We start from the raw sequence: 72,089 nt of genomic DNA on the forward strand, positions 1-72,089 counted from the left end.
TGACAAGATCTACATTTGGCCCAGTTTGTCCAAAACTATTGGACCATTTATTTGTAGTAGTTATTTTCTTTAAAAGCAAGTTGTTATGCCTATTCTTTATGTGTTGAGCTAGCTTTTTGAGTTAAGAGGCTTTAATGTGTCGTGATCTGCAAATACATTTACAACTTGATCTCGTATTTTAAAAGAGGATTTGGGTTTTTGCTAGAGTCACGAAAACTAAAATACCTTTTAATTACAGTTGGACGTTAAAGAAACGTCAATCAATATCCAGGAACACTCACAAAAAGTTATACGATTTTCCGTATTACCTTGAATATCTACATTTTTGTATTTAAAAAGCCAGTTAATGTAACTAAATACAGCAACAGCAGGTGAATAAACGGAGACAAGAGACAGTTATCAGTATGCAATTTGCCTTATCTATAAGTTTGTAAAATTTATACATATATTTATTAAAACTTCTTCCATGTTGATCCCCCAAATTAGTGTTGAGATTTTTAATAATAAATTTCTCAATAACGATATCCAAGTATGTGTAAGAGTTTTTTTTAGAGCATACCTTCAATAAAAGGATAATTAATTCTGACTCATGTTACTTTAAACACTAAAATAATGATTATGCTGTGTGACGTTTGTTTATTTTTATTTCAGCAGCACTAACTGGGCTTATTTGGAAACCCTTATTGCTGTCGGCTGTAGTATGTTTATCAATTATTTTGATTGCAACAACTTTAATCTACTGCTATTGCCAAAAATGTAAGTTCTGGAAAAGCAAAACTTTTTAATACCCATATTAGCCAGGAATATGATCGCTTCATAGTTCTTTGCTTGTCTTATGAAGTGTAGGACTTAATGGATAGATTGATATATACATGCATCAACTTTCGATAATATTTTATATATTAGAACATAGATATCATGTATTCTCTCTCAAATCATGAATACTAGCTTGCTTTAGATTACATTTTGTTTTAAATACCATGAATAGTGTTACCGTATCTTATCTCTAAATTGTGTAAAGAACCTTTAAAAGTTTAGATAAGCCAAAATTTTAAGTGCCTTTAGTGTTTTTCTTATGTGTTATTTTTCAAATAAGGGAAGGGGGCGTATGATAGATACCGTTTTTCATCTATTATATGTATTGTTATCGGTCTATTTTGTAGGGAAATATTTGAAGTATTGTCAGCACACAACACAAGAAGAAGAATCAAATATCGCCATGATTAGCCGAGTACCTGGTTCAGAATGACAATTGTGTTTTATAAGCAAAACATTCCCAACCTAACGTTAGCTTCAATGTTTTATGATAGGCATTGAACAAAAGTTTTGCCTCTACAACATTTCTCGATAACTACTCCGATTCTAACAAAACTCTTGAACAGTCATATTGCAAAAAGTAAGCCTTGTGCATCTTTCGCCCCTCTTTTACATTTGTCTGCGATATAATGCATAAGCGTAGATATATGTGAAAGAAACCGTTAGCCAAGAGAGTGTATCGTATCTTTTTGCGAATAACGTTATCCATTGTGTTTCGTACTTACTATTCTAGGTTATGATGAATTTTCCAAAATTACATTTCTTTTCTTACTTAGACCCTATATATCAGTGAGTTCTAAGACACACGTCTTTCTATAGAATGGTATATTAACACCACTCTTCGTTATCAAAAGACTGTAACATTGAAGGTTTTTGACGAAGATCATACAAAATCGGACGAATTTACAGTATAATTAAGAAAGAATAATGTAACAGTGACAAAATAAAGTACAGTCGAATTTTTTTATAAGCAACATATTTCTTACATTTGGAGGACGTAGTTTTTTAAGAATAGGGAAACATGTATATATTCCTAAATGCATTCGCCTTTGAAACTTTGCCTTAAAATCTTAGAAAAACACTGAATCACGAAAACCTTATACTGATCAATATTCAATAAAGAAGAAGTCAAGGCAAAATAAAACCTGCCTTGTTTGCAAAGTATTCGGAAGCAGGATCTATATTATAATCAAATTGTAATATAACATAATCAAATAAGAAAACAATCATTCATAAAATCCAATACTTTCGGCCTATCAAGAGATTTATTGAAAAACTCTCTTCAACTGCCCTTCTTATTGTATCCTAATTCAAACAGGGTTGCCGACTGTACGGTATGGTTTTTTCTCATTGTTGAAGACCGTACGGTTGTCTATTATCGCATACAAACACATTACTTGAATTGTAGTGCATAGCTGTCCAATTGGCAATCATACCGATTCATCTTCTAATGTTTATATGAAATTGGGGAGAAGATATCTATAGGCAATTTAAAACCATATTTCATCGCAGCTTTAGATTCAATCTTACAATCAAATTTTGTAAAGAAGCCAAAATATGTAACACATGCTGGAAGATGCAGCCATTACTGCAAATCCAAATTCATCCCACTTATCAGACAAGCGATATAGTTTTTGAGGAATAGACTGAAATAATTTGTTTTACCTGAATCCAAGCCGAATCTCGGGCGTACAAAATTGATTAATATGCAAACATGCATCTTAAACAGTTACACTGCCATAAAATACTTAACTTTTAATATATTTTGCATATTGTTGATATTTAGATAGATCTGGTAGACTTATAATTGTATTCTAAAAAAACAAAAATGTATCACTATTTCAATTGAATGTTCTACTACAAAGAGGACCAGACACAACAACACTGACATTACATTTTACTTGTTTAACATGTTAAATATCTGAACACATAATATGTAAAATTGCAAAATTGTCTCGAATGCACAAAATGTATAAAACAATCTTAACGTCTCAGCATTTACAAAAATATATAATAAAGAAAAAATGGTTGGGTTTTAATACATGCAATATTCAATCAAGAAGCTGCCTTTGTATTGTGTATATAAAACTAGAGGCTCCAAGGAGCCTGTGTCACTCACCTGATATTTTTATTTACAATTCATTCATGAAATAATGCAACCGTTATACTTTTGCTTTAGTGTCAGAGATATAAGCCAAAATCTGCATTTTACCCCTATGTATTTTTGTTAGCCATGTCTGCCATGTTGGTTGGCAGGCAGGGTCATCAGACACATTTTTTCAACAAGAGATCCTAATGATGATTGTGGCAAAGTTTGGTTAAATTTGTCTCAGTTGTTTCAGAGGAGAAGACATTTGTAAAAGATTAAAAGAAAATACGAAAAATTGTTAAAAATTGACTTTAAAGGGCAATAACTCCTTCAGGGGTCAATTGACCATTTTGGTCATGTTGATTTATTTGTAGATCTTACTTTGCTGAATATTATTGCTGCTTTCAGTTTATCTATATCTATAATAATATTCAAGATAATAACAAAAAACTGCAAATTTCCTTAAAATTACCAATTCAGGGGCAGCAACCCAACAACAGATTGTCCGATTTTTCTGAAAATTTTAGAGCAGATAGATCCTGACCTGATAAACATTATTATCATGTCAGATTTGCTCTAAATGCTTTAGTTTCAGAGATAAAAGCCAAAATCTGCATATTACCCCTTGTTCTATTTTTAGCCATGGCGGCCATCTTGGTTGGTTGGCCGGGTCATCAGACACATTTTTTAAACTAGATACCCCAATGATGATTGTGGCCAATTTTGGTTAAATTTAGCCCAGTAGTTTCAGAGGAGAAGATTTTTGTAAAAGTTAACAAACGACGGACGACGACGGACGACGAACGCCAAGTGATGAGAAAAGCTCACTTGGACCATTGGGCCAGGTGAGCTAAAAACAGATACATTTTATCAAATAGTAAATAAACAGAAACATGCTTTATAACAGTGTATTATGCAACCGTTTTAATATTCAAGCTACTTTTAAGCGAATTTACTTTTTTAAAATATATATACCAAAGTTATATATAGATGCACATGTATAAAATACCCAAAACACAAAAAAGAAACGAAACGTTAAGTTCGACATACATGTTCTGGGAAGATCTTGTGTCAACGAAACTATTTTGATCCCTCGCCTATTCTTTGAAGTTTAATATGTCTTAGATGGAACGCCATCTTTTCTTTTAATCAAAATGCCCATCTTCATGGAATATTCAGGAGGAAATCAAATCGAATTCCGACGTTAGATTGTAACTTGTTACTAGAAAATGTCAATTTAATGTAGTAGACAATGCATCGGCGTTTCGTTAATCTCGATTTATCTCGGAGGGAATTATCTTTCCGAAATATTAAAGAGAGATACGTTTGAGCCGCAGACGTACGTGACAAAAAAGGTAGCATAATAAAATTCATCATAATTACCAAACACCGTTCTCACCAAGGGTGTTTCTTTTTTTATTTCTTTTTGGCAAAAAAAAAATGATTAACTAGTTGCGTTCATTTGTTGTCCCCTAGATATGACAAAAAACTTTCAAACAAAATCCTCAGTATGAAGGATTGTATTGTCTTCTTTAATTTGTTAGGGAATGAGAACAGAATTTCAAACCGATTCGACGAATTGAAAATACATATGTACAATTGTTATACAAAATTAAAAAAAAGAATGGTTTCTTTCGTTATCTGTTCATTTGTTGCGTTAAGGAAGATATCAAACTACCTTATTTTTAATGTCAAAATCATAAATAATTGTTCCCAACAAATATGTACTGAGGTTAAGTATATCAGGTAATTGAAACAATCTTTAGATTTGATACTAAACCTGAACAGTCCCTATCTAAAAGGTCAAACCTTCAGCGTTTAAATGAAATGAATAAACAAATTGGTTTAGATGAAATGTCGATGTTATTTGGTTTACACAATTTGAACCCCGAATTCAAAAGAACACATACCTAATAATGCTTTAGTAGAACGATTATTACAGATAATTATATTGTAATACCTGTAACATTATAATTATAATTGCACATAGAATAGTATATTCCTTGAACGTAAAACATGAATTCAGAGTAAAAAATAATATAAAATTTCGACTAAAATCGATCCAAATATGCCAAATAACATTAAAAATTAACAAAAAAATAATGTACACAAAGTAGAAGTATATTTAGGTTATAACTAATAGATAACTGATTTTAATAGATTTAAGGGTAAAATTGAACTTCACAATAGCATGTATAGTAGGCTTCAAGATTCAAATATTTATGCAAAATCAATTGCTTGTATGTGCTTTTAAATCTGTTAAAATGCTGTTTAAATATTATTATAGAAACATGTGAAACACTAAAATAACAATAAAGAATTTGAATCATCGAATAATAAAAAAATGTTCAGACGTTAATCTCATATTTTGACACACAATACACTCTTGTATTATGATTACGTGATAAGATGATAACATCATTGTGTTTATTCTAAATGTGTAAGAACAGAATAACTTTGACTTATAATACAAACAAAAAGAAACAAAAAATAAATGTGTCATTAGACTTAACCATCTTTGTAGTTTAGTTGTGCATTTCCGAGTTCTAGTCATAAAAAGGTATGACTGGACATTAACATGATAAAGAAACATTGTTTTACTTCTTTGTAATGTTTGCATAGTTAGATGATCCTAAATATGGTTGAGAATATGACATACGTATATGAATTTTAACAAAAAGGAAAGACCATTTGTAATGAAATTTAAAAAAAAAAAACTACTAAGCATATCCATGGTAGTTTGGTTGTGCATTTCCGAGTTCTAGTCATAAAAAGGTATGACTGGACATTAACATGATTAAGAAACATTGTTTTACTTCTTTGTAATGTTTGCATAGTTAGATGATCCTAAATATGGTTGAGAATATGACATACGTATATGAATTTTAACAAAAAGGAAAGACCATTTGTAATGAAATTTAAAAAAAAAACTACTAAGCATATCCATGGAAAGACTAAATTATTTGGGTGATTGAAAATGTTCATGATGTTAGAGTATTTGAATCTCCAGTTTTTTTTGTTTCTGCAAAGTGAAACCTGTGAGGTTTGTGGAAATTTAAGGGGGGAAGTAGTAATAAACAAAGTATTGTGTACCATGACTAGACAAAAAGACAAAAAAGCATAGTGAACACATACGATGGTATAGATAAGTAATAAATCATAAAAAAAATAATCAATGTGTATTTCCATACATTGTCTCAAAACAGAACAGCCACCATTGGTATCTACGAATCTCTAAGCTGTCATTTTCCCCATTTAAAATCTTTCTTTTAGTTTGATAGCTAATGATAAATTTTGATCCAGAGAGCAAGTTCTAGTCTTCATTCGACTGCAAATATAACGTTATAAAAAAGTTACAAAATTTATGTCAATGATTAGTTCATGGAATTTTCAAATGCAAACAACTACATTAATTTTCCTAAGCACTGACAATTCGCTTTGATACAACTTAATCAACAATGTCGTAACAACACCGTGACGTCAGGGGACTGAACAAATCGGTTCCTGTGTATTCATTGCAAAGAGTGTAAATTAACATCACGAAGTGCGACAAAATTACTTACTACGTGAAATCATTCATATCATGGCTTTAAGTTTTCAAAATAAGAAGATTTAATAAACGCTGATTGTGAAAACGCAACAAACGGTTGGGCACTCTTAATTGTTTGTCATTTGGTCTCTTAGATATTTCCAAAAAAAATGACCTTACTCAACATAACCAACCTATCTGACTGTATCTCGGCATATTGCATTGAAAGATAACGGAGGAGAGCAAAGACTGCCTGTGTGCATTATTATATTTAGCCATGGCGTTGTCGATCTATTTTCGACTTATGAGTTTAAATGATCATTTTGTATCATTTGCCCATTTCTTAAATATATCAAAAACAAACCTTTTAAGATCAAATTGTATGTTTGGATAGTATTAATGCGTATTGCAGATGGTAAAAACATATACTTTGAAAAAAGAGACATTAACCGTATTGATTACCTGCATATACAACTAAACACACCGTTTCTAATATATTATGACTGCTTAGCTTCTCCTGTTTTAGTTGGAAGCATTGTATCTTCAGCTACATCAGCTGCAATTATAGTCAACTAATAAAAATTATTATCTTCCTACATTATATTGATACATCAATGTGTTGCTGTCTTGCATAATGTTTTCGGTTATAATCACTATTAAAACTGAATGTTGAAGATTATGATATAATAATTTACAGTCAACATTAAAACAAAATCTTTTGTTTGTTTTCAAAACATTCCTAACTTGAAAATCTCTCTATGCAACCCGTTTTGCATAAATTCAGTTGAGGATTATCAGAAAAACCTGGTAAAGCGTGAGTTTGGCGAATTAATATAAACACAAAGTATTTGTTCTATAAGGCACTAATGGTCGACATGTTTGCACTAACATGAAGCAGAATTTCTACAAAAATTCTCAAAAACAGATCATATTGTAAGTTCTTCAATTGCATTTTCATATAGATTGATGATGTTCTATTACTCAGTAACCCAGACTTTTAGGGTTGCTTGCAACTCATACTCTAGTAAACAATTAAAATAATTAATTGTATTGTTTGCATGTATGTTTTGTAAGTATTTTACTGTTATAAAGTGTTGATGGTAGAAGACTTAGTACGTTTGATTAACTTATGGTTACATATCACAATTATTTCGTACCGCTCATTTCTTATACATACAAGTGAACTGCTGATACAGACTTATGAGTAAGAACAAATGATATAGAAACTACAAAGTTTCACGTTATATTAACGGTCACATCTTGTATTTGTTACCCGTAGATTTGTCTGAGTCTCACCTCACTTACGGCGTGTTTTCGTTATCTTAAACAATTGATACAAATTACCAGGAACAGTCGCTATATTCATTACCCGTGACTTGACCGACTAATTACTGTAATTTGTATTTTTCTATGCCAACTGTTAAATATTGATTAAAATCTTACAATAATTAATATAAAGTTAACAATAAGGTACCTCTCGCAGACTTTGATTTTCTTTTATAGCAAATCACTATCACTATAGCAATAATAACAAATAGGCAGCCTGTTGGAATTATACTTGATATCAATATGGTCTGCAACATGTGATTATTTTCTGGAAAACATATGCAGACAAAAACAAGAAATTAGGTTTGCTAATGTCTTAGCAAGCATTGACATATGCTTATCATTTGCATGTATTGGTAGAATACTTTTAAAATAGTTTCGTGGGAGTGTTGCTATCTATTACTGAATCTTCATTCAATATATTCACACTGAATTAAATCATCTCAGTCAACTACTATTTTTTTCGGATGGAAACTGAATTTGCCACAAGATATAATTATTAAGGGAACGACCATTTAACATTAAGGTGGGGTCATTTTTTTTCCCAAAAAAATATTCTGATTCCCAAATTAATAAAAATTTAAAAAATATTCTGTTCAAGCAGAGGACAAAAAACATATTCTGAATCCAGATTTTCCCCATACCTTATAGTGTTAAATTTTCAACAAAATAATATGATTGATAGCTTTGAAAATTCAATAAAATAAGAATAAAAATCATACCCCCTCTTGAAGTTAAATGGTTTCTTCTTAATGATACAACATCATAATCAAAGGCAATATGTTAATTTGGTCCAGAAGAAATACAAGCAAAAACATCCGTCTTCGAATAAGTGCATGTTTTTTCACATAGAATCCGACAAATGACCCTTCTGGTATCACTGATTGGATACAATATGTTATCAAAGTTACAAGCCGTTGTTTGGTTGAGAGGAAACCATCATCTCAATTCAATCAAGATGCACCAGATGTCGGTGAATGTACATATTCATTTGCTGACGCCAGCACGAGAGACCCCCCACGGTTTGTGTAGGATTCGTTTAAGATTGATCTTGAGGTTTTTTTAAGTAATGATCTGCAGACTGTTGTTTGTATTTTTGTCATTTTTCATTTTTGTTTCATTCCTCACAGTTCATAAAGTGTTTAAAAATTTCGTATTATCTGTTGATCTTGTAACTGTAATTTATAAAAAAAAAAAGACTTGTGTCATTTGATAACGATCAGAATATTGAATCATGAAAAATATTATCACTCTGAAATCATAAGCTTTCTTGAGGAAAATGATAAATGGGGAAATTGAGTGCAAAATCAAGTATTAATCAGGAATATTGTCCTTTAATTTACAAAGGATTTTTGGTTGACTAAAATAATACTGATAATATTTGGTTTTCATAACAAAACAGACTGTAGCGATAACCTCAAAACCTAACAGGTGGAAAATGAAGCTGCGTGTGTCAACATCATGACTAAAATAGTCCAAATAAAACTTTTCATAATATTTGCAAAAGATTAAACATTCAAAATTCCATTGCAGGTATCATTTATGTCAAGTGTTCTGAATTACTCACATTTACATTATCATCAAGTATCCACTCCATGTTAAATCTACGATAACGAAACCCGAGGTTTTTTTTGCCTCTTCACAATGATAAGTTCATGAATGTCTATGCATAAAAGATCCGTATTTGTTTCTTCGCAATGGGATCCACAGTAACTCCCCAACTGTCATTGATACCACCAAAAGGAACACTCATTGTATATCTCGATTGAAGAGAAATGCGCAATACACTCCAAAATGAGGTCCAATATATAATACTCCAAATGCCACAAATGTGATGATAAGTACACTTCTAGAATCTCAATTGAAAAGATATTAACAAAACCCCTCTAAAGATTACATTTTTCCATAGCCAAGTTCGAAATCATCCGTCTTTCCTGGCCTGTTCTGTTCTATAAAGAAGAACAGTGCTTTCAAATTACAAACTTCAACATTTACCAACACAAAATGGATTTTTTTATCAACGTGTATGGCTCTTTAGAATGCATTTTCAAAGTTGCAAAGTTTACCTTAGAAATAATTTGGCTATTTCTATGTAATATTTGGTTTAATAACTCTTCAACTTTTCCGGTTCTTATATATACATCCTTGTCTTTCAAATATTTGGCTTTCAGCGTTCCTGTTGACAATATATCCAGAAAAGCTCTTTGGACGTATGAACGCATTTAATTTTCAGAACGTGTAGTTTTAATATTTTGTCAAGATATACTGACATTGGACAGTATTTTTGAATTTTGAAGCAACTATGTATCATTATATTATTTATATATATATATGTATGTAGTTTGACTTGAAGTGTTAAGTGAGATAACCCTCATTCATTGTAAAAAAATCTTCATATTTAAGGTACATCAATCCTATTCAAATCAAATGTATTTCAATGACAATTTGTTGCAATTGAATGGCTTGACAAAAACAGCAAAACAATAATAGTCACTGGTCAATATAGTTGTTAGGAGCATACATTTGAGTAGGGACAATATTGCTTACATCAGAAATATAAGAAAGAATTCTCTCTCATAATTAGATCAGGCAGAACGTATAACTTTGTTAAATAAACTATTCGTAAGTTACCGACTTAAGACTTCGAAGAATAATTTTTCGACAGATTTCCTACTTTGTGGTAGGACTTTATAAAACTCTATCAAGTAACAGTAACTAAAGTAATAAAATAAATCTTACAATCGTAATCGTACAAACTCCGAAACAACTATATTTTCCAATGAATTAGTTCATCGAAAAGTATACCTTTACAAACTTGAAACGTCGTCCATGGTATCGGATATTCTTCAATCAAATGGCATCGTATCTGCGGTTTGGTGTTGCAGTTGTTGACTTCACAGTTCAAGAAGACCTCGTAATAAACGCTATGCTTTACTATGGAGGAATTTTTGCATTGGTAATATTTATTCTGAAATACAAATAAAAAAGACACCTGCATATTTTCAATAGACACATATAACCTTGGCGGCATCTTAAACCCCAATTACAAACAGGCTATCATGTATATAATTTTCACATGTATTCTACTAAAATAACGAGGCCCAATTTTATGACCGGCATGACGTAAAAACTATCTTATAAGAGAATTCAACTTTATATAACTAATATAGGACAATGGTGTCGAATGAAAATTACATCATTTAGGCCCCTTTGTTCTGCACTTAATTAATATTACCAATAACTAAAAAGTTGCGGGTAGAATCCGATTGCGATACAAATAATATACGCCGCATGTTATTTCTGGTTGTAGTATGTACAAATGTATGTATCTTCTGAATCTCCCTCCTTTAATAGGGGTCACCATAAGTTATAGTGTAATGCGACGTTTCCACAGTGCCAATGATGGCCCTGTTTGAGAACAGACAGCGATAAGATACGAAAAGTGAAAAAGTCGTATTACTATCCTCAATTATCTGGAATGTCCTATTATTGTTTGAACGCAGTTGAACGGGAATGTTCCGGGGAGGTCGGCCAAGCAACCTGAGAGTTAGGTGCGTCCCGTATTCTGTGTTTTGATCAGGTATCAATAAAACAAACATATGCTACAGATACTCAACACTACATTTGAAAAAAAAAGATTGCACATATTAGTTAATCATTAAATCAGTGTGCGGATGAAAGTTGTGCGGATGCAATTTTTACTTCGACTAGCCATGTTGGTGACAATGGGTTATATCAACAAACAAGTACAATAGATACACTCTTACCAAAATTTTATTAACCAATTGTATGTACATTTTTCATTTTCTTTTAAAAATACCTGCTCAGTAATATATACTTCATGATTGAGATCTTTGGACATCATCTTTTACAAACTTTTTCACGTATACCCCTAATTAATCATTTTGCAGTGTCTCATTCACGTAACTATATGCAAATGTTTTTATAAGCAAGGCTAACGTTCATTTCTGTAGAAATTATTGGTAGGTTACCTTCATAATATTTACCATGACATAATTAAAAGTTTGTTATTGAGCAAAAAAAAAAAAAACAACAATTATGTACATGGTATGCAATCATGTAAATTTGACATACTTACCTCTAAAGCTAGAGAACAATTTGGCAATGGAAAAACTTTGACAAAATGAAGAGAAATATATATTTTTCCACTGCTAGAAGTGTTGTACACAATGTTTGTTGTTTCAAAAGTGGGAGGATCTGCAATGAAATGAAAGTATTGTGTAAAGGAAATTATATGTGAATGTGACCTCGAGTTAAAAAAGACACATGCCTACAGCAGATGGAAATTTTGAAGTTGAAATCAAAGCTAAAAAAAAGGTCGAACTTTCTTTTACATAATTATGGAAAAAGAAATAAAATGAGAAATTAGACTGTTTTCGTGTTTTTCCAAATTAATTGTAGCCTTACGATATTGAAATCGTTTGTATTGTACATGTACATTTGTCAACACACCGATGCACATTTATAAAGTAAACAACTACTGTAATTGTACAATTAAGATAAACATGTAGGGTGTACAATGTATACATGAACATGATGAACATGTTGGGTATACGCCAAATGAAAAAAACAAGATTGCAACTCATTGAAACAGAAAGACTTTTAGAGGTCAATATTTATACACAGTCTTCAACAATGATTAAACATCTGTTATTCTCTTTTACTTGACAGAAAAGTTGTGAACATATTTTATAGAGGTTATCAAAAATCTACAAAATTCCCTACAGTGAATTGAAGAAAACCACAACAAAGAACAGCCGCTGATTGAAGACCAGCACATGACCATATGGCAGGTCAATTTTTTTTTTACTACCCCCCCCCCCCCAACCACCACTTTTTTTTTAAATCTGAAATAGTGTACAGTTACAACAAAATTATCAAAATACCGTAGAATAAAATTAATATAATAGGAACTAAATCAACTATATGGATAGTAATTATTAACCCCGCCACAGTCTTTATGTGTCAGTCCAGAGTCATTGGTTGTCGTTGGATAGGTCGGAATTGATTCACGTTTTGATAATTGTTGAAGCTGTAACGAGACCTATATGTATAGTTTTATACAACTACGTCATTTAGACACAAAATTATACTCGCAGTTACGGAAAGCAAGTTGCTGAAATCATGTTTCTTGACGTGTCAAAGTCTAATATCGGTGGCTATACACCGGAATATATTTCTTACGTTCAAGTTAAAATTTAGTAATATTTGAAACTATAAATAACAGGATTGATGACCAACTCGTAAAACCTTCCGGAAGCAGTTTTTGATATCGACGAAGGGGCTTGATTGATGCGTTACATCATTTTTCAGCCAGGTACGTGAATATTTTCTGACAGCAAAGGCCCAGGTTGGAGAAAGTCCTCAAATCTCTTGGCCTTTCGCAACAAAATGTTCCTACCACAAAATCTTTTTATATAATTATGTTCAGAATTGTTTTTTTTAGCTTTCCGTTTGTATGTTGATCTATCAAAAATAATACTCTGCATATAAATTGTAATAGTGTGAAAAAAATGCACAGAGGAAAGGCCAATACAGTATTTTAAGACTTATTACATTTTTTTGATTTTTGTGTATTCAATTTTAACCTTTTCCAGCATGATAAAACAAAGACCATTAATAGAGACAGAACAAAGCTTAATTACTTTGAACTTGTGTCTTTAAAATAGTGATTCTACACTTTAATATCATCTTGATTGAGCACTTCGATGTCATTTTTCCTGCCTCGCGGATGTTTAGGCTGCGATATAATAGATGCATCCCAATATTACCGAACAGACAAAAAGAGAAATATTTACTTCATATGTAATTAGATAATATTTACCAATGAACATCTCTTAAAATATGCATCGCCATTGTGGTTTGAGCGTACGAATCCTTAAGTGCATGACCCGGTTAACGTATTTTTTATGATAACCAGCTCGCAATCATTTAAATTGGATTATATCATGGCAGGTGCATTTGCAGTACTTAGGAGACAGATGTAAAATGATATCAAATGCGACAGCTGCACATGCAGTTTTATAAGAGGCTGTTTTAAAGTTTGTCTATGAAAGAGAGTCAACAAATATTATTAATAGATAATTTTACTTGTGCGAATACTTCTTAAAGATAAAATTTCACTTTAAATGCACAACAACAAATGATGAAAGTTATTCATAATGTAATGATTATAGCTTTAGGATACGCTTCATATTCACAAAATATTCAGTCATTGAAACTTCAATCAGCCAAAACAGTTTAAGTGAAGTAAAAAGGTGTTTTAACCTGGAACGTTTGAAATACAAAATTATAACGTTACAGACCTTACGGTCATGTTGACATTGTTAGAATGTTTTGTTTCCATTAATTAACCAATTCAATGAGAGGGGAGGGAGGGCAGATTTAAATACACACTTTTATAAAAAATAAAGTCTAAATAAATGTAGTTCAGAATGGTTTTGTAAATAATGAAATTATTTTAATATATAACCAATAACGAATGTGTCGGTTAATTTTTCTAAGATCGTATTTTTAAAATTTGTATTCGAATGTTTACTCTATAAGAAATGTCCATAAAAAGTAAAATATATAGCTCGATTTAAAGATAACTTGTGATTATTTGCCTACATCTGAACTAAAATATATGATGGCATGTTTTAGGATCATCTCAAATTGTTTGCATCACAAAATTGTCAAAAGATCCTAACTTGGCCAATGTCCCCAGTGCCGCGTCTAGTTTTCCCACACTATAGTCTACCTCATTTACCGTTTATTTCCTGTGACCGTCAACAATTGTCCAGCTTTACCGTTCTAACCCCATCCCTCTTTTACCTCATGTTCCTTTTCCAACATAAATGGTGCTCGGCTGTATAGCCTTTTTGTGTTGCTGTGGCGTTTAACTCTGATTACCAACCAATTGAAGTAGTGGAGTGCACATGCATAATCAGTAATTATCAAATTGTATTTTCAGTTTTTTTCCCATCCATCCAGTATGATTACGAGAGACTGTCGATGAACTGAATAAAACATTTTCCCCGAAAGAGTTTTATTTAAAAACAAATACATGTACGTACTTACATTCGAAGTTCTCTGCATTTATCTGTAGTTTTTTCGATGACGTATCGAAGTTATACCGGCATTGATAATTGGATGTCAAGTCGGACTCGGTGAGGTTTTCTATCAATAGCCCAAACTGGTTATGTGCGGTTAATATCTCCTTATATTCTGAAGGTTTATCCAAATGTCCATTGTATACAATCGATTCGGTCCCTTTTGACCATTGGCGTGTCAGATTCTGGTCAATAGTCTTTACACCATGGACGGTACATATCAAAGTCACTGGTTCGCCGATTCTCATTATACATGGCTCACGTTCCCATGTTACTGAAATGAAGGTATCCAATTACAATAGTGTAATAAAATTGAGAGTGGGAAATGAGGAATGTGCCAAAGAGACAACACCCCGATCGAAGAGCAGAAAACAGCAGAAGGCCACCAATGGCCACCAATGGGTCTTCAACACATCGAAAAAAAATAAAAACGCATCCGGAGGTTGTCTTCAGCTGGCCCCTACATAATCTCATTTTTCTTTTTCTTTATAATTTGATTTGAATATTCAACTATCTATTCGTAAACGAAGCAAACTTTAAATATCAAAATCCTTTACCATTTTTTTGTATTGCTTTCACATTGCTTATATCAATAAATTTCTTGTACATTTATTTTTGATAAATTATTTTTGGTAAATGTTTACCTTTTTGAATACAAAATTTTTATTCTCTCTGTACATTGTTTTTATACATACATAACATAACGTTTGTCTATTTTCTGCTGTCTGTAAATCAACAAATTAGTTGTTTTGAATAAATGTGGAATATGTCCATGGGACATACAATGTAGATGATGACGACGCATGCATATAACATGATAAAGGGCATAACTCAAGGTCTGTCAAAGTGACACTACCAAAATGTGTACTTGATCTGAGTTTGTGGTAATAAGCATTGAATATAAGTTTAATCAAATTTGGTTCAAGAAAATAACTAACGTTAGAGAACAGAAACGAAAACTTTAGCAATTTTTCCATTTGTAAAAGAGCATACATGCAAAGTGACCCCATCATCAATCAAATTTGACCTTTGTTTTGCGGTATTAACCAATGTGCATAACTTTTATAACATTTGGTTGAGGCAGAATAAAGTTACAGAACAGAAACCAATTTAGGGATGTATGGGCGAACGGACTTACCTGGACGGATGGGCGGACGTAAGACGGACAAGGATAACCATTAATCACCCTACCCGGGGCTTAGTTATATTCTATTCTTTACGTTCAATGGCAATATTTCATGCACTTCCAGGACCATTAAAAATTAGACAAAGTAGTTTTATTCTATCATATAATTCACATCCGTCCGATGTTTAAGTTGCATCAGTTATATACATATATATACAAAAGTTAAGCATAAATTCAAAATGTGAATGTTTTGATTTAAAAAAATGAACAGTTGTTGAATTATCGTTGTTTGTTTTACCGTGACAGTGGCAAATATTTCATTCGTGTTTTGGACGATTTAAAAACGACAAAGTATGTTTATTCTATCTTATAATTTACTTCCGTCCGATGTTTTTAAAGTGCTAAACGTAGTTTGCGTTCATTTTTGTAATCTGAAACTTTAATGTAAATAGCCTATTATCTTGTCTTTTTAAATTATTTATAAGATGATATGTTAACTTAAGGGGTTATGATCACGAATCCATTTTTTTTTATTTATGATGTATAATTTTTCTTAAATGTATAGAAAAAAGAATCTTTAAATAGATCATTTTATGAACCTCAACATCCATGACAGACATTAATTTGTATTTATACGGTCAAGGCAAAGTCAATCCCGTCCGTTCGTCCACCATACATTGTCTAGCAATGAATACAAATTGTTCTAACGTGTTATAACTCATTATGTTCACACTAATGGAGACAATTTGACAGTCGCGGGTTTTTTTTTCTTCGATTTCGTTACAGATTACTGGAACTTTGTCAATCAAAATGAAGGATTTTTTTTAGTGCTCAACTCTATAACTATGTTAGTTTTTTACTACTTATTCAATAAATTAGTTGATTGGTATTTAATGTCTAGTTACAAACATATCAGAACGAAAAAATATTGAAATGGTATGAATATAAATTTATGAAACTTGTTTCGTACATAACGACTCGCTCTATGTCAAAAAAGTTATCTCTTTACTTTAATCATTTCGTGATTACTGCAAACAAAACACATACCTAAAGATGATAATTTCATGCGATATTGGCATTTGTGTTGTGACGGGACTTAGTGTCCTCCGTCTCAACAACTCTCCAGCCTGTTCATTGACAGTTACCACTAAGGATGATGCATACCTTTGGAATGCTCTGGGGATGCTCGGTAGTGCAAGGTTGGGATCTGCCTTATACGACCTTTTTAAAAGAATAAATAACAAGAACTCAGTTCTGCTGGCAGGAAAATGATGTTTTAATTATAATTTCTTTTCTTTTCTTTTTGATCAAAATAATTTACAATACACAAGTTATACAAATTAATAATAAATAATATGATCTTTTGATAAAGTACAATTATTTCTGTGTCGTATATTGCTGAAATTAGCTCGTGAATTCTATGTCAATAATTAACTATGGTATCTATATGCATTAATGCATTACGCATGAAACACCTACTTTTGACTTAATTATGATCATCCTATTTATTTTATGTGGAGTGAATAACCACATGAAATTATTTACTATAATATTATATCCGAATACAATTGAATTATAAATATTTAATATTTCTTTAGCTACAAAATTAAGAATTAAATTGATAAATCATATTTATTGAATTATAATAATAAAATATTTTCTTTCTTATTAATAATGAATTATTTCTTACCTTATTATTTAATCTTAAATACGTATATCTAATTTTTAAATAAACAAAACTAGCTTACCTTTTTAAAAGAATAAATAACAAGAACTCAGTTCTGCTGGCAGGAAAATGATGTTGACGGGAACCTAATTATTTTTCTTTTATATGTCCCGTTGAATACCTAACATCATTTTCCCCCGTTCAAAACTGAGCCTCTCTGCAAATAATGTAATTTGGTGCCAAAATACTCGTTGCTTCATAATATGCAAAATACATTTATTTGTTTTAGAAAAGCATCCGGATGATTAATTCTTAAATTAGTTAGAATAATATTTTAGTTGAATTTCATTTTCTGATCTTTATAATAAAAGATGATTAACATTTGTTAAATTTTAATTATTATTTTGTATATATTAATCTTCGTATCTCAGCTTTTTGATTGGTTATTAAGAACATTCTTCTGTGCCTTAATGTATTACTGAATATTCATGATGATGAAGCTTATCAACACTTCTGTGAATATGGTTATAACCTTGGATGTAATAGCAATTCGCCATACATCTGTCCGGCAACCTATGACGCGTGCTAAATAATTTGTTTAATGAGGTTCTTGACTTTGTACTATTATTGATATTCTTGCATCCCAGATAAAGTTCGTTATTCTTAAGAATCTTGATCTAATTTACTTATGTATTTTCTTCTTATATCAACGAATTATTTGAAATTTATATTCAATTTTACTTCTCACTATGTTAGTAAACTAGAAATATATTTGTTTGTTTAACTAAGATCTCCTTGATTTTAATTTCTAATTATTTCGAATAACGTCCTAAATCCTTTCATAACATTACCCCCTTGTTAGGTTTGAAATCTCCTGATTTCAATTTTTGTTATAACATTTTTGTTTTGACACTATTAATATCCTATTTATTTTGTGTAAGGTAATTTTTATCTATTTAAATTTTCTGGCAATAAATGAAACATAAATACATACACATTCATAAAAATATAAAATGCATGCTAATCATAATAAATTTTATCAATCAAACGGTGCCGATCCTCTTCTGTGGAACTGAAGTCCACCTGCGAAATATTGGAGATCTGTCTCTGGATGTACTCCAACTCGCGACAATGAGTCATATGGAGATCTGTGTTTTATGTACTCCACATTTAAGGTAATAAAAACAAAAATCATCCCTCTCTCTCTTAGTCATTTGTACCTCAGTGAATTTAAGTTAATATGTTTTTTATAAAGTTTATACTAATGATTTTATTTTTAGTAATTTTTTACTATTTATTTATAAGATCGGTCTTGATCGTATGAATTCCTCCAGTTTAATATAATTTTTACATTTTTTTTTAATTTATTTATTTATTTTTTTTTTATTTTACTTCATTGATGTTTTTTTTTTTATTATTATTATTTTTAATTCGTTTATTTCTCTACTCACCTTTGTGTGCGTTAGAATTGTAATAAAATCTGTGTTAAGAATATATAGGTTATCATTATAATCTGATCTGTTATTGAAGTTAATCTCACTATTTGTCTATATGATAGATTGTTCAGAAATCTCAACCTGTTTCTGAAGGCAAATGTTAAGAATGACGTTTCTTGATTGCTCTCGCGTGCCAAAAAAATGTATTGCACTCTTGATTCTTTATCAAAACATATGTTTATATCTCTGACCATCTTACATTACGTACTTATCAACAAAGTACCAACGCATGTTTAATTGTCTGACAAATTATTTTCTATTATAATCTCTGTCATATCTTTATATAGTTTGCACTTCACTCTCTAAATTGTATTATGTATTTATCGCTTACTTTTTTTTTTAAATATCTTCGTCGAATACGCTTTTAAAATATTTTCTTTTAGTTAAACGACTACAACAAAAACGAAAAGGATATGCTGCAATTGCTACAATGTATAAACATCTTTTATTTAGAGTGATTTAATCATTTTGTCCACTCGAGTAGACTATGAGCATGTGGCCTTGGGCTCTTATTTTTGCTCATTGATTGGGATTTTGTCTCAATGACATTTTCCTCGTTTCCATTCTCAATTTTATTAATATAATTTTCAATTCCATACTTAATTCTTTTGGACATTAATTAAGAGATCGTGCTACTCGGGATCTAGGTTAAATATGTTCTTGCTTTATTATTTAGTCTTGAATTATACTCTTTTATAAGAGACACATTATATTACGTCTCGAGTTATATTTTTCTAAAACAGACCTAATATTGCAAAAGTTAACCTTTTTCATCACCCATTGAAAAGGTCAGAACTGAGAAGTACACTTAACAAACGTAGTAACATCACTCCTATTACCCTTGCCATGCCTACTGCCTACAATATAAAAGGATCGAAGATAGGTACCGTAACTTCAAAATTATAGGCAACATAACGTTTTCGGCAGAAAGTAATTTTGTCACTACGCTGAAAGTCTTCCTCTTAGACAGTTCCATCAACGAATGAGATTGAATAGAATACATGTGCAATGTTTAATATTGTCGTTTCTTCTTAAAACGATTTTGAATCACGGTTGAAATATATATTTGTTAAAAATCGTCTGAAACATTACCATTTGGTTCCCAAGTGGGGGTAGATCCGTCTGACCATTGTACCAAGTAATGTCTTCTACCCGATATCAATTTGGATTTTAATAATTTAGTCACTTCAAACCACGTGTTCTTTGTTGCTGTATCGTTGTAACTATTTTTAGTACCATCAGGTGTATTGTCTGATTTCTTATCAGAATTTTGTTATCTCTTTGTTTATTTATACTAGTATCACGTGTCTGTGATTGCTGTACTGATTGATCTGACGCAACTTTTGAATAGACTGGTGTGTCTGATTCATGTTTGTCGTCAGTCTTATCATCAATACGCAGATCCGAATGATTATCAGCCTGTGGTCTGTAATCTCGTGGATCTTTGTACGGTTTTAACCTATTAGCATGAACTAACGGTTTCATCAATTTATGTGACTGCAGTTCACATATTTTGTACGTATCATTTGATCCGCACCGTACTATGTAATAAGGGCCCATCCATTTCGGTTCCAGTTTCATTTTCTTACCGGACCGAATCTTCATTATTTTTAAATAAACATGATCTCCAACTACAAATTTTGGAATCTTTGACTTTTTATCATAATATATTTTACATTTTAATTGCGCCTCTTTCATATTCTCTTTAGCCGTTTCATGGATAATTTTGACCTTTTTAATCAGTTCATCTATGAACTGTTTGGGTGCTTTTTCCATTTTTTGTGTGGGGATCAATTGAGTATCGATAGGTAAAGTCATTTCTTTCCCAAATAGGACATAATAAGGCGAATATCCTATGGATTGGGTGACTGGCGTCATTCGAAATGCCATCATTACACTAGGCAACACTTCATCCCACGTGTCCTGTTCATTGGAGCATAACGCTCTCAAGGACTGGGCTATAGTAGAATTTACTCTTTCGCATGATGAGTTGGTTTGCGGGTGATAGGAGCTAGTATAACTTCTAGCTACCTTGAATACTTCACACAGTGAACTCACTATACGCGATAAGAAATTTGCTCCACGGTCACTCGTTAAATATGACGGGCAACCATATCTTGTGAAGATCTCTTTATATAGCACGTCTGCTATATGTTTCGCCTCCTGATTTTTCAGGGGGAAGCACTCCGGCCAGTGACTCAGACTGTCTGTGACCAAGAGGATAACTGAATTCCCAGAACGGGATTTGCATAATCCTTCAAGGATATCGACATGAATACGTTCGAAAACGTTTACCACTGGCATAGGATGTAAGGGCGCTCGCATCTGTGGACTAGATTTTACTTCCTGGCATGTTTTACACGATGTCACGTAATTATAAACTTGTTGATACATGCCAGGCCAATAGTACTTAGCTTTTATAGCTTCATAACTCTTAATAACACCTAGGTGGCAAGAATTATCGTGAAATGCAATTATTATGCTATTTCGTAATTCTTCCGGTACTGCAATTTGTAATAAAACTTCTCCCCTCTTTGTTTTTTGTTTTGCGCGGGGTTGAAAAACGTGGTATAAAACTTCATTAAGCATTTCATACTGCATGCTTTCATAAGGAATATTTTTCTTTTTATCTAAGTTATCAGGTAATGTGCCTTCCAATAGGTACGCATAGATGTATTTGAAATATGGACATTGTCTCTGTTTTATTCCAATATTTTTCGCAACGGTGTCTATGTTTGCAATGTTATTAATAGTTGGTAATTCAGATACCTGGATATCTTTATCTGAATGAATTAGAGTTATCTCAAAAATTTTTCCTGGAGGAATGGGTGCATCGTTTGAAAGGTCAATACTCTCTTTTTTAGAATTAATTGTTATGTCATTTGTACAATCTTCTTGATTGTTCGATTCATATTTTCTCCTAGACAATGCATCCGCGTGGGTATTTTTGCTTCCACTTTTGTGATATACTTCAAAATTGTATTCTTGTACTTGTAAAGCCCATCTCATTAACCTCGGGGAATTATTTTTGATAGTTTTCAACCAACATAATGCTTTATGATCAGTATATACAATAAATTTACTGTTTGCCAAATAGACATGAAAGTATGAAATACCTTTGACCAGTGCAAGCAGTTCTAATTCTGTAACAGAATAATTACGTTCAGCCAGAGAAAGATTACGACCCCCGTACCCAATAGGTCTTTCTCGTCCGTTTTCATCTTTTTGAGATAAAATATACCCAATAGCTTGTGTTGATGCGTCACATGCCAATATAAATTCTTTTTCAAAATCAGGGTACTTCAGAATTGGGGCGGTAATCAATGCCTGTTTTAAAGTTTCAAATGCATCATTACAATTACTGGTCCACTTAAATTTCATATTTTTCTTTAACAAATGGTTTAGTGGCATAGCAATTTTTGAATAGTTTTTAACAAATTTTCTGTAGTAATTGCATAGACCAAGAAAACTTCTAACATCATGTTGGTTATTTGGAATTGGAAATGTTTTAACAGCTTGGATTTTTGAATCATCCACTTTAATGCCTTTATCGGAGAAAATGTGGCCTAAATATAACACTTCTGATTTTGCAAATTCGCATTTAGTTGGTTTGATTGTCATATTGGCATCTTTTAGTCTATTAAATACTTGTCCTAAGTGTTTCATATGTTGTTCAAAATTTTCAGACCATACAATGATGTCATCAATGTATACCAAACAATGTTTCCACGTTAACCCTCTTAGTATTTGATTCATAGCCATTTGGAATGAAAAACTGGCATTTGTTATACCAAATGGCATGCGTTTGAATTGATATAAATTATCATGAGTAATAAACGCTGTTTTGGGTCTGGACTCCCTTTCTAGGCCTATCTGCCAAAATCCTGCAGAAAGGTCTACGACCGAAAATAGGGCCGCTTTCGAGGACGCGACAGTGTCTATTATGTCCTCTAAACGTGGGATCGGATATTGAGAGGTTACTGTCTTTTGGTTCAACCTCCTATAATCTAAAGCAAACCTAAAGCCAGCATTGTTCTTTTTCCGTACGAGGACAACGGGGCTAGAATATGGGGAATTTGAAGGTTCAATTATGTCGTGTTCCAACATTTCAGCCACTTGTCTGTCTATCTCTTGTTTGGTTGCTGGGGTAGTTCTATATGGCCGCGATTGAAATGGAGTGTCATCCATAAGTTCAATCTTGTGTTTAAAAACATTTGTCTTGCCCAGCTCGTTTAAACTAGTTGCAAAAACACTTCGATGTTCAGTTAGAAATTTTTGAAAAATTTCTTTTTGTTCTTTTGTCAGAACCGATTTAGACAAATCAAAATCTATGTGAAGTGGTTTGTATTCTTCATCAGACTTTTCTTTTTTGATGTTGATAGACTCGTTTGGTATTGAACTTATTGCAAATTCATCACTGTTCTCTGTGAGGCTAAACACAGATGCCTCTTCAACAGTAGAAACAGTGGCAACAACCAAATCTATTCCTAGAGTAATGTCTTTATTTGATACATTTAGTATTTGTATGTAAACTTGTCCCGGTATATTTTGTATCAAGCATTTCGCCGGAAAAACATTTAAGTCATAAATTTCTTGGGAAGGTTCCAATAAAACCAATTCATTATCATAAGTTCGTGATAATTTCACTGGTACATTGTGAACTGAATTTGGACTCAGTATTGTCTTCACGGAGACCCTCGCATACCCTGGTGGTCGTTCTGTAAAACTGATATTTATTGTACGATCTTTTAGAAATAAACTATTTGTTTCCCAGTCAATGCAAGCTTGGTTTTTAGCCAGAAAATCAGTTCCTAAAATCATGTTATGTCTGAGGGCGGGAATTACAAAAAATGTTTGTGTAAATGAAAATTTGTTTATTAGAAACTCAACAGTGATCTGTCCTGAAACTACATGTTTGGCTCCCCCGGCCCCCTCTATTTTGGCGATTGTAGATTTTTCAAGCGGTTGATTTGAAAATTTTGAATGTCGAAACATTAAATGATTTATACATGATATACTAGACCCAGTATCAATGAGTGCTAAGCTTGCGTAATCACCGAATCGGATAGCCAACAAACAAGATTGAATTGGCGCTTGTAGCGTCATATTTTCATATTTCGTTTCATGCCTATCCGAAGTGATGCCTCGGACAGGCACGCAACATCAAAATTGTGATTTCCTAGCGCTCAAACATGCTTTTGAAAAATGGCCACGTTTTCCACATTCGTGACATTGAGCCTCTTTTGCTGGGCAATTATATCTTGAACGACAATATCCTAGACAGTAGAAACATTTTTGATTTTGGTTATTAGTTCCATTGTAATTTCCCCTTGGAATATTATTTCCAAAATTTCTCCTATCTTGATTTGGATTCCTTCTGTCCTGATATTGATCCCTATTGCCCTGATATCGACCTCTGTTACCGAAATTTTGATCAAATTGTCTGGGTACAAAATTTTGACCCCACCTCTGACTTGATCCGTTTTGCCAATTTTGATTATAAAAAGGTCGATTAGGATTTGATCCGTTTTGCCAATTTTGATTATAAAAAGGTCGATTAGGATACGAGTCCCGTTGAGGTTGTCTGTCCCTATAAATTACTGGTTGTTGTTGGTTATTTGGTGGCGAATATGGGGAAGTGGCCATTACCAGTGAGTTAATATCCTCATCTGTTTTACATTCTTGTACTGCATTGACTGACTTAATTTCATCCTTTAGTGATTTTATCTCTGATAATACATTATCATATGAGGTTTTTATCTCATTCGTGTTAGAAGAAGTTGCGTTCTCTGCTAATTGAGCTGCATGCCTTAATTCTTCAATATTTTTAGGTTCTTTAGTAATTACTAATGCTTTTATACCAGAGTTTAACCCATTCATTGCTACTGCCAGAAATACTGCCTCCGGAATATTATTGTTAGTTACTATTTTTGATAATCGACTTAAATAATCTGATGAACTTTCATCTTTCTTTTGAGTACATTGTAGTACTGACAAGTCCATTGTGTCGGAAGCTTTTTTAAATCGCTTTTTGAAAGCATCCATTAAGGCCGTGTAATTCATTTTGACTTTTTCAGATAGTGTATCATACCAAATCTTTGCATGCTTTTCTAAATGAAAAGGGAAAGAACTTGCTTTCTTTTGATCCGATAGTTCATAAAATTGACACCACTGTTGAAAAACTGACAGCCAATTTAATGCAGCTTGACCTGACGCAGCGCCTTCAAATTTTTCCAATTTTAGTGCCGAAGCCATATTTATAGTATTAGGATAAGAGTGATATGAATATTGACTTTTTAAATTTGATGGAACTGATTTATTTTCTAATTGATTAGTTTTATTTATTCTAACATTATCCTTATTTTTATCACTATTTTTATCAATATTAAATGTGTCACTAGGTAATTGACTTACTCTTTCTGCACTTGTCCGTCTTTTTACGGCACTTTTTTGCTCTCTCACTTGAAAGGTTGGATACTGCGAATATTTCTGAAATTTTACATGAGAAGAATTGTCATTAAATTGTTCTGGCAAGAAATGATCAGTGTCACTTAATCTGCGTTGATGCGATTGTATTGGTGGCTTTAAATCTGGTACAATTACATTCTCCTTGGAAATATCTAGTTCTAAATTTTTTTCTGATAGTAATTCTTCATCGTCTGACTTAAATATATCAGCTGATTTAGGTATATCGTCTGAATTTAATATTGGAGGAGCAGAAGGTTCTGATTGTTTAAATTTGTCACGTACAATTTGATCCTCCGGAGTTTGTTGAATCAATTGAAATTTGAAAAGATCGGACTCTTTTGGAGTTGACGTTTGTCCCCCTATTTTTGTACTTTCTGTCTCGATTTCTGTATTGAAATCAATTTCTTTTATAGTTTCTCCAAAGCGAAGATTTTGTTCATCTGTTCTTAGAACACTTGGTAAAAATTTAGTTAAATTAGCAGGAGAGAAAATATCGGTTGATTCTTTATTTTTATTAGCCCTCGTAAAATATTGATGTGGTAACTTAAGTTTATCCGCTGTTGTTACTTTCCTCATGGTCGTTTTTCTGCGTCCACCATATTGTTGTGACGGGACTTAGTGTCCTCCGTCTCAACAACTCTCCAGCCTGTTCATTGACAGTTACCACTAAGGATGATGCATACCTTTGGAATGCTCTGGGGATGCTCGGTAGTGCAAGGTTGGGATCTGCCTTATACGACCTTTTTAAAAGAATAAATAACAAGAACTCAGTTCTGCTGGCAGGAAAATGATGTTTTAATTATAATTTCTTTTCTTTTCTTTTTGATCAAAATAATTTACAATACACAAGTTATACAAATTAATAATAAATAATATGATCTTTTGATAAAGTACAATTATTTCTGTGTCGTATATTGCTGAAATTAGCTCGTGAATTCTATGTCAATAATTAACTATGGTATCTATATGCATTAATGCATTACGCATGAAACACCTACTTTTGACTTAATTATGATCATCCTATTTATTTTATGTGGAGTGAATAACCACATGAAATTATTTACTATAATATTATATCCGAATACAATTGAATTATAAATATTTAATATTTCTTTAGCTACAAAATTAAGAATTAAATTGATAAATCATATTTATTGAATTATAATAATAAAATATTTTCTTTCTTATTAATAATGAATTATTTCTTACCTTATTATTTAATCTTAAATACGTATATCTAATTTTTAAATAAACAAAACTAGCTTACCTTTTTAAAAGAATAAATAACAAGAACTCAGTTCTGCTGGCAGGAAAATGATGTTGACGGGAACCTAATTATTTTTCTTTTATATGTCCCGTTGAATACCTAACATCATTTTCCCCCGTTCAAAACTGAGCCTCTCTGCAAATAATGTAATTTGGTGCCAAAATACTCGTTGCTTCATAATATGCAAAATACATTTATTTGTTTTAGAAAAGCATCCGGATGATTAATTCTTAAATTAGTTAGAATAATATTTTAGTTGAATTTCATTTTCTGATCTTTATAATAAAAGATGATTAACATTTGTTAAATTTTAATTATTATTTTGTATATATTAATCTTCGTATCTCAGCTTTTTGATTGGTTATTAAGAACATTCTTCTGTGCCTTAATGTATTACTGAATATTCATGATGATGAAGCTTATCAACACTTCTGTGAATATGGTTATAACCTTGGATGTAATAGCAATTCGCCATACATCTGTCCGGCAACCTATGACGCGTGCTAAATAATTTGTTTAATGAGGTTCTTGACTTTGTACTATTATTGATATTCTTGCATCCCAGATAAAGTTCGTTATTCTTAAGAATCTTGATCTAATTTACTTATGTATTTTCTTCTTATATCAACGAATTATTTGAAATTTATATTCAATTTTACTTCTCACTATGTTAGTAAACTAGAAATATATTTGTTTGTTTAACTAAGATCTCCTTGATTTTAATTTCTAATTATTTCGAATAACGTCCTAAATCCTTTCATAACATTTGGTTGGTATTTCTTTTTTCTGTTTTATATGCCAAAACCCAAATTTTTTTCCGATATTTGTTAACACTTTAATGTAAGAATTAATGGAATGCGACCCAATATAATGTACAGTTAATGGAGACATTTACCACGTATTCTAATATGACGTATTCTTTCGCTTTGTGAATAAACCCATGCTCTAAATCCAATAAAATGTGTTTGCACATGCGTATATTGACTACTGCAGAATAATGAATTTTGTCAAATAGGCATGCATTTAATATATTTCATTAACTTAAAACACTTCCAAACTCTAAAATGATGCACCTGTTGTTACTAATTCATTTATTATGACTGTAATGTGTTGCATTTCGAAATTGACATATTTGACCTAGATACGACAATCGGTCATGCTGGCTGTTCAAAACTACTCCCTCTGAAAACTCACATTGCCAGTCGTTTGCTTGTTTACAATCCAAAAAAGGGAGATTCATGGAAGAGCCTACATAAACCCTCTACACTTATACACATCAGACATAGAAATTACCTTAATTGTCCTAATCAGAATCGAAATAATTGATGCACACTATACTTTATTGTAGTTTTAACATGGGTAGGCATTATATTCGTGTTATTTTAGCCCCCACTATCGCTCGGGCAAAAATAATCACGAATATAATGCCTACCCATGTTAAAACTACAATAAGTATAGCTTGCATAAATTATTTCTTAATTTGATGCTCTCCATGGACGTGGCACAACATTGCAAAGCAATATTATGTGAAAATAAAACCCAGAAAAGTTTGATTCAACTCGTAATTCCTGGTTAAAGTTTAAAAATACAATCAGAATCGGAAGTTTAAGTGTGAAGGTGTGTCGATTGTAAATACACATGTTTTAGAAGTACATGTGTATAGCGTTCCGCTGAATCTGAAACTCCCAGAGTTTATGCAATTAACCGAGATAACCCTCGCCTAGTGTTCAAAAATGTAAAGTTATATTGTAATGTTTCTTACCTTTTAACATATAAACAACATACGTTCTTTCAACTTTAATGAATCATGACTAAGAGAGAGAGGCCAAATAACTCTTATGGAAACTAGATGTGCCAAAAATGAATGTCACTGCATAACTTAGTCAAATATCATTAATGACTAAACACAAATCGTATTGGCTCTCCTTGTAAGTTAAAATGTAAACTATCAAAAATTTAAAAGTTGATTGACCACGACTGAAAGGACGAACACATGCCATATAATCACGACTGCTTGATTGATTGTTAGTTGCTTAACGTCCAGTGGCAAATCTTTTATGCATGAACAAGTCGAAATTCCATCACTTCGAAGTGCATATGTTCCTTCCACAAAATCATCAATGACAAGAAGAAAAGAAATGAATTGACATTTAAAGAAGTAGCTAATTTGATACTGATCACAGAAATACAAACGGCAGAATATAGAAAGAATATAATTACAGAAATAAAAATAATAATACACTCCCTTTCATTTGACTTTTATAGAAAATCCGTTATTTATAATGAAAGAAAAATAAGGACATCTATCTAGACCTTCACACCATGCAGTATAAACAATCAAGAACAAAACACATAATTATGTTAAGGTCAACTATAGGTAGAGATTAGGTGTATAAGATTGTAGCGGTTTTTGCAATAATTAATTTGAAATATCACTGTTTGGTTGTTTATGTTTCAGTATCATGGATAACAATGAAAATGATATACTTAATACAGAAAATATTTATTTTATAAGAGAGTCCACCGCTTAAACCTGGGCAATGGAATTGTTACACAGTGCTCATTGTGAATAGGCTTCCCTGGGTTGTACAATGCAAATTATATTCCGGATTTTGTTCAATAAATGTATGTGCTTTCTAAAAAAAAAAGATATACAAGTTGTATAAATAAATCAGCTTTGTTATATTACTATTCTATATGTATTTATTTCCAGTTAAATATATTAAACATGTTAAGGATGTACTTATTTGAGGGTTTGTGAAATTAAAAAAAACAAGAATTTAAAATTGATACTATAAGTCAGAAGAGCATTAGTTAAGGAACAAAATAAGCAAAAAATATTGATAGGTCATGGAGCTCCTTTTCGAGATATATGATTTTGAAATATTGGCAGGAAAAAGCTGACTCGGACTTTTACCTTATATTTGCATTGGTATTATTTGGATTTCAAATAAAAAGAAAAAAATCAAAACTCTGCTCAAATTTTGGCAAAAGAACCTTTATGAGCTATTAAGTCTTATATATAAAGATAAATGGGTGTTATGGGGCAAAATATTTTACATTGTATTGTATGGAAAAATACCAACGAGTCCAAACATTTGACACAAATTCCAAAACCTAAGTACATCCTTAGATACATGAACATGTTATATGTGATAAATATTGATCATTCCGAAAGCCTACGTTGATTTCTCATATCCAATATCGGGACTTTATATAACATGTATAAAGCACATAGAGAGTTGTCTCATTGGCAATCACACAACATCTTTTTTATGTTTATATAGATTTTTTTTATTAGAACTCGAGCTATTACAAAAACGTAACTAGTAAAAGACAGTCAATACTCACGTGATTCTGAGATAACACTTGATTTGATATTTACGAATAAATATATAACAATCCAATGCAACAGTACATCCATCTTCTGTAACAAATTAACAGGTAAACATAAACGCTTATCTGAATGTATTTGCAATGTGTAATATCCTAGGATGTCCGCTCCTCTGTTTAAACATGTTAAACAATTACTGTAATGGGTTGGGTTTTTTCTGTTTTCTGCCTGCGGCTCTTGGGCTGATATCATGACCTTGGGCCGATAAAGGGTCTGATATGGAAAATGCCATGTAATAATCTATACAAAATGCAATAAAAAAAATGATACAATAAATGCATTTTTCAAAGTTTCCAGTATAATTTGAAAACTTGCTTTAAAAATGTTGCCTCTCCAAGTAGTGTTCATTATGTTTTGTTCAATCTTTATTTATCGTCAATATACATGTAGAAACATATTATACCGTTGGTTTTTTTTCTTCGTTGAAGCATATGATAGAAATATTTCAAATCGGATGCATTATATTTGGCGTCCGTCGTTCGTAAACTTTTCACTTTTTGAACATCTATTTGAAAACCACTTAAAACGATCAATTGTTAAACTGTTATTTGTCTCCTTCGGCTCTTGGGCTGATATTGAACCGCGTGGGTCGATAATACATCCGATATCATGGAATATGCCATGTAATGATAGTCTTTTGGTATCCCGCTTCTGTCTGTATTTGTACTCGTTCCTTACAAAAACAACAGAAAAGCTCTGCGAAGCTTTATATTTAAATTTACTACACTATACGAATATTATGTAAATATGAATTAAATGCTTTATTTGAAATTTAATAGCGAAAACAAGTTGGAACTTCCGCACTTCATTTCATATATGCTTTGGTCAACGCTTTTACATCCCAAAATAAATAACAAAACAAAGCATCACATTCATTAGTAAATATCATTTTCTGACTGAGTGCAGAAAGAGGCGTTAAACAATCAATCAGTATTTTATAAATTTAACTACTCTAATATTAGAAACTGAAGTGGACTATTTTGCTAAAAATATAATGCAATATTAGTTGTTTGTGTTAAAAAAAGAAATAAAAAGGATTATTACCTTCACAGTTGGAAATGTTCAACTAGAACTTTTCTTGCCATGTGATCAAAAGCGCGCCACCTGAATAATTAAACAGGCTTCTCCATTTCTTTTAACCACACAATGGATAAATCATTTTCAAAAGTATGTCATCCGTTCAATTTTGATTACATTCAGTTCATGAATTTCCTTTAATAACAGAATGGTGTGTAAAACTAAATTACTGGTAATGCACATCGTTGACATTTGACGATAATCATCGCTGTTTACATTGTAACCCATCAGAATATTCAGCTATAAATGTTAAATGGAGAGGACTATGGCATGTTATTGTTTGCAAACAATTGATATTTTTCATTTAAATGCAATATTTTTTATTTAATTGATATATTTCTTCATTTAAATGCAATATTTTTTTATTCGAATGGTATATTTTTTCATTTAAATGGTATATTTTTTTCATTTAAATGCAATATTTTTTATTCAAATTGTATAATTTGTCATTCAAATGCAATATTTTTTATTCAATTGGTATAACTTGTCATTTTAATGCAATATTTTTTATTCAATTGGTATAGTATTTTTTTTTTTTATATGCAATAATTGCATTATGGGAAATTCTTTGACGTCATAAGGTCAAATTTGCAACAACGTTTGTGATTGGTCGGTAATTGTTTGGATTTCTCCCCTTTCTTTCTAAACATAAGTGACCAAGAATTAAAAACGCGTCCCTCAAACTAAATCTGGCGTTCGTGCGAGTCCTGCACTGGCTGTTAAAATCTTCTGGTCCTAACTATTATTTCTATTGCAAAATGTCGATGGTCAAAACGTTCGGACCACAACTTTTCAAAAACTTTCATTGTATATGGATCTTTATGCAAGTATATCGTTTTTTTTTTAAATAGATTAGACGGCACCGTTGGTTTTCCCGTTTGAATGGTTTAACACTAGTCATTTTTGGGGGGCCCTTTATAGCTTGCTGTTCGGTGTGAGCCAAGGCTCCGTGTTGAAAACCGTACTTTGACCTATAATATGGTTTACAAATTATGACTTGGATGGAAAGTTGTCTCATTGGCACTCATACCAGATCTTCTTATATCTATATACAACGTAAACCAGACGTTTCTCAGACTGTTTTCTTTTTTAATAAATTCTTTGCCGCTCGTTGTGTACTCATTGATACTTCAGTCTGGGAGAACAAGATTTATTTCAGTACTAGTTGTTATTAGCTTTGGGCAAACTTCCACTGAGTACTAATAATTGAAAATACTCTAATGTCGGTGCTTTGTGTCTATTGTCTTAATGTTAGTTTTTTTGTGTATCTCGTACCGATCTTTTGACTAATTGCAACTGATTAGTGCAGTTTGTTCTTTTATTGTACTGTTACACCACTGTCCCAGGTTATGGGGAGGATTAGGATCCCGCTAACATGTTTAACCCTGCCACAGTCTGTATGTATGTGCTTGACCCAAGTCAGGAGCCTGTAATTCAGTAGTTGCCGTTTGTTGCTCTGTCATACATATTTGTGTTTCGTTCATTTTTTGTACATTAATTCGGCCGTTAGTTTTCTCGTTATAATTGTTTTACATTTGTGATTTCGGGGCTTTTTATAGCTGACTATGCGGTGTAGGCTTTGCTTATTGTCGAAGGCCGTACGGTGACTTAAAGCTGTTGATTTCTGTGTAATATGGTCTCTTGTGGAGAGTTGTTTCATTTGCAATCATACCACATCTTCGTTTTTATATCAATCCTACCATATTCTTTATTTGCCTGTCCCAGGTCAGGAGCCTGTAATTTAGTGGTTGTCGTTGGTTTATGTCTCGACTCGTATTTGATATTTTGTAAATTGTTTTGTTATGTATAATTAGGCCATTAGTTTTTTCGTTTGAATTGTTCACACTTTTCATATCGGGCCTTTTATAGACGACTTTACAGTATCAGGTTTTTGTCATTGTTGAAGGCCTTACGATTGTCTATAATTGCTTACACCCACTTCATATTTGAACTCTGGTGGATAGTTGCCTTATTAGCAATCATATCCCATCCCATCTCTTCGTTTTTATATTATATACCTGACTTCTAAACTCGTGTTTTCCTGAACAAGCATGAAATATTTGTCACTGGGCGTTAAAAATTAGCAACAAACAATTAATCAATTTAAAATTGTGTTAAATAAGTGGAAAACCATTTGATATTTATCTATTTGTTGGGGTGGGGGACAGAAGGATTTCATATATGAATATGGTTGCCTGGTAAGAGCTGAAAAATATGCATGATTAGCGACAGATTAAAATGAATAATAATACCCTCTCTTCCCTTCCCCATCCTTCATCTATAAATTTAAATTGACCACCACGGAATAGCCCAATAGTGTTCAAAGTAGCGTTAAACACCAATCAATCAAAATTCCTTCCCTAGAATATCAAATAATCGTCCCTTAACTGTTATTGTCCGACGGTGTAGTTCTTATATTTATCCAGCTTATCGTCCTACAGGGATGTCCTACTAAGGCTGTCATACCATAAAAACGTTTATAACACAGCTCACATTCTAATATATCTGCATTCATAAATGTATTAGTCATTTAGACTAAACGACGCCATATGTTTGTTATGTGCCTCTGCCGTCTAAACAACCTATCAAAAAAGAATAGGTGGAAGAGAGCCAGAAGATCTTCCCAATGCAAAAAAAAAAAAAAAAAAAGAAATGGACTTCTTCTGGCTCACTACAGAAGAACAAAAAAACGCGCCCCATTAATATGTTTTAAAAACGCCTTGTCCCTACCCTTTTTTCCCAAAAATTGGCATTGTTAAATATATATTATAATACATATATATTATCATCATTACAATGCTATAGTATTTTTATAAGACCTACTTTATTACATGATCTGGGACTAATGACATCTATCTATCAGTCCAAGCATACAGTAAATTATTATAATATGAATATGTTTCTTGTTTTAATAACCACATATGATGCTATGCATGAGTCACCATTTATCAGGACAGGAATTGGGTTTACATAGAGAGAATAATGTGCAAAAATAGATAAGGGGCGGGACCAAACCTATAGATAACATAATAAAGAAATGATGAAATATAAAGAATACGTTGATTGTTTTTTTGGTTGCCTTATGTTCAGTGGCAAATATTTCACGCATGTTTAGGACAAATATAATAGAGATCAAAGGATAAAGAAAAGAGTGAAATGGTAAAAACTAAAAGATTTAGAATTATAGAAACGGTATTTGATCTGAACCCCCTTCCCCTTCCCTCACACACACACACACACCATAACCATTACTGGCAATACTCGCATATATACATCTCTATACAAATATCTTAATCTGAACCCCCTCCCCCCTAGACACCGAGGTTCTGGATCCGCCCCTGTTAAATGTATCTTATTATATACATTTTGCACGGGTCTAGATAATAGCTAAACGTACAATCCTACAATTTGTTGGATACAAATCATTAGAGATTTGTATCTAATTATATTATATACTGTGTCACAAAATAAAGTTACTTGTATACCCCCCCCCCCCCCCCCCCCCCTCTCCCCCCCCCTTTTCCCAATGCAGTATTGAAAAGTAAATCAATTAAAAGTCCTGAAGAAAAAATATGTTTTGAAATATGCCCTGCATACTTATTTATGCAAAGACATATAGTAGTTATTGAACTACTGTGGGGCTTGAAAAAAAATTCTATTTAAGGGATTCGGAGATGGGAACAGTAAAAAAAGCTCAGCAACGAATCCTAAATGTAAAATGATATGCGGTATAAGACGTGAGAGCACATATTATAGATAGTCCAAAATACGAAGTTCACGCCTTCATATACAGTGTACGTCCTATGTCATAGGACTATTGTTGTAACATGGGTTAGTAACTGGTTCCAATTTATCCCGAATTGTCTTTATTAAAGAATTAGTTCCGGAGTATCACAGCTCAGGTCTCTTCTTGTGGGTCTCTGTGAGCTGGTTCTGCTGTCGTAATTAGGTGATTTTTTTTCTACTTGTAGCAAAAAAGAGGGGACTTAGTCCAAAAAATTATAACGTCCTGGAAGGCTTTTTATTCTTTTTTATGTTTGCCTTCCTGCAATGTCTCTGAGGATCAAGAAAAGTAAAAAAATGATATAGCATCAGAGAACGTCATGATTACATGTATCTGGACTTATCTGGTTTTCATTGGAGGCGTGCACGAACTCGCACGAACGCCAGATTTAGTTAGAGGGGTGATATTCCGACGCGTTTTTTTAATTCTTGGTCACTCATGTTTAGAAAGAAAGGAAAGAAATCCAAACAATTACCCACCAATCACAAACGTTGTTGCAAATTTGACCTTGTGACGTCAAAGAATTTCCCATAATGCAATTATTGCATATAAATAAAAAAACTACTATACCAATTGAATAGAAAATATTGCATTAAAATGACAAGTTATACCAATTGAATAAAAAATATTGCATTTGAACGACAAATTATACCATTTGAATAAAAAATATTGCATTTAAATGAAAAAAATATACCATTTAAATGAAAAATTATACCATTTGAGAGGAGTTGCGATGACAAGAAACAGGAGAGACGGACGGACGGACTGACGGACGGACGGGTCAAAAACATTATACCCTCCGCAACTCGTTGCGTGGGGTATAATTATAACAGTATCTGTTCCTAACGAAATAAAGCGTATAAAATATGTGTAACAGAAGCAAATATTATGTCATTGTGTATAACAAAGTTTCTATACAATACTTCTGGTGAGTGGAACACATACACGTATAAAAGTTCGCTGGTGTTGATCTTATTTAGAAGAATTAGTTAACGAAAAGGATAGGCGTGTGTAAAAGGCAATACTAAGATACAAGATAAAGCAATACAAGATACATATACTATTTACAAAATATGAGATACAATGAAAATTTTTATATGAAATGAAACCAAGTGTGTATGCCTATACTTATCAATTTTCATTTACACGCGGATAACAATGATAAACAGTTCGAATATTATTTACTATTTCAAAAGATTATGTTGATTGATTGATGGTTGCTTCATATCCAGTGGCAAATATTTCATGCATGTTCAGAACGAGACCAAATTAACAATAAAATCAATAGGTAGATTTTGTACAAGAGGACTACCAGGATGACGGTAAAAAATTTCGAACAGCACAGGAAAATGAGATTTATTGATTGGATAAGGACATTAAAGCCTTGCAACAGGCCATCTACGGGCTGTGTGTATTCTGTACAGTTGTAGTCCATTAAAACTTTGAGTGTCATTTTTTTTTAAAAACAAACATTAATTACGGAATAAAAAAAATGTAATTAAGGGCCATTTATTATGGTCTCGAACGATTATCATTCTAAATATAACAGCTGGTCTCTATATTTATTCGTTTAGGTAGGAATATTAAGTAGTATAAAGTTTGTACGTGCTCTGCACCCTTTACTGTAACTAACTTAATTGTAGGTGGTGTATATGAACTTGGACAGTAGGAACATTTGTTTTCTCATGCAATTGTGTTTGTGTTTGGGTGCGTGTGAGCGTAATTGTCCTTGGACAAAAAGGTTCGTCTTTGTACAGGTGAGCTTATCGATCATAAATTTCAATTCAGATTTTTACGAATTTAAAATTTCAACAACAATATTTAAATATGAAATTAAATTTAAAAGGACCTAAACAATTCTTGCACTTCCTTGACATGCATTTTAACCATGTGGGTGTGGATTTGCTCAAACTGTGATTTTCCTGAGATTTTAAGATTTTTAGAAAAGAAAAGCTAACAAATTGGGAATGATAACTTAGTAAGAACCTGAAAGTGATAATATATGTTGTTGTTGTTAGTTTTATTCCCCTTTACTGGATAAAATATAAACATTCCTTAAAATTTCTCTGGCGACTCAGTCATACCGATCAATGAATCCGTACGTTTCTCAGATCAAAGTTTCAGTTGGGATCAGTTCTAACCCATTCGCTTCAAATCTGTCAGAAATGCTCAGGAGGACTGTTTTAGATTTATTGATTGGTGGTTCCTTTACGCTGCCTCAGCACAAAAAAAAACTATATCGCGGCGAAGGACTGTTTTAGAATAGTTCATGTAACAGTTTTAATTCCTGACTTTTTATTTATTTTCCAATTTTATTGGTGTATTTGTGTATTTAAAATTGAGAATGGAAATGGGGAATATGTCAAAGAGACAACAACCCGACCAAAGATCAGCCTATCTAGTTTTCCTTGTTATTTCTTTGGTTTTTATTCAATTTCTATATATCGTTGTATTTTTTCATGATTAATTATTTAGTATTGGTAATTTTCAAAATGTGTATTACTATTTCAGTTTTTTAACTGTATGACCTTTTTTTATACTAACGTGCGCAAAAATTACGAAATCATATACGATAGTTACATAAGAATATATAATGTCGGGTAAATCCGGGTATCAAAACAATCCTCGAGAAAAAACGGTCAGTGTGTTATCGGAATTTTTATCTGGTTTAAACATCCGCAATATTCATACTGTCTTTCTTCCTAAATATTAAGGACATACTAAGGATGAGTGGGTTTTACAGAATAGAGAAAAGAAAACTTGTCAAACAGTGCGGAATAAAGTGCCGAAAAAATAAAGAATAGCGAAAAATATGAGAAAACAATAAAGACTGGAGAAGTATGAGGGACAAGAGAAAAATGGACTAACAAAATAAACAATTAAAAAAACGAAAGACCCCCCCCCCCCCACCCCAAATTTATGAGGGTCTGGATTAGGGGGGGGGGTAATTCATTTCTGTATTCCTTATTTTTTTTATCCTCAGTCTATTCTTTATATTTTAGCACACAATTATTCTTTGTTCTTTTGTCCGTTTATTTCTATTCTTTGTACATGTACTTTATGCCCATTACTCTCTATTCTGTATACCCCTATCCACCCTTATTTAGACCCTCAAACAATAAAAGTGCATTATATAACCTCATTTATTAAACTGTATTATATGCAAAATGAATTGAACATTGATTTATATTAACCTGGCGAAAATAGTACTAAAACATACATTCAAGGCTTTATCATTGCTACTATTTAATCTTTTTTTCTTTTTTCTTTATCTAAAATATGTTTTACAGGGAAAACACATCTAACTTCCCTATCAGATAGCTGTTCTAGTTTACGTCATGGAGAACGGTTCTAGCCTAGACATTACCAGTGTTATATATAGTGTTCTTAGTAATATATAGCATACTGGACACCGTTCAGTCGGAGTTGTCACGCCGTCATTGAAGCTTGGGTTCAAATCCCACAAAAACAGGCGCGGCATGTACAATATTTTCCCTCTAAAATTAGTATAAGGATTTTTCTTTTTACAATTTGCCCTCACTATATCTTTTGATGGCTATGAAATTCGATATTTTATTCTGTAAGTTGTGCACACTTTTTAGTTATAATCTAAACATTCAATATAAAGACAAATTGTTAGCGGAAGGGAGATAAAAATGTAAAAATGGTGTAAGATAGCAGGAATTATTTCCCCTTAGAAGAGCACACTGTGATCTAGTTTTCAAAATTCTAATTGTTTTGATATTTTGCACAGTCACCCGTAATCTTTTTAAGAAGATCAACAACGGCATATTTTGGTTTTTAATATTGATTCACTCATAGGGTCTTTGCATTGGAAATAAACACATTTATTCTAAAACCAGTTGTTGGCATGATACGGGTTATGTTCTTCTCATATATTTTATGATGGTATGATTCTAAACCCCTAACGGAAGGGATTGTGCTTGATTTTTATATGATGAAGGTATAATCTTTCAATCAGATTACATGAGGTCTGGAGCTGGCATGTCAGTAACTGCTAGTAGTCCTTTGTTAATGTATGTATCATTGTCATTTTGCTTAGTTTCTTTTGTTACCTATTCTGACATCGGACTCGGACTTCTTTTAAACTGAGTGTTACTGTGCGTATTGCTGTGTGTTTGTTTATTCTACATTGGCTAGAGGTATAGGGGGGGGGGGGGGGTTGAGATTTCACAAAACATGTTTAACCCCCGCCGCATTTGTGCGCCTGTCCCAAGTCAGGAGCCTCTGGCCTTTGTTAGTCTTGTATGTTTTTAATCTTAGTCATTGATATGTTTTGGAGTTTAGTATGACGTCCATTTTCACTGAACTAGTACACATTTTTATTTAGGGGCCAGCTGAAGCCCGCCTTCGGGTGCGGGATTTTCTTGCTGTGTTGAAGACCCATTGGTGGCCTTCGGCTGTTATCTGCTCTTTGGTCGGGTTGTTGTCTCTTTGACATATATACCATTGCCATTCTCAATTTTATGAGATACTATTTAAATGGAAATTTCGATTGAGTAGACAGAATGTTGTATTTTTTTTAAAAGGTTTACATACGTCTTTTATTTTCATTTCGGTGAAGTCTGGGACAACTGTGGTAATTTTGTATTCTTATAATCTTGTAACAATGCAAATAGAAACAGTGAGAATAGAGACAGAATTACCCATTTTTACAAAAATAGAACTTTTATGCACCAAAAAAGAGACGATAGGAATACGTCGATACATTCGAAAACCTCAACTATTTTATTGCGTTGTAAATGGCGATGCATCGAAATATCTACGGAAATTAGTACCTCCGTGTATACAAGGCTCGCCAAATTATCAGTTTCGAAATTAGGATTACAAATCCCTTTTGAAGACTTTGATTAACTAATTTATCATTTCCCCCTTCTAAAATCAAGGAAGAACGGAAAAACCATGGTTTCTTTTCGTTTTATAGAGTCACTATCTTAATTTACGAATTTTATGCAAGCTAAATGTCATTTTGATATAAAAAATAGCTTCAAACATATTTGGTATAAATTGAAAGCCACGTCCGGTCAAAATGAGGACGTTAATTCCAATGTCTCTTGTATAGAGTGAGAGTGTTTATGAGATGCTCTTTGCACGAAATGTCCAAATGTCCTACCCTTCATTTTGGTCGACCCCTTTTACAGGACCTACAATTTGCTTGTATTGTTTATTTGTTCTCGTACTCAGCATGCATGAAATATTTCATACTGGACGTTAAGCAACCAACACTCAATCAAGCTATCAATTAATCAATCGATCAGTCAATCAATCAATCAATTATCTGTATTAAACCCGAAAGTTTATTAATGTTGACGTTCGAGCTGATTAAAATTTTAACAGTTCGCAGGATCACTATATATTTATATCCGAACATATTATAATTTTATCTCAAAAGGAAGTTGAACAAGACAGCTGCTATTACTAGCACTGCGTGCTTAGCGTAAAGAAACTTACTATCCCTTTTGATTAAAGACATAATTATTTTTAAAAGATTTAAACAAAGAGAAAACACTTTATGGAAGCTAACTTTATCCAAATTGATCGAGATCAAATGGGTCCACGAGAAAAAAGGACGACCATTTGATTTGCTGGTGGAGGGGGATGGGTATTGGCGGGAGGACTTTTTGCCTGATTGATTATTTATTTTTATCTGTAGCTACTCATGCTAATTTATTTCCCGAGCTGCCGTAGCTTGGTAGTGATGACTATTTGCTTTCTGGATGTTTCAGACGCATGCTTTCTGTTTCTTAAAACTTTAAAAGTATGTTTGGCATTACACAGTGTGTTTTGTTTATTTTAATGTCTGCCATTGAACAGATGAACTATTCTCTTCGGCGAGAAACATTTGCACGCTGTTCTTTTATATTTATTAAATGTTGAGCTTATAGTTAAAACTTTTAAAAATAGTTGACATAACATACTCTTTTCAAAATTGACCAACTGAGGTTACAAAGAAAAACAAATGATTTGGAGACTTATTTTTAGTACAGACGTCTTGGAGAATCCACTCTTTTGATTATAGAAGATAGATTATTTTAGTGCTGTTATTTGAAGTTCAATCTCAATCTTTGCAAAATACTAAATAAGAAATAACTGAAAGAATATAGTTTTGAAAGCTTTTAATTTCACAATTTTAATGTGGTAGTTGAACATTTATCCTTCTATGTATTAATTGATAAAGTCTCCCCTCAACAAAGGAAGATGTAAGGTTTCAGTGTAGTATTTCTTCTTGTGTTTCTGGTTCATCGTCTTCTTCTTTTCATACAGTCTTGTCTATGACAAAACTTTTTTTATCTTTTGACTTTGATATATGATATTTGACATGTTGGTGTATTAAACATACATGTGTTAAATAACATCATGGTATCCATGTAACCTTGAGCTTTGACATTAAGGTAAACAATAATAGATTTTAGGACATTTCTATTTTTGATTTAGTTACATGAATTCTATAATTATCTTCATAAGTTTTATAATAGATTAAACTCAATTTTAAACAATGTCCTTAAATGAGTAATTTAAGTGTATATCCTTTATCATTTTCCCTGTTACATAAACCATTGTGTTCTTTAGTGGTCGCTAGAATTGGTCGTTAGCTTGATTGGTCGTTAGAATTGGTCTCTAGCTTGAGTCTGGTCATATAAAGACCAGGTTCTCCTCTTTTTTTTATATATCTGTAACGTTTTCACCATCAAATTGCCAAATATTCTCATTTTCTATAGCGGAACGACCATGTTACTTTATATATTTATGTTAAGGAGGAGGAGTAATAGTATTTCATCCTTATTCTCTACTTTAGAAAAAAATTTATATTGCTAGACATAAGAGAGCAATTGTACTGAATAGATTCATTTAAAATTGTTGAAAACTAATCTACAACCAGAGAAAAACGAAGCATTTCCTTTTATAAAGTTATTATAATAAATTACTTACCGAATTGACTTGTATTTTTCGTACACCGAAACAATTCATATGTTACTTGCTTCCTGTCATTAAATGTAATTTTTAATGTAACATGACCGTGATTACTTGTGTATATAAATATCTAGATAAACTAGTTGCAATTCACCTTATTTAACCGTAGGGGGTTGTTATACTTAAACAACTTTAAAAAGATATATCATTTTAAGGATGTACTCAGGTCAGGTTTATGAATTCTCGTCATCTCTTGGGATTTTTCCTACGATGCAGGGTAAACTATTTTCCCCATATCACCCACTTTTCTTTTCATAGGAGATTTCAATAGCTCACAAAACGGTTATTACCAAAATTTAAGCAGTTTCTAGATTTTTTTTCTTACGATTTGAGACCCAAATAATGTCAATGCTAAATATAAGGTAAAAGTCCGAGTCAACCTTTTCCCGCCATTTAAAAAAAATCAAATATCGCAAAAAGGAGTTCCATAACCTATCAATATTTTTAGCTTATTTTGTTCCTTTACTAATGCCCTTCTGACTTATAGTATCAATTTTAAATTCTAGATGTTTTTAACTTCACCTAACTACATCCTTAATATGATCGTTAAATGGGATACAATTTCCCCCAAATGTTATATAATCATAATATGTTTTTGCGGTATACAAGTCAGACAACACATATTTTAAGGTTTTTCTTGTCGTTTAACATACCTTGAGCTGCCAGGATTGCCCAAAAAGAAAGATCTCTATAAGGTCTGTCTTTCACATGATAAATCCTGACACACACCGACGTGTTATACTGTTTACGACAAGAAAAATCTTAAAATATGCATTATTTATAGCGTAATCCACGAAGATTTAAGTTCAGTTTTAATGGAGGGAACTTACATACACATGATTGTACGCTTGATTCCAATCGTTATTATTGCACCGTCACATTATTTGATTTAGACGAAGCTATCTTTTTCCGGCTAGCCGGACAATAGATCTTTCTTCCTAAATCCAGGGTATTACCTTTTCAAGCAATTTGTTTGGCCATTCATAACGATTGAAATAATGATTTTGTTTTTGTTAAATGTTTACGAGAATCCAGTGGAGAATGTAGTGGCAACACCATTTTCCATTTCACGAAAAAATCAAAATGCAATTTATTTACTAGAAATAAAGGAATAGGGTACCCAAAACGGTTCTTGCCTTTCTTCTGGTTCTGTATAAGAATTTTCTGCAAAGTAAGGAGTCGAAAACGTAGTTTTAACAATCAAACGTGATTTATGGCATTAAAGAGGTTCTGGATGGGGTTTACAGAATAGAGAATAATGGCCAAAAGGTGCAGAATAAAAGGCAAAAAAAAAAAAAAAAATAAGGAATAGAGAAAAAATAGGCCAAACAAGTACAGAATAGAGAATAACGGGGTCTTAAAATATAAAGAATACAGAATAATGGATAAACAGATAAAGAATAGAGAAGAATAGTATAAACTATTAAAGAATAAAGAAAGAATGGATCCCATCAAGACCCTCAGTAGAGGACATGAGCATTTTCCTTAACGTTCGGATCCTATGAACGGTCGTCAAATAATTTGACAAGATTTGTTGTTAAAATTTTCGATGCAGAAATTAACAACTATAGGTCATCCGGGGCAAATTTCGTCATACGATACTAATGCTATAGAACGTTTGAGCACACGCAAATGAATTGCCGGAAACAAAGAAATTTTTAATTATTCTTCTGGGTAATTGAAAAAATAGATATTCCATTTTTATATCAGGTGTGCATTTGTTTACCATGAAATATATACGTCAGTACTTTTGCACAGAGGAATTAATACATGGGGAATGGACCCTTTTTAACGCATTCTTGCTATTATCCTAACGATTTAACAGTTATTGTATTATATAACCGACTCCCCTTAATTCTTAATTTCCGTAATAAGAATAGATGGGCATCGGTCATATCTTACTGTTAAAAAACAATAACAAGAATATGTGAAAAGGGTGAAAATAAGCTGGAATACTAAAGAAATTAAGAAAATTAGAAAAAATTATAATAAAAAGGCAGAAAGAGGGGGATTGTCCGCGAAGCGCCTGTGATTCCTTTATGCTAAGCGTCGCCAGTAAAACTGCAGTTGCGACCGTCAAATTGCACTTGACGGCGGCAACTCTTTAACTACAGTACTAGAAATGATAAGAAACAAACGTATTACTGGTTATACAATGGTTTGTCAGTTGTGTTATGCGAGAAATTACCAAAAATGTTTTTCCTTTAGTCGCCTTTTTTAAGTGAAAACTTAGGACAGAGAAAGTCATGATAAATGCATATTACGGTTGACCAGAGGGAAGGTAAGGGAAGGAAAAAAATGTCCTGGATGAAACATAATGAATGCCTGTTCAAACAATTTAACAAACCAGTTTCCCACAACTTCGGTGTCATTTACATTTAGAATGTAAGACTCAAGTGTTTCAAAAATTTCTTAAATTTGTATTGATTACAACTATAACTACCAGAAATAGAAACAAAACCGTAATACACTTTAAGTATTTACAAAATGTATATTGAATGTTTAAGTCTATACAAAAACTGTCTCTATACAAAAGATGGAAGACGTGACGATTCATCTGCACAATCAATGACGATATAGTAATTTCAGAGGCATGTTTGTCTATCGTAGTTCTTTATCCCATCCACATACATAAAGTCATCGTCACTTTCACTGCTGGACGGAATGACATCTGCATGGCACAACAAATCTATTTCAGAATAAATAGTTCTGTCTTCTTTGCCATGAATAATACTTGTGCTTGTCGAAGGCACTGCTTCAAATGTAACTTCAACATAGTTCAGGTTAGATTCAGCATGCTGCAAAAGAAAATGTGTGAAATTTAGTGGAAATTTTACCCTATTGCATAACTGAAATGTAAACTTTTCAAATTATTTTCTATCGCATTATGGAACTTTTCAATGTCGATACGGATATGGATAAAGCGCACAACCACTATCTTACTTATAGCAGATTATAATCACCAGCTGCCTTTTACCAAATCAGACAAGTTATCGTTAAGTTGCATGGAATACTGTATAATCTTAGATATTCATTCATAATAACAGATCATCAAATTGTGTTAAGAGGGGAAGATCAATGAGATTTCAAAACCGTATATTGTGCTTACATAGACATGATAGAAGTGTAATCATTTATGAAAAAACAGTTCAGATTTTGGCTATAAATAAAGGCCAGAGTAGTATACCGCTCTTCAGTAGTAATTGATTTAACTGGAAAAAAATTAGGGTCACAAACCAAAACTGAAGGAAAAACATCAACTATAAGAGAACAAAAAAAAAAAAACAACCCGGAACAACAGGAACACTGAACTACTACAAAAACAAACGCCAAAATACAGAAAAACGGACTATGTGATAACAATCAACCAGAAAAAGACATGATAGTACATATATTCACATTGCCTTACAAAAGCAGTGACAATGTATCGATTTTGACTGAAAAAACCCGCACTTAAGATTTCATTCCACATCCACGAAACTATGAAACATCTTCTGGAAGTGTTACTTGATCTGGAAAATTTTGGATAATGACATTGTTCCTGCTTCATCAAAACCAACTGTTCTTTTGGGAATCACAGTAAAGATGTTCAGAGTAATCAACTTGAGGTATCCTTCTCGAAGACGATTTTTTTTGTAAGTTTAAAATCTTTCATTCGACGAGTCTACCATTTGAAAGCATTTCTAATCGAGTTCATTTAATTATGTAAAAGATGATAATTTTGATGAATGTAATAATAATATCAATACAAATAATAGTAAAATGGCTTTATTTTTTTTTTCTGATATAATCAAATATTTCTAAAATGATCATATGTTTCGTAAAGGAGGGACGAAAGACACCAGAGGGACATTGCAACTCATGAATCGAAATTAAACTGACAAAGGCATTGCTTAAAAAAGAAAAGACAAGCAGACAAATGATAGTACACAACACACAACATAGAAAACTAAATATTAAGCAACACGAACCACACCAAACACTGGAGGTGATCTCGGTTGCACCGGAAGGGTAGCAGATCCTGCTCCACATGTGGCATCCATCGTGCGTGTGTTACTCATGTTAGTACAAATCCGGTATCAAGTCTAATTCGGTAGGTCACATTCTTGAAAAAGGTATGGGATTGTAGTTACGACATAAGGAACATATCCGCTATAATCTATGAAACGAATATCCCATACCCGTCAACCAACTAGTGATGGCGTCCGTAAAATTTACGAAGGAATTATCTCAACTTCACCTTTTGGAACTCCTGGTTTAATAACTTCCTTGTGAGCAGCAACCCTCTATCAAGGAAGTCTTGATAATAAATACAAGCCCTGGAATATCGTATCAATTAGGAGATATATCCTCTGTATACAGGCGCTGCTGGAATGTTGCTATATAGAAATATAAAAATCACGTTATGGAAGCTGAAATCATCTCTTTTGTCGTAAAGATGTATTTTCAACCGACCCTCATTTTCAAACTCTATATGTAAATCAAGATATGAGACAGACTTATCTGTATCTGTTGTATCATTTATCTCATTTAGTTATGTAGCAACATTCCAGCAGCGCCTGTATACGGAGTATATATCTCCCAATTGATACGATATTCCTGGGCTTGTATTTCCTATCATGGTTTCCTTGATAGAAGGTTGCTGTTCCCAAGGAAGCTATTAAACAAAGAGTTCCAAATGGTGAAGTTGAAATCATCCCTTCGTAAATTTTACGGACGCCATCACGAGTTGGTTGACCGTTATGGAATAACCGTTTCACAGATGATATCGGATATGTTCCTTATGTCGTAACTACAATACCCGTCCCTTTTCACCAATGTGACCTACCGAATTTGACTATTTACCGGATTTGTAATAACATAAGCAACACGACGGGTCCCACATGTGGAGCAGGATCTGCTTACCCTTCCGGGGCACCTGGGATCACCCCCAGATTTTAGTGGGGTTCGTGTTTCTTAGTCTTTAGTTTTCTATGTTGTGTCTTATGTACTATTATTTGTCTGTTTGTCTTTTTATTTTTTAGCCATGCCGTTGTCAGTTTATTTTCAATGTATGAGTTTGACTGTCCCTCTGGTATCTTTCGCCCCTCTTTTATCTCAAGTTCGATGGGATGGATGCGTTCAACATTGTCACCAAGTTTTGAATTATGTACAAAGTAATATGAGTAAGAAAGACAAGCATTGCGAAATGTTTCAAATTAGACAATATCCAACCAAGAAAAAAAAATCAAACGTTTGTTCAATGTTAATGTAAATCATATCACACCTTTAAAAAATACTTCAACTAAATTGTCATTTGAAACAAAAATCTTTTTTGATTCTATGCGTTTAATTATTTTACCTGTGTCGGTATGATTCTGTCAGCATGGTACACATTTTGTTCCTCTAGCAACTCTTCTTGGTAATCTGAGAATAATACAAAATGTAAAACGAAAAATATGATGTTTTTTTTTTACATGAATCGCTGATCGTAACGACAAGCGTTAGAAGTACACTTCACTGTCATTAAATATGTTTCTCTTTTTTTTTGGCTCCGGCTTCATCCACCAATAAAATTGACCGCCATGAAATAGCACAATAGTGTTCAAATTTGTGTTAAACATCAATCAACCAATCAATTATTTAATAAATTTGTGTGCATAATCATGTCCATTTTACAGCTACCACTTCGGCAGATACGATAGGATCTGTGTTAACGACTGCATGCAATACAACTGTTTCTAGTATCGTGTGCAGTAAAATTGTATACGCCATTCAGATTGCAATTCTAATACTTGGATTTCGCAGCTACATTGTAAGTACATTTAAAATAATTTCTACTGCCATCTATGATGTTTATGTTTCGTTATAATTGTCATGATTGTATTTGAGAAAAATCTTTGTAAACATTTTTCGTAGTTTTCTTACACGTTGTTGATCTTTTAAGGTAAATTGGAATTGTAAATTGCGTTTTAGTTACGTGCATGTTTTACATACGACTGTCTAAAGCTGAACTTGGCTGTCCAGTAGGTTGAATTTCCATTTCATATCGTTCTGACTGATGTCTAGTAAAATTTGATTGACGAAAGTCTGATGACAGGTACATACGATTATCAACTGACTCCCCTGATTAAACAAAAGAATTAACATATTGTACGCAATCATCATTTGTTCATGCTAATTAAAACATGTTTGTTCTTTTATAGTTTTATATATCAACAACAAATATAAGTAAAATAATGTTATGGATCATATACAGATTTTAAAATGTTCTTCCATTTACACAAAACCAATTAAATAAAACCAAATATATTTCTCAGTCCCTTTTTTTATGATTTCTTATCATATACATTAGAATAATTTAGACATTTCTGATTTATATAAATAACTGGGAGAAAAATAATCTGTAAGGGTCTTGATGTCATAAAAGAGAAATGAAAAAAAGATACTAGCAATATAGACAAGACATGTTTTATTGCTAAAAAAAGTTAACATGTTAAACCCAAAGTACAAATGACCTACAAAACATGTAAGAAAAATTTCAAATTAATTAATACAATATATACAACTGTGTTGGTGCAAATTCTTAATGAACAAAAAAAAGTAAAAGTAAGCACAACCGAAAAATGAAGACGCAAATACTTTTTGCAAATAGGTTAAATGAAGTTGCAACAAATGTATCCAAGATTTCTACGGCTTTATTTCTGTTTTCGTAATAACAATTCTGTCCATATATTATATGCATTTTGTGTTTGCATTGCTTTGACATAATTTGTTGTATTAACAATACAAGTTGAATATCCTGACAAACCCGTTTCCTTTTTCTATGATTAACTTCCTCCCTCGAAATATTGAATTGAAAATGTCCTGTTTAATATATGGTAATTCAAAATCATTTTCGAAATTTTATAAAAAATAAATCTTTCTGATAAAATTTAAACATAATCGATCACTTAATTATAATCAACATATATTTGTTTCACTGATGGCTATGGCTATTGTTTTCGATTTTAAATCATGTGAAACAAGCCAAAGGAATGTATCACATTCTAACGAAAACAGGTCTTTAACAACTCTGAAGACACATTTAGTCATTTTGATGTAGTTGCATGTAAATACTGTGATTCAATGTGAATTGATAAGTGTGTATCCAAATACATAATAAACAAAACGTTGATCTTAATTTTCACATATCTTTGTTAATTCTAGTACTTTACAAATTGAATTCTTCAGTTAACACGAGAAATGCAAAATGATTTACCATTATACATGTAGCTATCTATATATACATATCTTAAATATTGTTAAAAGTAAAATATTAAAAAAATTCGAGTGAAAAAAAAAACGAGAGTTAAAAAATAGATAAAAAGAATAAAAGTCTAATATTCTAAAAAAAAAAATCAATTTTTCTATTGCATTAATTTGTACCTTGTATATTCATATCCAGGTCTGAAGGTCTAAAATTTATAAATACATATTTAGCAATATCTTATTGAATTAAAGATGTGAAGTTTTCTGATATGCATTTTAACATAGATATCATTTAAGTATACAAATGAGTGGCAACTTTAAGAAAAGAATACAGCAACCCCCGCCCCCACCCCATCACTACGATAATAATAATAAAATAATAATAAATGAAGAATAATTATTTGGTAATACAAATATTATTTTCTTCTGAAATGACGATCTTTTTCCCTATAGAAATACACATTCAAAAACAGAATTCACTTAAAAACGAATCTAAGTATCGTATTAAACGACAAAGTAGGAAGTACGCTTTGGCGAACAGTTGCGGACAGGCTAACAACTTTAGAAAAATTACTTATATCAACCCTGAAACCATATTCGAGAAATCCTTATGATGAAGTTCCTGAGAAAGATGCGACTAGACATATTCATTGGACCGATGGACAGACTGACGGACGGACGAATGAACGGACGGACGGACAGACAGAGGTATACCCTCAATTTTTTTAATGCGGGGTCTTAAAAAACATTTAAAGGTCAAAAGATCATCCTACATTATATAAGCGTCTATGAACTGAAACTCGCTACTATAATCGAGAAAGCAACAACTCAACTATCATCTCCCGTAAAACAAATTACTGGATAGAAAACAAACCCTACCACTGATGTGATTTGCTACTTCGGAAATGTGGATTATTTTCATTTAAGTAATAAATTACCCCTTTTCGTAATATTTGAGGACATATTAATACACTGTTAAAGATGAAGTAAACACTTTATAAACTTCGAGCGTCTGGATTAACATGCACATTTGAACACCAACGATGCCTAAATGCAATACGCTACAGCATTAGAAGTTATATACCCCAGCAAAGAGACATAAACAGTATAGGAAAATTCCTTGAAATCAACATTGCTTGAGAGAGTTGGAATATTTTTTTTTTTAAATTTCATAGTTTCTGAAATAATTATAATACATTAATTATAGCTGACTTTATCGGGGATGATTTTATCCGAGATAACTTGATTAACTAGTCATGCACTCTTTAGAAAACGATGACTATTGCTCACAGTTTTTTTTTTAACTATTTACATGAGCTTCAAGCACAACAAAGTCCAAAAGTCTGAAAAGACCAATTTTTGTCTCAATTTGCATTGACAATTACTCGACATTCTTAAAAAGTACAACTTATGTCTTAATTTTTCTTGACAATTTTTGATTTATATTAAATTTGTATGAAATTTACTCGACATATTTTCGACATTCTGAACATGGTCTTGAAATTGCTTGACAAATTCTCGACATTTGAATACTGTCCCGAAATTTCTTGACAGGTTCTCAACATGTTTATTTTCTCAGTAAAGCTTGACATATTCTAAACATTTTGAATTGTGTCTTGAATTTGATTGACAACTCTGAGTTTTACAAATCATGACCAATATACATGATATATCTTTTGCTTTATTTCTCGACTTATCGACACAAAAGTAAGACAATCGAGAATTGGTCGAGACTAATCAAGACACTTATCAGATTGTTGAGAAAGTGTAGAGACTAATCAAGACACTTATCAGATTGTTGAGAAAGTGTCGAGATATTTTTTAGACAATGTTAATACTGTCAAGACATATGTCAAGAAAAATCAAGTACTTATTTAAGACAAATTCAGACTTTGTCAAGAATCTTTACAAAAATTTCAGACAAATAGAGAATGTCGAGTAAAAATTCTTGCAAATTCAGACAAAAATTGGTCTTTTCAGACTTTCAGACTTTTGTAGTGAAGTCGTGTAATGATATTGAAAAAAAAGTAACATTGATGTCGAAACAATTATAATTGTAAATAATACGTCTGTAAGCCAAACAGTCGACAAAGAAATGATGAGATACATAATTATATATAGATAGTTAAATAAAAGGGCCAGTTCGTTTAATTGTTTTTAGTATATCATGTGTTAAAAGATGTAACCTAACATACAAAACGCCAAAAAATTGAAGTCCAATCATATGTAACTACTTAATTTATATTTAGTCATCTTCATAATGTAACATCCATACATTAGAGAATGTCATGCTGGAAGATAAATAAGACACATGTTGAGACGAAAATAAATAACAGTTTACCTAATGTTGTGACACTGCTTTCTTTTCTCTGTAATATTATTCATTTGCATTTTAACATGTTAAAAGACACTGTTTGTTTAAATTGCATTATCATATATTAAATTATATTACTATAAGCTAAATAATTTATTTTTCTATTTACCGTTATGTTAACTTCGTACCGATGAAAAAAGAACATTTTTAGAATTAGAGCTTTGTGTAGGGTGCTTATACTTCAATGTTGTATTGGGTTTATAATTTTCTAATATTTCGAGATCGAGCTTCACTGAACAGACATTAAGTGTGGAAATCCACATCTGCTGCAGTACCGATAATATTATTAGAAAGAACATCTACTATGAAATGATATTTTATATAGATACACTAACAACACAAATAAGTTTTTTTCCAAACAAAATTAAGCTTAACCAGAAAATTTTGCTTTATCAGTCTGTTAAAAAGTGTATTAAAATTCCGACTGGTGTGTCTTTCTATATTATGATGTTACACTATTGTTTCGGGTAAGGGTTGGTTGGTACCTATTAAAACGTTTAAACTCGCTGCATTTGTTTGCACCTGTTCTAAGTCACGAACCTGATGTTCAGTGGTTGTCGTTTGTTGATGTGGGTCATAAGTGTTTCTCGTTTTTCGTTTTTTTTTTATAAAGATTAGACCGTTGGTTTTCCTGTTTGAATGGATTTACAACAGTCATTTTTGGGGCCCTTTATAGCTTGCTGTTTGGTGTGAGCCAAGGCTCCGTGTTGAAGACCGTACTTTGACCTATAATGGTTTACTTTTACAAATTGTGACTTGAAGGGATAGTTGTCTCATTGGCACTCATACCACATATTCTTATATCTATGGTCCAATCTATAAATGAAAGACGTTATAAATTCAAAGTAAGATACGTCTTAAAATTGAAACAATATTGACAATACTAAAGATTCCTTGCATGTACTAATATTCTAGTTTGTTACCTCTCTTTCTGACGAATACAAACACAAATCCACAGCATGTTACAGCTAATATGACCATGACAGAAGTAATACTCCACCCCAAGAACTGGTGCCTATCTTCCATCAGTTCTTTATTAATGAAAAAAAACATCCGTTGTACAAATACAAAAAAACAATGACAATGATGACTAAAACAATTTGTAATATTTAAAATATCGAAAAATATTCCATCTTATAGTAGGGATTTTGTTGCATTTTACTTTTTCCATATTGAAAGATGTTATTTTCGGTGCGTTTGCGTTTTAATTCGAGAAAAATATTGTCCAAAGAGGTACGAGTACATGTACGATAACAATCTCCAGAAATTTGATGAGACAATAATATTTAAGTAACGTAAAACACTCATTAGTTTACTAAACACCGGATGGCAAGAAATTTAAAATGAAAATAAACTTTATTTGAAATGGAAGATATTTGCAAAAAAAATAAGTACCTGCGATCGCAAATATTTCCAAAGGTATGTTGTTCTTGATGGCCGTTTTTAACACTGATTACAGAATAGAGAATTTCTTTTGAAGTTTAAGAAATAATTCCTTAATGTCATGCTCTATGCTCATTTTAACATGGGTAGGCATTACATTTGTCGATATTTTACTGAGCGTTATCGAGATGTAAAATATGGTCAAAATTAGTGCATACCCATGTTAAAATGAACATAGAGCATAACATGAAGGAATTTTTACGATGCTAATAGGACATATACTGAATTTTTTTAGGTCGAAGCGTACGAAAATACCGTAGGAATATTTGGCTGTTCCCGTATCCTCCTCATGAATTATGTAGTACATATCATATTCATATTTAATAAGTTTAAAAACTGATAGCAGGGAAAATATATGATGTTTTTATAACAATATTTAATAGACTTTTATGTAAGCAGTTAAAATATATATAATTTACCAGGAAAAAGGGAAAATAACGAAAATGTAAACAGTTAGTTTGTGCGCATGTGTCAAACATATTTTGTGCTAATTAGAACACGGCTTTGTTTACAAAGCGAAATAATGACGTCATATTAGAATAATCATTAACGATCTTCTTGTTTAAGGAAGAATCCAGTCTTACATTTATAATTTGCCAGCTTTTTGTATGCTGCAAAAAGAAAAATGTGATTGAATATACTAAATTAAATCGTCAAATCGATATATCAATTATTAAAGTAAATTCGTGCATCCCTTACTTCTTGTGAGAATGGTCGTAATATTTGTTTTTACACTATCTCCAACCTTATTCCTGGCATACATTCGAATTTCGTATTGTGTATCAGGACGTAAGTCCGATAAAGTATATGCACCATCTTTCTCCTTATGATCCGGTATAGGACCTATATCCGTCCAGTTGGTCAATGTAGTCTGTTTATATTCAATAAAGAAATTTTGGCTACAACCTCTATTTAAACCTGGATGCCATTTCAAAAATATTTTGGTCTCGTCACTCATCAGTGAAATATTTGATGGCGCTACCGGAATACCTGTAACTGGATAAAATAAACATGTTTTACTCTTTATTTAAAGGAATATTATACAAGTACCTTTTCATATGCCTATCTTTGTTTAACATTTTTTTATGCATTGATTTATTTATCATGTGTGTTTATAAGTAACACTTGTTGGCTATTGCTGTATGTTGACAGTTATATCTTTAAGTGCATTTATTTAAGATGCTAGTGCTTCATTTTGTGTGTGATTAAATGACATTATTGACTTTAAAAGGAAGGTATTATAACATGTATAAGGATACTTTTGGCTCTGCAATGCGAAAATAAAACGAGAATACAATTAGTCTTTCAGAAATAAGTATTGACATTTTTTAAATATGTCGTGCACATTTGTTCTAGGGCATCAGAATCACTGAAATCATGCAGTTGTAAAAAACAAAACTGCCCTCAATTTGAAATATCGTTATACATAGTTGAATTTGTGTCAAGCCCTTCCCATGTATTTTGCTACAAAATATCTAGAACATTTGACTATAAAGGCTAGGTTCTTATCTATCATGCCTATGTCGTGTCAGAATTATAGTCAGGATTGTAGTATCTTGATTTATCTATAACGTGCACAACATACATGTAGCATCGAAAGAACTGAAAAACTAAACTTTTTTGAGGGGCGAGATAATTGCTTTTTCATACATTTTCTTATCAGTGCAATAAACTTATAAATAAACCTATGTTCGCAACTCCACAGGTTATGCCTGACGTAAGCGGGTCGAAATGTTCTGTTTAGCAATTTTCAGGTTTTGTTTTGTTGATTAATGTTTGACCTTCGAAACGTAATCGTAATTCTACCGTAATTGCAGAAACCATTGCCATGCACATAAACTTCGATTTTATTGATTGACATTGTGAAATATGTTAATGCAGTGTTAGGCACAAACCATCACTTAATTTCCGTTACCCTTTACAACACAAAATAATAAGAAATCGCATTAAAATATGAAAGAAAAGAAAAACTGAACAAAAATTATTAATAGTACATGTATAAACAATTGGTTTTTTTCTCCTACTGTTCATAGAATACACAAATACAGATGTAATTTTCATTCAATTATGCTTCACATTCATCTGCGAATATTTCTATAATTCATTTATCTAATGGGTAGACACATTGAGACGTATAAACTCGAAATGCACTGCTCATTTTGTTATGTCCATGTTAATACTCTCATATCATTAACACACATAAACATAAATATACCAAACAAATCACTCAAAACTTCTTGCAGCTGGATGGACACATATGTCCATAATTTAAATAATGCAAGCTCCTGTTCATTTCTGTAAATGTATCTCTTTAAAATAATTTATCGAAGATTATATTGTGTAATGTTTTTTCTTCAATTGATCGTCGTCAATGTAACGTCATTAGAGCGTGCCGTCATATATCGAAAGACTTCATAGTTTGGCATTTGACGTCACACACGTCGAGATACCGTATTGTCTGATACATGATATACAATCATATTAAATTAGCGGCAGCAAGTGGATTTTAACAAGTATACATACCTGTTGAAATAACAATAACGTCAAAGAAATCACACCCAAATTTATTACACACTTTCGCGGAATAATTCATACTATCGTCATTCATAGACTTGGTAAAATTAAATGTCACTTCGATGCACGGTACTTTAACACTAACATTATAGAAAACTAAATGCTCTCTACATGTCGAATTCATCAATGGACCTATTACTTCAGACGATTGCCTTTCGTCCTTCTGTTCCTCAAGTTTTGGAATTTGTTCACTAGTGACTTCAGATGAAGTAAATACTTTTAAAGTAACAATAACTTCTCCATGACATTGACCTAACCAGGTTTTTTTGTTGTTTAAAAGAAACACCGGCGGCCCTGAAATGTAATTAAAAACTGATTAAATATAATAACAAGACGAATCTTAAGGAATTTTATGATCTTATAAAAATATATGATAAGATACCTTTTTGGTCATCTGAAAAAGTAGAAGTATGAATTAAGGTGTTAATGATTTATTATAGCTGTAGTCAGTATATTTGTATATTTTGCCTCTTATCTTTCTCCAGCCTCAACTCTTTAACCTTTCCTTTTCCACATTGTTCACCCGTTCTTCATTTTTGAATTTTTATTTTCAACAAATACACATTTCTATGATATCAAACATTATTCAGTGGTACATGTTACTGTAAAAAAGCATTTAGAAGAGAGCAAACGGTCTATGGTTTTGGAAACAAAATGCCATAAAGAACGTCTATAACGTTCACTGTAATGAGGTTTAGGTTGAGGATATCCGTCTTATAACTTTTGTGGGATAAGGACATCAATATATTAAAACATTTGTGACTACAAAAAAATCACTTCGCCATGATATTGTACGTTCTATTACAATGCATTATATAACATTCTACAATTCTTCTGCTCTCAAGTGAAGAGCACTATATAATAAATACTTAACAACTATGGGATAAATACAAGATATGCAAGATTGTAAAGAACAAACTGTCTAGATAATTTCTTTCTCTGAAAACTGGAATGTCGTCCTCTCTCCAAGAAGCACTATCCGAAAGGTTTATCCGTAGTGGCTAACATTGCAGAAAAGATTATTTCATATGATACCCCGAAAATCAAACTACATACATATATTCTAAACTGGCTCACCTTTCAAACAAACCATCATACATATTCAAACGGTATTCCAATGGGTACTTATTGTGCACCCCTACTGGCCGGTTTGTTTTTGTATTCGTATGAAGCAGAATTCATTCAGAACCTTCTAAAAGACAAAAAGAAAAAGCACCTTGCGAAATTCTTTAATTTTACTTTCCGATATATTGATGATGTCCTATCATTGAATAACCTATATTTCAGCCAATACTTACATCTCATATATCCCAGTGAACTTGAAATTAAGGATACTACTGATACTAGAAGGACTGCTTCATACCTTGATCTTTTCCTCAATATTGACACAGATGGACGACTTCACACGAAAATCTATGATAAACGAGACGATTTCAACTTCCCAATTATCAATTTCTTATTTCTCAGCAGTAACATACCCTCTGCCCCTTCGTATTGTGTTTACATATCTCAGTTGATACGTTATGCTCGTGCATGTTCACACTATACGGACTTCATATACAGGAATCCTAACGCAGAAACTGCTCCAACAAAGTTATGAGGAGGACAGATTAAAAATTACACTCCGTAAATTTTACGGACACCATCACGAATTGGTCGATCCATACGATGTGTCTTTGTCCAAACTAACTAAGGACATTTTTACCACGTGTTATTTTGTGGTTTGACATTACGTCGTCTGATCTTTTAATTACCGAACGTGACTTATTCCCGATTGTGACTGTTTTGCTGAGTGTGAATTCGCATTGCTATAAGACGTGTCACGGTACTTTTCTATCCAAAATTCATGTATTTAGTTTTGATGTTATATTTTTTATTCTCATCGGATTGTGTCAAATGTCTTATCGTTTGTAATTGTAAATCTTATTTTTTTCTTTTGTATTCGTGTGTTATGGTAAAGATAATTAATCACCCAGTTCATTAATTATATTTTAGTTTGGGTCAACTAAATTTATACGATATATTTGGTTTACAGTTTGATTTAGAAGAAACACCGACATAGCTAGATAATACTATTAATTATCTAATTACTACCACATTTTATATGAATTAGTATTGTAATTTTCATTGTTATTAATAAGTATTATATTAGTATTATAAACCAAATCTTGAATTCTATCCTAATTCTATCCTATTTTGGGGAAATTTCAGAAATTCAAATGTGATGTCACTTTTTTTGCGTTGACCTCTTTGGCTAACTCGGCTGTGAATTTTATGTGCTGGTTTATGTTGTTTTGTGTATTCACGCACCACTTCGGTGTTATCATGTATATCTATTATATAGTCATTTTTATAAATTTACTGTTTGCATAAGTTTGAATTATTCTAAATACTAAGGATTTTCTTATCCCAAACATATAACCTTAGCCGTATTTGGCACAACTTTTTGGAACTTTTGGTCCTCAATGCTCTTCAACTTTGTACTTGTTTTGGCTTTCGTACTTTTTTTTATCTGAGCGTCACTGGTTAGTCTTGTGTGGACGAAACGCGCGTCTTGCGTATTAAATTTTAAACCTGGTACCTACTGTTAGCTATTATTCGTATGTTTCTCTGTCCTATATGTTCTCCCATTTATTTGTATTGTAGTCCTGTCATGTAATGTTGTCATTTTAATGTTATATTTAACATTGCCATAAAAGCGGCAGATTTGGCTAGACACAAAACCAGGTTCAACCCACCATTTTTTTCTTAAAATGTCCTGTACCAAGTCAGAAAAATGGCCATTGTTATATTATAGTTTGTTTCTGTGTGTGTTACATTTTAATGTTGTGTTTCTATTGTGTCGTAGTTCTCCTCTTATATTTGATGTGTTTCCCTCAATTTTAGTTTGTAACCCGGATTTGTTTTTTTCTCAATCGATTTATGAATTTCGAACAGCGGTATACTACTGTTGCCTTTACGTTTAGCGCCAACCTTGAATGAATTGCGTTTATTATTTAGTGAATCCTTTACAAAAAAATATTGTTTTGACTTCAAAGTACACATTATTATATGTCATACTGATTAGTAATACTGTAAATTGAAGTAATGATTGAGAGACTTTTTGAAAATAATCCTAGTGTGAACGAAATTCAGACAATGTTGGTCGTCCTTCTCTCTCTGAATGTTTAGATCAAATTCAAGTGTTTATTATGCAGTCATCTTTTAACTAAAAGTAGATAGGCATCTTCTGCCATTTTGGAATGTATAAAAGCAAGAAAAGGTCGGTCTAGTATGTGAGATACGGACTTGTCCACGAAAAGATAACCTTGATCGCTGATCCATGAAATAAGTTCATAGGTCAAGTGAGCCTTGTATGACAGAAATATAGACCTTGCAAGGACCCAATATATCAGATATACATGTAATTATGCTATTAATCATAATAAGTGAGTTTTTCACATAACAAAAAAAAAAGATACATTTCTTTCAGGCTGTGACTGAACCATGAAAATATAGTCAACGACAATGAACATATGACAGACGGAAACTTACATACCTTACTTCGTAACATAAGGTACTAGCATACAAAATATGCAGCAGCCAGATCTTCTACCTTTTGCAATATAAAGCCTTATATAAACAGCTGTCGAAGCCGCCGACGACGACGCCGGATTGTCATTTCTATATCTTGCATTCTAAAACAATCGTCGCAGGTGAGACAAAAACGTGTTGTCAAGACAAAGGTAGTTATGGACTTAATAGCTCAATAACTGTTGACACTATATATTGACCTGAAGATGAAGTTTGGTGTTGTTCGGTTACTATAGTCCATATGTCCTATAGTAAATTGGATTCTAAAATATTGATGATAATTTAATTTACATTTTGAGCTTAATTTTTATATGATTACCTTCGTAATTTACCAAGACTTTTCTTTTCTGATAATGCTCTCCGCTCATATCAATAACGCCATTGTTCACTCTGCATATATATATCCCGCTGTTTTGATAATTGTCTTTCTGAAGTACAAGTGTACCGTCTTTTGTGTTTTCTATATATCGTATATGTATACCAGATTCTGATTTATGTTCCCAATCTTTGAACGTGTATGGCCCAGAATCGCCGGTAGCATGGCATTCAAGATTCGTTGCATTTCCTAATTGTGCTGTAATAATTGAGACATCAGGTGGAGCTAACGAAAAGAAACTGGACATGAAAAGATTTTAATGTTAAATTTATTTTGAAGTTATGGGCAATATGTTTAAGGAGAAATAAGACATTTAATTACAACATATTAACATGATTAATACATGGCACTAACACTCAATATACCCATTTGAATATTTTGCTTCCATCAATGGTCGTCCTAAATACAAAATATTCGTTATTCAAATGTTTCAAAAGTTGAAGCAAATGTATCACAAACTAACACTGAAAAATGTACATCATCTAAGTAATAATAAGTATGCGGGAAGTAACATCATCGGTTTTATCTGTTAACATAATTTAACGTCTCAGCTTTCATGACTTCACCTTGATTTACAGATTGGCATATCAAAAGGCATTTGATAATTGTTGCAGGTCCAATTGTGACGAATGGATGTTTAAGAACTTTTGAGTCGTTTGGTTGCTGACGTATACGCTGACGCGTATACCCAACTTTCCCCCTTTTTATATCAGACCATGACAACAACATTACTTCAAAGTAATATTATGCTAGTATAAAATCATTCCTAACTAGTTCTACGCTTGATAGCATGAACAATTGATATAATTATCTATGGAAGAAAACAAACAAAAAACTATTATTAACATTTAGCATATGGTCTGCGAAACGTAACAGTAAAATATTACGAATTATCGACGCAAACCATGCAACTTACATACATTTGTACAGGTAAAATCGAAAACAGGTGCATTTAACTCAGTCTATGATTGCAGGAATGTTATGTTGCAATCAACATGTAGGATAATTAACAACTCGGGAAATATACTTCGAGCAGATATTAACTTCATGTGCAAGCTTTTGCAAACATAAATGGTTAAAACTGAATAGCATAGATACAGTTGGAATCAGTTTAAATCTTCAGAAACTATCAGGAGAACTATTCTTCAACAGTTTATAGAACAGTTCTACTCTCACCTTTGGAACAATTTTCGATAGTACTTTTCGTTTGATACAGGTATTTATTTAAATTATTTAACGAATTTGTGTAATTCATATATTCAATTTACTGATTGTTTTTATTGTAATTTTATTTATTCTATTTATTTCGTTGTATTAATCTTATTCATTTTATTTATCTGTTTTCAATTATTTAGTATTGTTTATAAAAAAAAAGTGTTCCTGGACCTGTATAAACTTGTATAAATTTCTTTATAAAGAAAACATACTACTAGTCATGTTTATAATAATTACGATAATATACACTGCTAATGTTTTTTCTATATAAAAAACAAATATAATGAGTACTTACTCTGTATGAGAACTCTGTAAAAACGACTAATTGTTGTGTCATTTTCTACGTATTGACAATGGTATTTTCCTTCATCATCAGACGAAAATTTTTTAATCATTAATTTACAAGTTCTGTTCTTATAACTTCCCACAATATAATATTTTGATAAGTTTAATTTTGAATTACGTAGCGTCCCCTGTGAATATGGCATTAATGTTTCCTCGTCCAGACCGTTTATCCTTGATGCTGACTTATTTGGTCCATCCCAGAGCCCGTTTGTTTGATTGGTGCATGTACAATTTAAGACAACTGTATCACCTGTTTTCACAAATACTTCCTGTATGATTCCTATAGATTATAAAAAAAAAGTTATATCGTTAGAACTTTAGTAATCCACAAATGCAAACAGAAACGAAATATTTTTTTCTGCCTGTAAAATGCATTAATGCCTTATATATATTTATGGGCTATTGATCCATAGATATATATTTGTGTGGAGTATGTCTAACGAGAGATTGCAAATAACATGATTTATTGATTGATTGTGTTTAAGTCACTTTCAGCACTCTTTGCTATATCGCGGCGGTCAATTATTTAGGTGGAGGAAGCTGGAGTGTTTATGGAGAATCACCGACAATCAGCAAGAAAATTGGCGCTACAATTTTGAAATATAGATAACATTATAAATCCAGCACTTTAACCTACTGATTGAGAAATCAAAGGAAACCTATTGCTCATATAAGCGTCTTTTGGTACAAAAATAGATGAAGATTGTTATAGAGTAATTAATATGTCATACAGAAAGCTTTTCTATCAAAAACATATTAAAACTTTATTCAAAGTGTTGTAGTTCGTACTTAAATCGTAGTTAACATTTTCGTGTTATCTTATTGATCTTAGTCAAGTGGACTGTTAGTACCGCTGGATATGACCAGACTAGAAGCTTGTACTTTTGTTTTCCTTGCAAATACAAAAATGATTTCATTGTAATTTGGTGTTATGAAGTTTTGAAATCTATTTTAAGGATGTTGGCTGATCTTAATGTTGTTTTTTTGTAAGATATTCGAAAACCTCTGATGTTATCCATGTATTTCTATTACAAGTTTTGCCCACTCACTCCTTCTTTTCTTTTCATATTTTGATTACATACAATTCAAAAAGCCAGTTTTGAAAATCTTATAAAATCCTTGTTATTATTTCATAGTTTTTGAAAGAAAAAAAGGATGTCATTGTTAGATGCAAGAAAAATCTAGAAAGAATCATTTAACTATATACATGAGATGGATTATATCTATATAAAAAAAGAAGGACACGGACCTCTCATTTTTGTTTTTTTTTTTTTATCTGAATATACTATCAAGTTATAATATTTTGAAACAGAGCAGACAACATCCTTATATACGAAAGTATTTTCCTCATGCATAGCTGTAAGTCGTTTTCCTGATTTGGCAATACTTTTGGCACTTTTTAGGCTTTTAACCTTTAACATTTGTAATAGGCTTTGATTTGAAATAGTTTTGCCCACCATTTTTACTAATATAAATATAACTAAATGATTTCATCCTAATTTTTGTTGTAGCATTTTTCGATATATAATAAAAAATTTTATGTCTATCATTTAATGTATCAATCATGATAGTAGAACAGTTTTGTTCCTAGACAATCGCTGATAGTTTTATTGGTCTTACAACGGCTGATTATTTTGCATATTACTATTAAGACTTATATTATATTACCTGCAACCTGCAACACTTTCAGGAATACAAAAATAAATTTCTTTCTGTCCCACATGTCTAAAAAAAGAAAGTAGAATACTAATTGGTTTATTTCAGTTTAAATAAATTGTACAGATTTATATCATATGGTCTATTTTACTTGCTTTACGTTATTCTAAATATAAGAATCTGACATTCACTATATACGTAAAAAGTTTTACCTGTTTTTTCATTCTTTATTGTGTTTTCCCCGTGTTAATTACATACATTAAATTTATTGAGCTATAATCATTTGACATCCACAATATTTAATAACATAAAAACTTCCTTCTAAAATCACTGCCGGTCACGGCAAAAATATTAAATCGGAAATTGGATTTCAATAGAGATGTATCAATGAACACTATTTTTTTAATATTCAGTATGACGCTTCATATTATTCTTGTAGTGACGTATTATCTATATTACTAAATGAATAGAGTTGAAATTGGGTGTCGCGTTTTCTTCTTTCACATAAAATCCACGAATATTACTAAATGAATAGAGTTGAAATTGGGTGTCGCGTTTTCTTCTTTCACATAAAATCCACGAATATTGTTTTATACCATAAAGGGGTAATGACCAGTGTAGTTTATTATGTGTTCATTTCAAGATCTTTTTGGGGGTATTTGGGGGTTAAAATCGAACAAAAGCCAGTTCGGATCGACCATCCTTCACGACGTTCGGCTCTGAAATTTACGTGCCGTCATCATTTCCGTCATTGCACATCTGCTCGGCAAAATTAAATTTAATTTCGTAGCAGATACAGTTAATATTGACCTTACACTGAAACACTTTGTGATAGCCATTCCTTTGACGCTCTCAGCAATTTAACAACAGATTTTTACACGTCAAGAGCTTTTCCTTCTGGGGAACTTTCAACATGAAAAGGGTGGGGGGATTACTTCAGTTTTCGGTTAAAAATGTGTACCGAAGTGCGGCTGGAATGTGACCCACCCCCATTCATATATTAATGCATAAAATTTTCAGCCCACTCATATATAGGGGTGGTTCTGAGCACGGAAACACTTGAAATCAGGAGCCGATCCAGGATTTGAAGGGGGCGCAAAATATTGTTCCACCGAGAGGAGCGTGGTGCAAAATCCTTTTGGGTAAAAATGTCAAAATTAAACCAGGTTTTTAATAGAATGGTGCAAACAAGATATTTGATCAACACAAAAAACATGTGATGAAGATTGGTTCATTAGCAACAAATGATTTAAGATTTCAGTTTAAAAAGGTGTAAACGAGATAATTTGCCAATCGGAGGGAGGTGGGAAAATTACTATTATATAGTTTGCAGTTGAAAAATAAATGTGATTTGCTATAACGAATGTTCAACTGTGTTACTGTCACCACTTATTGATAATGGTTATTTGAACTCTTCCATATTTAGAAGCACCAAAGAGGTCACCCAATAGAGGGTTGGTATAATGACACCACGTTCACATCCCGTATTAGGCACGGACCATTTGATTTTCCGTGGGATGGGGCTGGGATTGTCATCCGCACCTGGATTTTTTATCATTCAATGTTTTCCCTATGTGTTCAGTACACAAAATTTATTTCCAAAATTTTTTGGGGGACTGGCAAAACTGCTTGAAGTGCTAGACAGATTTTTTATTTTTACCAAATCAGGGTCAGGATATTTTTTGTAAAAGATCCCAGTCAGTTTTCACTCTATATGTCACCAATTAAAGGTATTTATAAACGCATATTATATTGATCAGTGCAATGCATCCAGGGTATAGCAATGACATAACATATGATTAGATCACAAACGCCAATAGTTTCTGTCGAGAAGACTATTCTTTTGGGTGTCATATTGAGTGGTGGTATTTCGTCTGTGACACGCTTCAAAAAGATTTAAGATCTTAATATCGCCTTACACCAAAACTATATATCTTCAAATTATGAACCAAAGTGTATTTCGCGGGTATTTTCTAGTATGTTTTATTTGAAAAGCGAATATGTAATATTCGACAATAATCTTAACACTGGTTTTGTCTGTTATTTTGACAATAATATGTTCAATTCGATCTCGATATATTTATGGTTCTTGTTTTTTTCCCTCACTAATTAATCTAGATATAAACGTTAGAAATCACTGTCCAGTTACAATATAAATGTTACAGTGACTGCACGAATTAAGAAGCAAATGAATTGTAAGATGATGAAAAATACAAGTCATTTTGTGAGTAATTTATCATATCAGCTATATAAAGGGGGTGCTATTGTTTTTCTCTTGTTTCAAAACATTTATCACGGAGAAGCAGATTTTTTTTTCACAATCTTTTAACGAACTTTTCAGAATAATTGTTTTCTCTCCTACTCTTCAAAAGAATGACCTTTCGTTCTGAAAGAAAATATAGGTATATGAGAGACTAATAACGCCGAATAAAAATTAAAAAATAATTCATGTAAGCCATAGATTTGTTGGAAATGTTCACATGGCCTGAGGGAGTTGAAACCCGTATTAACATATAATAAAAACCTATTCTTATCTTTATCATTTAGAAACTAAGGTCCAACTCCCTGAAGGCAATTCTAGCAATGAAGTAATTTGCTTCGAACCCACACACTTTATAAAGTATTATTGTCATAATTATATTCAATATGAACCTGCGTGTGTAGACTTATTTTGTGTCATTGGTTTTCCAGTTTTTTATGTAGCTAATTCCTTTTATTTCCCTGTTAACGTAATATGTATATAGGAAACAATTCAGATACAAAATGTGCCATCGTTTCCTGGGGTCAATTGCTATTGTTGTTTCAAAATTTTCCAGCCCTTATCAATAATAATTTCCTTGTTTGATTGAAAATAATTCTTGGGTTCTCCATAATGCAAATTTATATTTAAACTTGACATTCTGTAGAGTTATTTTAAACATACAATTTAAATTTCATCTTGACATAAATGTTTACCGAATGTAACACTAACTCTCATTGCAAGGACTCGCGTAGTTTTGGTGTATTGTACGAACTTAACTTAACAATCTAATCTGTGAAAATGTACTTGCACTGAACGACGAACTGCAACCTTATATATATTCATAATTAAGAAATTGATACTCAAGAGGTCAATGATTTAGATTGACTACAAAATGAACATTTAAGTTTTGATATTAGATGAACTTTTTATAACTAAATCAACAATGAATACACAACCTTTGAAAAACGATATGTTACATAACTAGTCTAATAGATAAATACATAATTTATTATCTATATGAAACAGAAATAGTATAAATAGTGTTTGTTTTTGCTACCATTTCTCCATGTGTTTCTCCAATTCAGCTCCTTGCACTTTTTGTTTATAACCACCAAGGATTTTAGAAATAATCGACTAATAAAATCGTGTGGTTTTAATCGCCATATTGCTACGAAAAATCATAGTATTTTGAAAATTTTGTAAAACGATGAAACTGTATTGATGTATTTCAACATTGGCAAGATTAATTGGTTAATTAAAATTTTCATAAACTTCACCACTTGATTGTCTCTGTTTCAACATTTTTCTGAAAATCGTTGTTATCATTTATTACTGATGTGTCGTCACGATTGTCTGTTGAAGAGTTAGCACTTGGTCCAAATATCATATTATTATGATTTATTATCCTTCATCATCATAAAACTGTTTTGGATCACCACGTTGGATTTCTTCTCGCGCCACAGAAAGCCAAAAAATTAGTGAACCAATTCAACCAATTACAAATCATCCAATAACACTGCCAAGTATTAACCAGAAAAAAACCGGTTGTGTCAGCAAATTTATATTCCTCATTTTAAAATTTGATAATATAAGACTTAAATAGTTTTTTTTATTGTATACGTGATAAGTTAACTGGGTTCTCATATCATTACGATAATTGTTAGTATTGGTTATATTTACTGGAAGGATAATCATAAAACAAATATTGAGCGTTTCACAAAAAAATAAATCCTGTTCATCCTTCAACACCCGTTAAACACCCAACCCGTTACAATAGGACTGTACAAATAGTATAAACATCACAACCTGGTCAAACTTTGATCGGAATTTTATCCGAAATGAAGAGTGTATGATTCAACGTGCAAAAAATACTAAAAAGTGGTATGCTTTCCGTGGTATATGCTGTATTATTAAATGATATGAGCAAATCAGCCCTAATACGGATAAATCAGCATGTGCAATACTGATAACGTTGCCTGTCGATATAAATCAAGAGTTACTATTGCTTTTCAGACAGGGCCAATACGGAAAAAGCCGTATTGGCCCATGGGCTAATACGGGACGTTCAATTCCGGTTTCAATTTTCTTACGCCTTACATAACTTTGGACGTATCTACTCTTCGAGTCTCGGGTCCAATACAGCTGACCTCGAATCTATAACAGGGCCAATACAGAAACAGCCAGTTAATAACACTATAATATGCTTCTACAGCTTATAAATTCATTATAACGTATTTGAAGTTTATGATTATATTTGTGTTATAATGTAAATATTGTGTCTGGTATTGGTAGGATTAATATCCTTCATGGTTTATGACTTTGCTGTATTACATCTTCTAAAATATATTGCTTCCAATTCTAGAGAGAACTATAGAGTGCTCTCCTATTAGAATGGTTAACTCTTTTAAGCTGGTTTTCATTGTTGCGGATGTTGTTTGATACGGTAATATTTATAATTGTCTCGTGATGGTCTTGTCTTCAATGTCATAATAATAGTTTTGAGTGTCTTTCTAAATTAATTTGACTTTTATATTCTAAAATAAAAAAAATATCACCTATGCATGTTTGCTTTCTGTTTCATTATAGGAGCACCACTATAAAAACAAACACACTGTATCGGCACAGATTGATGTATGCCTTTACTGACCCAGTCCATCAACCTTGCCGTGCAAAGGTCTTAGTACGCGAAAATGAACCTTCCCAAAAATCATGATAAATGCAATGCAAATAAAACATACATTTGCAATCACCCAATAATGTTTTGAAGCTCGAAAACGTATTTCAACATAGTGGCAATTTTGTTTTCATGTTATTTTCTGGCACACGATAGGAACCTCGTCAATTGTTGTCGTTTGTTATATATTCTTATGTTATATTTAATTTACAAAATCTGATTCTGATGGTCGATCTCTATTATTTACTACTAGATGTATACTTAAGTCGATTATCAGGTTAATGTTTCTCAGAATGTTTTTCTATTGTTGGAGACCAAATATTTTTAGAGATCGTGCAAACTATGTATTTCTGGCAGCAATTTTACAAAAAGGCTGTTCAAATCATAAAGTACCACGTCGAAAAATATTGCAAAGAAATGGCATTTTCTTTTCAGAACAGGTGTAATACTTTTCATTACTGCGAAAGACTATTGTGTCGTGTTATTGAGTCTTTAATTAAATTCAAGACAGCATTATTCATTATTTCTTTGTTCTATATTACATTGTTTCATCAAAGCAAGAGTCTGTATCTGTACACGAATACTATTACTTAAGCCTGCAATCAGTACTTTCTGCCAACAGTTCAGTTACTAATTTGACAGACACATCTTTGTAAATTATATGCTGAAAAATTGGCATGTTTTTTCAATGCTTAACTATTTTCAAGATATGTCAATATCCTCATTTTGTTACTGTATGATTTTTAATAAGGTAAAATATATAGCATATTATTATTCATTATTCATTTGTATTACACAATATAGTCCTCTATATGCATGGAATAATTTCTCAATGGGCTTAAGGCAAGTAACAATCAATGAATTAAGCATTACACAATGATATCCTTTCATACAATCAGTGCAAAGTTTGCTTGGAATTCAGAAATAATACACCATATATATTTTTAAAAAGATATATCGATAAAATTGGAAAACAAAATATGAACCTGATAGTTAGTTTTCTCGTTTGAATTGTTTTACATTTGTCATTTCGGGGCCTTTTATAGCTGACTATGCGGTATGGGCTTTGCTCATTGTTGATGGCTGTACTGTGACCTATAATTGTTGATATGTGTGTCATTTGGTCTCTTGCGGAGAGTTGTCTCCTTGGCAATCATACCACATCTTCTTTTTATATGATGAATAGTCAATAGTTATATGTGTCTGAAATAATTTGTCTTTAAACTATATCATTTATAATTTCTATGAGAAGGAGTTTGAAAAATGAAATACTATTTCTTTTCTGCATTTAATGTGACGGTGCTAATTTTCGGAAAGGTTATATGTAAAATGGAACAAAAGATCATAATAATCACATTATCTATTTTCACTGGGGTCAGTCGTTTCAGAAGGGTGACGACGATGATATGAACTAAGACAATCAACTACTTTTAAAGGCGATAAGTCATAAAGATCCCTTGGTAGGGTGAAACTATCTATATCAAATACTCAATTCACAACTTCTTAAAGGCATCTCTTTTAGAGGAGGATCCAACAATACACACGGAGACGAACCAAGATGGATATGATAAAATAGCTTTACAGAATTCCACAACAAAATAAAACTTTTAATATGCTATACCATATCGCATGGTGACTGGAATCTAGCGTATAGCTTGCATATTTGACACTCTGTTTGGTTAATCAGGCTAAACAAAGATAACACTGAATATATTTTTTCTTTATCAATTGCATTACCAAAAAATGTTGGTGTGAAATCTTTTTAGTTGTTTTAACATTTGACTGAACTCTATTTGAATCTCACTTCTCTCCTCTGTTGGTAGTAAGTAAACAAAGAAGGCCAAATCTAACAGATACAATGTTCCCACGTTCATTCATACGCGCAGGTTAGGTGGAAGATAAATGTCTCACGATTAAAGTATTTCTATAATAGGATACAGTATCACTTTTAGTATTTCTATTAACAGAATCTATCAACATTATAAATGAAGTCATGGTCTATGAGCAGAGTAATCGGTACAAACTTATAAATTTAATTCGATGAATGTGTTTTTCTATTCCAGTTTATCTGTAAGTTGCATTAAACATTGATGCATCAATGCAAAGTACTCGCTGTTTAAAGATATTGGAAATAAATATAAATGTGTACCTTGTATATTATTTACACGTTATGTTGTCGTTTCTGCGTTCCAACACACTCACAAAAGACGTTTTTTTTTGCGTTTAACCTTACTCATAGATTATCTAATGTAAAAATGCATGGTTGGGGTCTTGTTGCGCAGTCAGTTTTCTACGCAGTATTTTGTAAATTGTTATTTATCTATTTGTTGTTTTTATGGTTTTTTACCATGACGTTGTCAGTTTGTCCTCGACTCCTGAATTTGATTATCTTTTGAGTATTTTCCGCCTCTCTTCTTCTACCGTCACATCATTTCCTTTGAAATAAATGTAGTACATATACATATACATATACCTACTTTGTTCGATAAATACTTTATAAACGACAATCTGAAATAAGACTGTTTAACGAACTTCTATCTAAACCTAAATACCAAAATGTTAGAATCATTCTATACTTATTTACCAAGCTTAAATGAATATAAATGATTTAATAAATAGAATAGCACATGAATAGGATAAGTGTAGCAGCCTTCGATATCTGTTATAATACATATTCTTCGAACTAATGTCACTTCATTATAACCTCACGCATGCACTACCAATCTAAGCATATCAAGTATATACACAATCAACATTTTTTCTACAAAAGAGGAAAAATATATTTTTGTAAAAGTTAATATAGTTATATACCCACATTAACAATAATCGACTCAAACAGGATGGGTGGGTCGGTAAAAATAATAACGAACTGCTGTCACATAAACTATAGGCAAAGTTCGATTAACTTCAAATACTTCATCCAACCCGTTTCGTAATACTTAACCATGCCCTTCATGAATCTCAAAAGCCGCATTGTGGATATATTCCATCGCATCATAACAGACATAAACACAAAACATGTGCTTAATATAAACACAAACATGTGATTATAGTAAACAATAACATAACCGTTACTTCATCATGTGACCAATAACTTTAATAAATAAGTATTAAGTAGTTATCGTTTCTTTAGTGTTTGCTAAGTACCTCAAGTATTACGATGATAAAAAGATTAAAAGTTTTGATAAGTGTTTTATCCAGACAATTGACTTCAAACTAGCTGTAAAGACTGGGAAATGAATTTATCTAAATGATAATGATCACCTAGTTTGATGAAGTTTTATGTCGCCGCTTAATCTGCATCGCTCAGCTACATGTAAACTTTATATTTGAGTCTTTCTTTTTAAAATCATTCAACGACATTTTCGTGTTATTTATATACATTACGATAAAAATCGACTTAGTCGTTAGTTTTATTGTGAAGTGACTAAAATCAAAATCATAATAGCGTGATACATAAATACATTGTCACGTAACAAGTCCTAAGACTAAACAAAATGCAATTGTACAACGACAAACAAAGACAAATTTAGTAGCACTGATTTCATGGAGGAGTACAAAGAAAGCATATATGTTTGGTTTCAGTGTGATGTGACTTATCATTTGACATCGGAAATTACATTGAATTAACCGGCAGTAGAAAATCATCCAAGAAGACAAACTATGGCATGGTATTGGTTGCAAAAATTTAATATTTTTCATTTGAATGCAATATTTCTTATTTGATCGGTATATTTCTTCATTTAAATGCAATATTTTTTTATTTGAATGGTATATTTTTTCATTTAAATGCAATATTTTTTATTCAAATGGTACAATTTTTCATTCAAATGGTATAATTTTTCATTCAAATGGTATAATTTTCGTTCAAATGCAATATTTTTTATTCAATTGGTATAAAATGTCATTTGAATGCAATATTTTTTATTCAATTGGTATAGTAGTTTTTTTATTTATATGCAATAATTGCATCATGGGAAATTCTTTGACGTCATAAGGTCAAATTTGCAACAACGTTTGTGATTGGTCGGTAGTTGTTTGGATTTCTCCCCTTTCTTTCTAAACTTGAGTGACCAAGAATTAAAAAACGCGTCAGAATATCGCCCCTCTAACTAAATTTGGCGTTCGTGCAAGTTCGTGCACTGGCTGTTAATGCCAATAATGGCCAGGACGAGCAAAAAATGCGAGTGACAAGTAATAATAATTAATTTGACACACAACTTGTTCATTGATAGAAACAGATG

The 72,089-nt window shown here is 32.0% G+C and overlaps 3 protein-coding genes and 2 long non-coding RNA genes across 10 annotated transcripts; 1 reads left to right on the forward strand and 4 right to left on the reverse strand.

Moving 5' to 3' along the window:
* The first annotated feature begins 636 nt into the window (after window positions 1–636).
* LOC127736608 (uncharacterized) lies at window positions 637–1,786 on the forward strand. The gene is made up of 2 exons (XR_007999073.1): window positions 637–756; window positions 1,164–1,786. It is a non-coding gene; the product is annotated as an uncharacterized LOC127736608 (long non-coding RNA).
* Window positions 1,787–2,698: 912 nt separating this feature from the next.
* Window positions 2,699–31,451, reverse strand: LOC127736607 (uncharacterized). 6 transcript variants are annotated; one of them, XR_007999069.1, is made up of 9 exons: window positions 31,334–31,451; window positions 30,247–30,529; window positions 14,841–15,146; window positions 11,860–11,978; window positions 10,566–10,728; window positions 7,909–8,028; window positions 6,897–6,990; window positions 5,837–6,233; window positions 2,699–5,622 (listed from the first exon to the last, which is right to left on the reverse strand). XR_007999069.1 is itself a non-coding variant. In XM_052247166.1 (8 exons), exons 2-7 carry the CDS (start codon window positions 30,479–30,481, stop codon window positions 6,932–6,934), a joined length of 1,002 nt encoding a protein of 333 aa, XP_052103126.1. In that variant the 5' UTR covers window positions 30,482–30,529; window positions 31,334–31,451; the 3' UTR covers window positions 2,699–6,233; window positions 6,919–6,931. The 6 variants fall into 6 exon arrangements, 2 of the variants coding, with proteins under 2 accessions (XP_052103126.1, XP_052103125.1); XR_007999070.1 differs by adding an exon at window positions 9,328–9,709 and having other exon boundaries at window positions 2,699–6,233; XR_007999072.1 differs by having other exon boundaries at window positions 2,699–6,233; window positions 7,909–9,709; window positions 30,247–30,322.
* On the reverse strand, window positions 24,293–27,113 carry LOC127736606 (uncharacterized). The gene has a single exon (XM_052247164.1). It carries the CDS (start codon window positions 26,202–26,204, stop codon window positions 24,324–24,326), a length of 1,881 nt encoding a protein of 626 aa, XP_052103124.1. The 5' UTR covers window positions 26,205–27,113; the 3' UTR covers window positions 24,293–24,323.
* A 13,103-nt stretch (window positions 31,452–44,554) lies between the features above and the next one.
* On the reverse strand, window positions 44,555–56,052 carry LOC127736590 (uncharacterized). Its single transcript, XM_052247154.1, has 8 exons — window positions 55,714–56,052; window positions 53,890–54,186; window positions 52,671–52,778; window positions 51,715–51,742; window positions 49,551–49,579; window positions 48,120–48,248; window positions 47,485–47,549; window positions 44,555–44,941 (listed from the first exon to the last, which is right to left on the reverse strand). Exons 1-8 carry the CDS (start codon window positions 55,886–55,888, stop codon window positions 44,729–44,731), a joined length of 1,044 nt encoding a protein of 347 aa, XP_052103114.1. The 5' UTR covers window positions 55,889–56,052; the 3' UTR covers window positions 44,555–44,728.
* Window positions 56,053–59,663: 3,611 nt separating this feature from the next.
* On the reverse strand, window positions 59,664–63,259 carry LOC127736591 (uncharacterized). The gene is made up of 4 exons (XR_007999061.1): window positions 63,142–63,259; window positions 62,942–62,998; window positions 61,224–61,553; window positions 59,664–59,938 (listed from the first exon to the last, which is right to left on the reverse strand). It is a non-coding gene; the product is annotated as an uncharacterized LOC127736591 (long non-coding RNA).
* Window positions 63,260–72,089: the final 8,830 nt, after the last annotated feature.

This window comes from Mytilus californianus, unplaced genomic scaffold (genome assembly GCF_021869535.1).
Source record: "Mytilus californianus isolate M0D057914Y unplaced genomic scaffold, xbMytCali1.0.p SCAF_34, whole genome shotgun sequence".
In the NCBI taxonomy this organism is placed as follows: Eukaryota; Metazoa; Mollusca; class Bivalvia; order Mytilida; family Mytilidae; genus Mytilus; species Mytilus californianus.

Bases quoted from the DNA above. Each gene is read 5' to 3' on its own strand.
- LOC127736606 (XM_052247164.1), bottom strand. From the start codon at position 26,204: ATGAGGAAAGTAACAACAGCGGATAAACTTAAGTTACCACATCAATAT.
- LOC127736590 (XM_052247154.1), bottom strand. From the start codon at position 55,888: ATGAATTCGACATGTAGAGAGCATTTAGTTTTCTATAATGTTAGTGTT. The intron at 48,249-49,550 runs GTACAAATTAAT...TTGTTTAATCAG, and splicing joins CCTGGATATGAATATACAAG to GGGAGTCAGTTGATAATCGT. The intron at 44,942-47,484 runs GTAAAATAATTA...TTTCTTTTGCAG, and splicing joins ACAGAATCATACCGACACAG to CATGCTGAATCTAACCTGAA.
- LOC127736607 (XM_052247166.1), bottom strand. From the start codon at position 30,481: ATGATATCAGCCCAAGAGCCGCAGGCAGAAAACAGAAAAAACCCAACC. The intron at 15,147-30,246 runs GTGAGTATTGAC...CCTTCATTTCAG, and splicing joins AAGTGTTATCTCAGAATCAC to TAACATGGGAACGTGAGCCA. The intron at 8,029-10,565 runs GTATACTTTTCG...TATGTTTTCCAG, and splicing joins GACGTTTCAAGTTTGTAAAG to AAAATAATCACATGTTGCAG.